This window comes from Xenopus tropicalis, chromosome 4, assembly GCF_000004195.4.
Source record: "Xenopus tropicalis strain Nigerian chromosome 4, UCB_Xtro_10.0, whole genome shotgun sequence".
Taxonomy (NCBI): domain Eukaryota; kingdom Metazoa; phylum Chordata; class Amphibia; order Anura; family Pipidae; genus Xenopus; species Xenopus tropicalis.
This window is the reverse complement of record NC_030680.2, coordinates 52,209,032-52,281,120: the sequence shown is the minus strand read 5'-3', so window position 1 is coordinate 52,281,120 and position 72,089 is coordinate 52,209,032. Positions and strand designations below refer to the sequence as shown.

The window sequence follows — 72,089 nt, the reverse complement described above, 5'->3', positions numbered from 1 at the left end:
CAAATTGTAAAAAAAAAAAAAAAATATAAAAAAAAATCCATCCACTAGGATTCCATGTAACCTACCAATTAATAAGTAACAGCATTTTTTTGCCAAACCAGGAAACCTGTAAAAATAAATAGATGCTTAAACAGTTCCTTATCCATGCATGTCTGTTTACAAGACTGCTTCTTGCCCATGCTCAACAGCCCCAGAAATGGCACTGTGTTCCCGTAATTACATGCCAATCTGGCAGTCCAAAGCTACCTGCATCAAGACGTCTTACACCAAAGCCCAGCCTGTTATACAAATATGCGTGGGGTAATGTGTGACAACAGAAAATGTGTCCATCCACTCATACTTGCCAAGAGAAACAGGATCCCAAGAGACATGCCATGGCAGAAGTACCAGAGCAACATTCGCCAAATCAGGAAAACCTGTAAAAACATACCAGGCTCCAGAATCTTATAGATGGAGATATATTACACTACTCACATGCTGATCACATGCTCTAGCAGTCCCAGGTTGCCTACATCTGTTTCTAGAGGTTTCCTGAACCAGGGATCAACCTGAAAAAAGAAGATGACTGGGTTGAAGAATGATAAATAAAATGTCTCCGTCCACTACTCGAGACTGTATTTGTCACAGTGGGCAGAGTTTTGCCAAACCAGGAAAATCTGTAAACACAAACATGCACAGCTGAATAATGTGTCTCTTATCCATCCAGATCTATACCACTACTCCTATACCAACAAGCTTCAGCAGGACAAGGTTACCTGCATCTGCTTCTAGACTCTTCTACACTGGAACCCAGTCTGAAAAACAAAGAAGAGACATGTTGAATGAAAACACTGTGCTAAATCGGTCCACATGATCATACATACTAAAAGAAACTAAATCCCAAATATCCTGCCAAGGCTGAAGTCAACAGAACCAGAATATTCCCAAGATAAAGCCCTATAAAACAAAAGACAAAAGGCTTAAAGGAAACATTAGGGATAGACTCATTTACATGTACTTGATAAAGGTTAAAGCATACCAGCAAAGTCACTCATCTGCCAGCAGAAGCAGGGAAAAAACTTCCCCTGAAAACACTTAGTATAGTAAGTATAATAACCTGGCAGAACAAAAACCTGTAAACAAAACAAAAAAAAAAAAACACAACATACAAAAGACAATAAAAGTAGTACACTTGAATGCACACAAAACATGCTATACTAGACACTTAAGCGAATCTATACTTTCACCTAATACAATCAACACTCACCCAAATAAATTGCAACCATGTTTGTGCAAAACTATTACAGTTATTAAATAAAGTTCCATTATTGTACAAACACATAACACAACATTTAACATTTTTACAGTTTTAGCCCATGTATTACACCAGTCTTCTCTGGCTGCAGTTTTCTATACACTGAGTTTTGAAGGCTCAACAAGAATGCTGAAAGCTTTGTTCCACCACTCCTGTGATTTAAAGGAGAGAAAAAAAAAGGCATGTAGTCAATGACTGACTGTAAAAACAGTTACAATATGTTTCTATGTGGAAGCGAGAGCAACTATATTTCTAGGGTTACTGTTGGGACTGCAGTGGTCCACAAACATTTGAACTTCTAGAAGACAGTCAGTGCTAAGACCTGGTGTTATAGTGTAAATTTTGTAATTAATATCTTGCCCACCCATTACAGTTCATCTGTTATCATATTACCTTCCCTTATATCACATTAATTACAGTAGCAATCACAATAACAGTGCCACATTGTCACTCCAGTCCCAACTACATTTATATCACAATCCTTCCCAATCTGTATAATACAGCACCAGCTTGGACATTACCTTATAAGTACATATAATACAATACAAACCTACTCAACACTTACATAAATATACACACATGTATGTAGTCCCCCAGATAAGCAATCCACACAATACAAACCACTGTACAGCCATGTTCTCAGCACCTGCCAAAACTGCAAAATGCATAGTCCCTCCCCTTATAAAGCCAAAATGGAGGGAAAACTCACACTGATGACATAATCATAGTCCCATACTGATGACATCATATGCTTTTCACCCATGTAAACTTCCTTTACTGAATGTAAATTAACACCAACTGATTAAATGACTGCTGAGCAGTCTGGTAAATGAATAGGAATAAAAAAAAAAAAAAGGAGAAACAGTTTTAACAAAACAAAGGTTAGAAGTAACCCTGCAAATGCTATTAATTGGCAATTGTTGCAAAATAAAAATAAATAAATTAAATAAAAGCAAATAAAATACATGAGAAAATAAACCACTTTCGTAAGTCCACCATGAAGCAGTAAAGCAGTTCATAACAATCAATATTCATCACAAATAAATGTAACATTTAAGTACAGGTATGGGATCCCTTAACCGGAAACCCGTTATCCAGAAAGTTCCAAATTACGGAAAGGCCATCTCCCATAGACTCCATTATAAGCGAATAAATCTATTTTTTTAATGATTTCCTTTTTCTCTGTAATAATAAAACAGTACCTTGCACTTGATCCCAACTTAGATATAATTAATCCTTATTGGAGGCAAAACAAGCCTATTGGGTTTATTCCATATTTAAATGATTTTTAGCAGACATAAGTTATGGAGATCCTAATTATCGAAAGATCCCTTATTCAGAAAACCTAAATGAAGGTCCCCTATACAAATAAACACATTTGCGGGAATGTAATATAGGTTGCTAATGGCAAATTAATATTCACATTGGAAACAATTTTTGGGCTAATATAATATACTTTTTGCAATTGTTTTGCCCTTTATGCGACTGTAGGATAAATTTTGCAAATTTTTTAGCTTGTGCCAGTGCACAGTATGTAAAAAATCTTCTTATTTTCGTGCTAAAAATGACACCCTCTTCAAGTACAGCTTAAACATTCCCAATGCACAATTGAATTTTGCAATGTTATAACAGTCTAATGAAAATATTACATTGCAAAATGCAATTTTTATTCTTGAGTGCAATTTTTTCTGTTTATGAAATTTATTCCATTTCCCCAATTAAAGGAGAAGGAAAGGCTAAGTCACTTGGGGGTGCCAAAATGTTAGGCACCCCCAATGACCTTAATCGCTTACCTTGTACCCCGGGCTAGTGCCCCTGTACAAAGAGAACAGCACCAGCCTGGGGTAGCAACGAGCGCTTCCTACTTCCTATTCGCATGCGCCGGCCCACGGATTTCGCCGGCAGAAGAAAAAGGAAGGAGGAAGCGCTCACTACAAGTACCCTGGGCTGGTGCTGTTTTCTCCTAACAGGGGCACCAGCCCAGGGTACAAGGTAGGCGATCTAAGTCACTTGGGGGTGCCTAACATTTTGGCACCCCCAAGTGACTTAGGGGCAGCACAAATTTAGGGCGGCACAAATTTAGGGGCAGCACTGAAAATTTGCTTGCATACAAAGCAATGGGGACCGGACCCACAGAATCTTTAGCGCACCCCTCCATATATGAGTAAAGTGGCGTGCACGCACGAACGGGGGGGGGGGGGAGAGGTGGATGGGCAGGGAAAAGGGATGGCCTCAGGGCAGGTAGGCTGTTAATAAAGCAGTTCATAGGGATCCAGATGTGAGACATCCATTACACCATGGTAAATCTTTTTCCAATAATAATATAGGTGAAAAGGAAATTTGAGATGACTTTAGATAGGGACAGATGACTGTCTTTGGATCAACATGCAGGCAGTGCCACCCTAAGCCTCAGCCTCAGTCTCAGCCTGCACCATCAGCCCTCAATTGGCACAAGCGCAGAAGGAACTGCTGTACTGCAATTGTGACAGTTGTGAAGGGTCAGGCGGCAGTAGGTGACTGCCCCATGAATTTGAATTTAAAGGAACAGTAACACAAAAATATTTAAATACCTTATAAGTCCCAAAACATCTCTAACATTAGGTCTAGCCTTTCCCCCCTTGCCTTTCTTAAATGCTTCATGTAGAATTTTAGTGACGAACTGCTCCATAGCAGCACGGCAAAAAGGCGACCGACCGGGTGCTTGATTCTTGTGTGCACTGACCCGGAAGTTGTCTTCGTGTTGGAGGACCTTTCGCACTTAAATTTAAACTGCATATGCTAATAAAAAGCTTATGTTCCTCACTAAAATTCTAGTTTTAGAATTACACCCCCTGGCTTCAGAAGATGATACAGGTGGCTAGGACGGTAAGAAAACTTTCATTCAATGGTGAACCCCCTTGGCCCCCAGCCTAAAATCCTCTTCCATGGCTGCTGACTGCTAGTGGAGATTAGGGATGAGCAAATGCTTTCACGTGATACAATTTCTTGGCAACTTTGCATTTCCTCGCACGGTGCAAATTTTTGCATATCTGCATTGTGTATATTTATGTTGAATAGGAGACGCTTAAGGGAGTATATGATAATTATTTATAAAAATATAAGGGGACCATAAAAATAATCTCTCTAATGCTTTATTTACCAGTAGGTCCTTCCAGCAGACATGAGGGCATCCGTTCCGATTAGAAGAAAGAAGATTCCATCTTAATATTCAGAAAGGATTTTTTACTGTGAGAGCTGTGAAGTTGTGGAATTCCCTCCCCTAATCAGTTGTACTGGCTGATACATTATATTAAGGGGTTGGATGGCTTTTTAGCAAGTGAGGGAATACAGGGTTACAAGTTGATCCAGGGACTGGTCCAATTGCCATCTTGGAGTTAGGAAGGAATTTTTCCCCTTTTGAGGATTTTTTTGCATTCTTCAGGATCAGCAAACAGTTAGACAGGCAGGTTTCATTTTTTAAATAATAAATAAATGTTTTTTAATAATAAATGTTTATTGATTTTTCAATAACATTATCAAATACAGAAAGCATACTGTAATTATAAATAAGAGAACTGGCTGCAGTTTCCATTTCCATTTCTTCTAAACACTATAAAGAAATATATGTATTATACATATGTCGAATTTTAATTTTTAGTGTTAAACACATATGTCTTGTAAGTAGACACACATGTATATACACGAGATAAGATATTCACATCCACAGAATCTATACCAATGCACAATGTTCACAGCCGTTGTCAAAATATAAAAAGCAAACTGCCCCTCCATGTTTGTGGGGAACCCACACTCATAACATAATAATCATCAACATCATATCCTAATCACCCATATAAACATCCCACGTTGAACGTTACTAAACACCAGTTTATTAAATGACTGCATAGCAATCTAGTAAATAAATAGCAATGACAAGTTCAAAAAGGTGACTGAACGCACAGGTCACACAGACTAAACAAAACTGATTAGAATGTAACCAGAAAATCATTGTAAAAAATAATGTAATATAATGATGTAATCATTAAGAAACAAATAGAAACACAACAATAAAGACCGAATGAAAATGGAAGTATATAGAAACAAATCCACTTTTGTTAAACCATCAGCAAGGAGTGAAGTGAATGTTCACTGCAGAGGTGTCAACCTAGCGGAGCAATTTATTCACCGGGGCCATTTGCCATTCCTGAAAGTGATGTCATCTGTGTTACGACAGTGTGCATGTCAGCAGAAGTGACATCATCACGCTTGCACGTACATCCTTCTGAAGAGTCCTTAAACATGTGCATAAAGCTCCTGCTGATTTCACTGAATACCTACTGTGCATGTGCCTGTTAAATTCCCAGGAGAAATGGCAATATCAGGGAATGATGTAGGTGACAGGGGGGTCCAAAATGCGTAACTCCTGCCAAAATGAGGGAAGTCTGTCATAGCACTCACAATCGGAACCTTAGAGGTGATATAATGTTATAAATATCTATCTTTAATATACCTGTGTAAATTCCAAGATTAACAAACACCACTCACCAAGGTGATATTTCTGTAGATTCATCTGAACCGACTGGAGGGGCACAATGTCACTTGGCACTAACGAGTGCAATGGGCAGCTTTAGGTTCAAGTACCTTATAAATTGAGGAAATTTCACAACTGCACCCAGTTTAGCACAACTGCAATTGTGATCATAAATGACCTCTTGAGCCTTAATTACCAAAGAAGGGCATGGTGCAGTTTACCTGCATTGTGGGTGTTAAACACAAACTTAAATCCAAATTATGCATTTGAAAAAAAAAAAAAAAAACTTTCCAGGATGTTCAGTGCAGCAATGTGTGTGCTTATTGGTGTGTGTGTTTTCACCTACTTGATAGTGGATCCCAAGAACTATAAGGGTTTCAGGGCTCTCTTGTGTAATTCCATGCACCTATATGTAATAAATGAAACATGCTCAGTGGGCACATTGGCAGTTGTTAAGGGAATGAGTGGGTGAAAACACCTTTGTGAGTAACTCAATTGTGAATCCATTTTGGCATATTGTGCTTGCAGTTGTAGTGCCTTAGCAACTGGTGTGGCAGCAGGAAGTGAGACATCCATGGCACTAAGGCAAAGTGACTAAATCTAAGGATTAATAGTTAAAGAACAGCAGCAGTTTGAATTTAAACCAATAAAAGTCAATAGGTAAATTGTGCACCCTGGCATAAATAGTGTGATTGGCTGTTGGAGGCTCCACCCACTTTTTCAAAACTAAAACTGCAGTCCCCTAGTGACTAACTGAAAAGTTTGGGAGCCCCGGCGTCATTACTGTGAGAATGGCAGCAGTTTGAATTACCGCCAAGTCAATAGGTAAAATCTGATTGGCTGTTTACAGCTCCGCCCACTTTTGGAAATATATTTTCATTCAGGCTGACCCCATGACTATGCGATTCAAGTTTGGGGAGTGTAGCCTCAAAACTAAGTTTGGCAGCAGTTTCAATTTCCCCATTAAAGTCAATGGGTGAAATTTGATTGGCTGTTGGCCCCTCCCACTTTGGGTCACCCATCAAATCACGCTGTTTCATTCAGGGTGACCCTATGATTATATTATTCAAGTTTGGTGGGTGTAGCTTCAAAGCTGTAAGAGTGGCAGCAGTGTGAAAATCTTCCCTGTCAAAGTCAACGGGAAAATTTGGGGGGTTCGGAGCGGCGCCCCAAAAAGACTGGGGGGCGGGATCACTTATAAAAGCACAAGCACCCTGCTCCGCTATAGGGCAAAGAATTGCAGAGAGTTTGGGTGTTGTACCCCTAAAACTGTATGAGGAGAAAATGGGGGGTGCAAAGAAGAAGAAAGTAGAAAGAAGATTTGGTTTTTCAACCCAACATAATTATGTATGTATTGGAATAAAGGGCATAGGGGGTGGCAAATGATTTGCTGTGCAAGCAGGAAAAAAAAAGGATTAGGTAATGGTTAAATGATGCACAACAATCTTTGTCTGAGCTGCCAGGTATCTGTAGTTAAGAGACATATAATATATAACATTTTTTTGATGGGGGTTTACATGTCTTTTGAAGGGGTTGTTCATACATACTTAGAATACAAATGTCAACATCACTGCATAACTTCAACAATTAACAATTGGTGTTTATTTTTAGTTTTGTGGTTTTTCAGTTTAGATTTTTGCATCTAGGCAGTGGTTTGAATGAGAGACTGGAATAAGAGTAAGAGTGCCTGAATAGAAAGATAAGGAAAACAGTAAGAATACTATTTTTACGCTCACAAAGCAATAGCTTTTTTTGCTGCCAAGGTCAGGGTCCCTATTTTGAAAGCAAGATGTTGAGGAAGCAAACCATTCAAAAACTAGAAAATATACTGTAGACCAGTTAATGTGTCGCTAGGAATAGGACATTCTATAACATACTAAAAGTTAACTCAAAGGTGAACCACCCCTTTAAACAACTTTACTTCAAATAGTCTGTCCACTTTTGTCAAAAGTATATTCTTGTTGGTTTAAATCAGTACATCAAAATCTTTATATGTTTAAAGGGTCATTGGAAGATGGATTCGTCACCAGTAGTTAAATCTGTGCTACCAAATGTCCCAAAAATCCTCCCACCAGCAATAATGTAAATTGCCAGTGGAAATATGTTGCTTGGGATTTCCAAAGAAGCTTTGCAAGGAAACTTCAGGTGACGTTGAAATTAAGCAATTTAACAGTGGGTGACAAATTTCTTGTATGTTATCTCCCCCAAAATAAAAAGGGAACCATACCATTTACAGCATGTTGGTTAAAATTACTGGGTAGACCCTTTTGGTTTAGAGAAAGCTTTTAACCCCTTGACCAATATATAAAGCCAGATCGACAACAATATAAAATAAATAATTTAATTACATTTAATGAGCTGACAATCCATTTAGAATTCTGCACAGCATCAACAGACATTGATTTAAATGGAGCAAAGAGTGAGACAGATGCAGGAAAACAGAGCTGTTTTGGGTGCCGTTGCTTCATTTGCCAGCTGGAAAGCCAGGACGTTCCTCAGTCTGTAAAACAGATATCCAAATTGAAAGAGCACTCAAAAAACAATTAGATATCCATACCCCTTAACTGCACCAACAACCCCTGTGGTAGAAGTACTTCCACAATGAAATCATCACTTTCAGCCCCAAACTGATAATCATCAAGGGAGAAGCACATTCCACACATACCGGTATCTGGCACATCCGCTAGCATGTACAGTTACCTGCTACTGGTAAAGTGTATCTACTACCAAAATTAGCCAAAACCAGGACACCAGAACACCTTTTCAGATGGAGTTTTGACTCTAAACAAAGGACAGCAGCACATTTATATGTGCACCAAAGGCTAAAGTTGCTTCACAATACCGGATACAAAACTGTAAAACCAAAAAATACCCAGGCGGAAGATCACGTGTAATTTAAAAAAAAAAAAAAAAAAATCAACCTGCATACCTACCACATGTACCAGGATCCACCCTTACCTGCAAAGAGTAATCTGCATCCAGAACTAGATTTATGCATTTTCAGGTATTTAAAGAAACACCAGTATGCTCAAGCTTGTGCCATGGAAACAGTGTTTTTGCAGCCACGTCTTCTCTCAAAACAGGCCCACCCTGTAAAACAGAGAATGTTAAGTTGTAGCATACTCCTATGTAGAACTAAAATAACCAACACTTAAAAGGAAGGCCACTACAACCAGAGCAAGTATGACAAAAAACTGTACAAACCAATATATCCCTCCACCTCACTGCTATCAAAAAACAGCAAACCCACAAACCTGTCAATGGCAAAAGCAGTTCTACAACGAGACTTTTTCCAAACCAAGGGCAAACTGCAAAACAGATATCCAGAAGCAGTAAACTAATTCCAAAAATGTCTATGCTCTATGCATGTGCACATGGTAGTAGTTTTTGGGTGCAGGAATACCCACTTAGAGACATATCCTATAAAAATTAAGAATGTACCAGTGAATTATACTCCTCTAGGAATGTGCTTAAAAAAAGTTGTATTTCAGACTGATACTGAGAAATTCCACCAAAACCCCACTAGTCCCGCCCATCTGTTCCACTTCCTGCTGGCTGAATTCTCCAGGTGCCCCGAGGCCGCTCCCGTTGATGGCCCCCCTGCCGGAGCACGCATGCACAAAACCCCCCCGGGCGAGCGCAACTGCGCATGCGCAAACATTTAAACTCTCATACGGAGCAGTGGGGGCAAAATTTCAAAATTTAGTTGCGGCGGGGCAGCATGCCGCCCTAGGCCCAGGCCTTTGTGGCCTCTCCACAAATCTGGGCCTGGGTCTATGGACATTTTTTTCTCACTCCAAATGCATTAAAGTCAACAGGTGTTTCTGGCGGCAACTTGTGTGTCTTGGTGACCATATTGCAGCACATTTTTTCTGCAGTTTCATGAGTAAAATGCAGAATTTTACTGTGAATCTATGCCTGGCAAAAAAAATCAATCACCCATAACTACTGTTTGTATAGCCCATTAGTGAATAAAAACTGCTTATAAAGGCAGACATGTCCTGAGGGCTGTCAGACTCAGGCCCTTGTCAAGCTCTCTGTAGGTTAAGAAATAAAGGGTAAAAGACATTGCCACTGGACATCACTAGATATTATTATACTTGCAGCACTTGGCAGCAGTCAGAACAAATATCCCATTCATTTAAAAGGTACTTGTACCTACATGCACCCCTTGTACTTTTGCATAATAGCACTTATCACCACTGCCTACCCCTGTTCTGAACTGAGCACAGTTGCCTACTGATAAAGACCCTTAGTAGGAACCCCTCGAACTACCATCACAACCTGCAATTAGAAAATTCAGTTCAAGGTATCTGATCCGGTAAAAAAAAAGGCATTGCACCCTAAATGATACAAAGTAGGAAACAGTTCCTAAATCTCAAGTCACTATAGTTGCAAATCCTATAAACAGGAATTGTACCAGGAAACCTGGGTTCAAACCATTTTCTTGAGCAAATTGCAAAAAAAAATTCCCAGACGCTGTAGTATTTTGCTTGTTCTTGTTTTTAACAGAAAAGCTTAAAAATGTTTGGAAGCCCATTTCATGTAAACTCTGCCTCCCAACTTCCAGGCTGTCAAGCAGATGGAAAATGTCCTTGAGAAGTAAGGGGCCCTGAAACAGAAGATCTTGAGAAATCAAAAGTCTTCAAGGCATCTCTTACAGTTGCTGCATAAGTAGAAACCAGACATATCTGGCAATTAGGGATCACCAAAGCTGCTTCATGATCTCTCTCTAATATCCTTAAAATTATAGGAAAATGAGAAAAGACATTGGAAAATATCTTGCTTCAACTAGTGGTAAACTGGAATATGGCGTCTCTCAAAGTAGCTATGTTTGTCACAAGAACTTTTTAAAATATTCTTGTGGAAGTTAAGGCTGAGAGGGAGGCGGGTGAACTGTACACGGTCCTCTGCTACTGTAAAATGTATTAATTTTCTGTGTAGCTTGAAAATTGGCTTGAGGTTCACTAACAGATGATTGAGGCCAAAGATGGCATTTTGAACTTTCTTTACAGAAGAAAAATATTCCAAAATCAAACACTGGCCTGAATGTTCCAGATACCTTCTTCACGAAGTTTTGAACAAAAATCCAAGTGCTGATGAGAGACTTGAGAATATTTCACTACTCCTGAAAATTGAGTTTTTAGTTATAGTCCTCTGCATCCAACATCCTTGAAATAACTGAAGCTTGAAAAAACAGAAAATTGTAACATTGTTAATGTAATTTCTGTTTCCTGGTCACCTTCCATGGCAGCATTCCTCAATGGGTTAAACTCCCCTGCAGTCCAACGGACAGGACCTCCTCTCCCCTTAATAGGTTAAAAGTTCTACTTCCTCCCTGACTCCTCGTCTGATTATAAAGCTGTCCAATTCTGAGGGAGGAAAACACTGGTTAATGAACCTGGTGAAATTATGGCAAGAATGTTACAATTACCTGTTTTTCCCTAGTCATCAGGGCCGGAACTAGGGGTAGGCAGAAGAGGCAGCTACCTAGGGCGCAACGATTGGGGGCGCCAGGCAGGAACCTTTTCTGCCTACCCCTAGACCTTGTCATTGCCCCCGCCGCTTGAGATTACATGGTGTGGGCAATGAATTATCGCGTTGCACCCCTCCCCCGAAAGAGCATGCGCTCCAAAATACAAGGGGGAGGGGGAAGGTGCAGGGGCAAGGTGAACGACCGGGTTGCCTAAGGCACCCGGTTGGCTTGGCCCGCCCCTGCTAGTCATCCATGGACAGCATGCACTAACGGGAATTCCCAAAGCTGAATCACTGCAATCGCATCTGCTCTGTCTCTCTTGATCTTCTTTAGTACCTTCCAGATTAAAGGAATTGGGAAAAAAAAGACATAAAATCAGGCCTACCGCACAACTTTCTTAGGCCGTCCGGTGCCAAGGCCTCTGTGAAACGAATTGGTGACACTTTGTTTTGTGGGGATGCCATCACATCTACCTCCAGCTAAACCCAAATGTTTAATATTTCCTTGAAGATATCTGGATGCAGGCTCCATTCGCCTGGGTCAAACATTACCCGACTGAGGAAAATTGCCTTAGAGTTTCCTTCCCTGGAAGGTATACTGCCTTCAAGTCTTCTAACTAACCTTCTGCCCACTGAATATAGGCTCCACTTCTCCCAAAAGAACGCAAAACAGATCTTCTTTAGTTGCAGATGAGGATGCCTCACACTTCTCAACAGGATGAATTGTAGCAGCCTTAGGAGCCACTTGCCCATTTCACTATATGGATGGTTGAAGACATTGTCTCCAACACCTTTAAACATTGTTGTATTCCGTCTCTTGAAGCCTTTCACCAAATTGACAATTTTAACTTTTCCCCCCACCACTGATAGGACAGAAACTCCTACTAACCTATTACCTATTCTATATAATACTCCTCCTCCCCCCCCCCAAGGCCACATCTTTGTGTATGAGCCTAAAACCATGGGAGGGAGATGGTGTGGAGGCTGCCCATAGTAACCAGGAAAGGAAAATTTTGGCAAGTATTGATTTAAATTTTCCCTTTTTCCTGGTCAGCATGGCAGCCTACACACCTATGGGTCAATAACCTAGCAATCAGAATGGGTGGGTTAAACAAAACAACTTTAAATGCCTTCCATGAAGAAGAGAAATAGCACTTCTACTACACTATTTGCTGAAGCACAATGCTTCCAGAACCTTCTTCCAAACTCCTGAGATTAGGTTCGCACATCCACGTGGTAGTGTTTTAAGAATGTCTTGGCTGAGCTACATGACGCTCAGATAAGGTCCACCTGAAATGCCCATGATGTACTCAGAGCCCTCCTAGAGTGTTCTCACCCACTTAGGAAATTGTCTCTCTTTCCTCTGGTATGCCAACCTTATACAGTTTACTATCCCCCTACTGATGGTGGGAACTGAGGCTGCTTGCCCTTTTCTATTGCCATTAGGTATAATTAGTTTATCTGATATATCCAGCATATGCCATTTCTTCTCCCGCTCCGAAGCGTATTCTGGAAAGAAAGATGGCAAAATTGGCTCTTGATTGAGATTAAATATTTTAACTACCTTTGGTAAGTATTCAGGTACTAGAAGACACTACTGCTACATTTTTTAGATCTTCTGGTTGTACCTCCTTTACTATTAAAAGATGGACTCCATCCCAAAAGTCCTTATCTTCAAAAATGAATTTATTGGACTCAAATCCAATACTGGTAGAAAATCTCCTATTTACTTTTTTACCATAGATAAAACAGTATAAGGCCTTTTCCCCCCGAAAATTTTTGGGGTACTAGAGTTATTGCTCCATCTATAAGAAGTTGCTGCACATATGTAATCATTACTTTCCTCCTCTCCAACTTGATGAACTCTAAAAAACCTTCTGATTTTGTCAACCCAGTGATCCGAAATGGACTTTGCCCAAACCTCTACAAACTTTAAGTCTTCTGGGTATCCGTGAAGTTTGAGCTGTCAATTTCTCAGACTGCCTTCTTTGAAAATCTTGAACTTTGTTTTTGGTTCTGCAACCTGAATAATGCTGCCTCTCCATTTGTCGCTTACCCTGTTCTGATGATCTGGGCTTCTGATCCATTCTAAAAGTAATCTTGCTCCGAAAGGGCTGACACTCTACTATTGTATCTTCCTGTTTCTCTCCTGGGGTAAGAAAACACTTATTTTTTTAAGTGATGCCTCCATCTTCCTATCCATGGGATTTAAAAAGGACCCTACATCCTCTACTGGTAATAACGTTCTTCTTAAAAGGCGTGAAACAGCCACATCTACTCTTGGTGCCTTGTCCCAAATTTGTTCCTCTTACAATGAAAAAGGGTATAACCTTTTAAGGTATTGGAAATTTGCATCTGTTTTCTCCCACTCCTTAACAATCACATCTTTAATTACCTCATGTGAAGGAGTTAGTAAATTTATACTTACCGAAATTTATTTTTCCCTTAGTTCCTTCGGCAGCAACCCAGAGATTTATTTTTGTTCCCCTAATTGGTAGGACAAGAAGATAAAGAGTTAAACACAATAAACCCCACCTAAGTAGGCGTTACCTTAAATCTCATTAGTGTAATAGACACAGTAACCAGGCAATATGCTTCATAATTTTAACAGGGAGGGTAGCAAGCTTGCTGCTGAAGGGACTAAGGGAAAAGTAAATTTCAGTAAGTATAAATTTACTAATTCCCTTGCGTCCCATTCGGCAGCAACCCTGAGAGTTAGCAAGAATAGCGTGGGTCTTAAGTTGCCTTCTGGAGAAAAGAGCTGCCAAAGGAAGCTTTCTGGGAGGCTAAGATGTCCACTCTGTAATACTTTACAAAAGTGTTAGGATTACTCCAAGTTGCTGTTCTACAAATATTTTCCATAGAGACTGCTGCAACTTCAGCCCAGGATGTGGATACTTTGTGTGTAGAATGTGCCCTTATCTTGAAGGGTGGTATGAGATCATTCTTAATCCAATGGGCAATAGAAGGTTTAGAAGCTTTCAAACCTCTGTTCTTTCCAGCAAAACTGAAGATTTTCATCTTTCCTAAAAGTTGTAGTCTGTTCAAGGTAAACCTTCATCTTCTGGATGTGGGCAGAGCATTGAAGTTGGCTACCTTGAGCCTGCGTCTCCAGATTAACATTTGGCAGAACAATGTTCTGATTAATATTATCAGCAGTGGCCACTTTAGGTCTGAAGAAAGGTAGAGTTCTTAATACTACTGTCTGGCAGGAAAGAGATATATGACTCCTTAGAAGATAACACCTGAATCTCTCCAATCCTTCTAGCAGAATAAATAGTTACCAGAAATATAGTACTTGGGACATTTGATAGAACACTCCTGAATAGGCTCATATGGAGATTCACACAGCTTTCTCAGAATTAGTGGAAGATCAAGTTGGAAGATGATGACGGATCCTAGGATAAATCCTAGAAATGGCTCTTACAAACCACTTAGGTATAGGGACAGTCATATGTGATCTATCCAGAAGTGCAGAAAGAGCAGAGATCTGAACTTTTATCGTGTTCACGGCCAGCCCCTTATCAAACCCTTCCTGTAGAAATTTCAGAATAAGGCAAAGTGAGGGTTGGTCTTGTCCAACCTGCTGGTTGGCACACCAGCATCTAAATATGCTCCAGATTCTTGAATAAACTCTGTATAAACTTGGTAGACTGTCTTCTGGACTGTATTTGAAGGTCAATCACTTCAGGTGACAGTCCCTGGGAATTCAGAATGGCCCTGTCAGCCTCCAGGCTGTCAGATAAAGGCGAGGCAATTCCTGGCATGCCAGAGTTCCCTGCATCAGAAGTGTGGGAGACTGTGGAAGAGTTTTAGGGAATCCAAAACTTCTGTCTGGACATCCGCATCAGTGGAGCAAACCAACTTCTCCTGGGCAAAAAAGGAGTTATCACAATGGCCTCCACCTGTTCTGCTCTTATCTTTTGGTACCCTCGGAATCATTGGAATTGGTGGGAAGATGTAGACTAGGGGAAAATCTTGTATGCTTCCTGATTCAGGACTGGTGCTCTGGTACCCCCCTGCTACTGTAGTAGGGAACTCCCTTCAACTGATGGTGAAAAACTTGTATCACCTTGAATACTGCCCTCAGTTCTCTGAAATTTGAGGGCATGGAGCTCTCCATGGGATCCCAGGTTCCCTTAGCGGTGAGACTGTTCAAATGGGTGCCCCATCCTGTCTGAGAAGCATCCATAGTCAGGACCAACCACTCTATTGAAAAGATGATCCTCTCAAGAGATTCTTCCTCTGAAGCCACCAACTCAACTGCTGCCTTGTCTCCCAGCTCAGGATTACCTCTCTGTCTAGAGATGACAACTGACGATCCCATCTCGACAGTACCTCCAATTGCAAGGGCCTCATGTGGAATCTGGCCCATGGCACTGCCTCTATCGCTGAGGTCATCAACTCTATGACTCATCAGATCTCTGAGTGGAGAACAGGGTTGTGCAGTAATTTTCTGAACTGCTGCTATCAATCTGTCTATTTTGTCTGGTGGCAAAAATAACCTCATCTTTGCCGAGTTGATCAAACCCCAGAAACTGGATGGTTCTGGTTGGAACTAGGGAAGACTTCTCCCAAATGATGATCCATCCTAGATGTTGGAGAAGCTGGATGGTCTGCATTACATGTTTCTCTAGAAGGGATCTCGATACTGCTGTAATAAGCCAATCATCTAGGTAGAGAATTATCGACATTCCCTTCCTCCTCAAAGTCGCCACTATAGAGACTACCACCTTGGTGAAAACTTGTGGTGCAGTAGTTATCCCAAAAGGTAGAACTCCGAATTGTAGATGAAGAAGAGACTCCTCCACAAAAACAGGTATGCAAAGGAATCTTCTGTGACTCTGATACAGGGGTACATGCAGGTATGCATCCTTGAGATCTAAAGAACCCATATAACCCCCCTGGATCTAGGATGCTTATCACTGACTTGATGGTCTCCATGCGAAAGGATCTCTTCCGAATATACTGATTGCCAAATCTCAGATCTATTATAGTTCTGAATGTGCCGTTTGGCTTGGGCACCAAAAAAACCCTTGAATAGATACCCTGAAAAGTCAGAGGAACTGGCTCCAATACCCTGGAGTCAATGAATTCTCTGATCGCCTTCTTGAGGACCATTTTGCAGAGTGGGTTAAAGGAGTGATGACGAATCTTTCTGGAGGAAAATTATAAAATTCTTCTGGCGTCAGAACGACTACTTCTTTTTCTGGGCAGACAGTCTCTCACTTCCTCTATTGAATCTAAAGCTAGAGGTCATCTTGGGGGGATGAAAGGAATCCTTCTCTGGCCTCCTGCCCTCCTTACAAGAAGGATCTTCTCTAGGCGATCACATGGTTCAGAAAAAGGAATTTCTGCTCCTCCTATAATTCTCTTGGGGTAATCGTTTACCCTTAGAACTTGACAAGGACTTCAGCAACTTATCAAGCTCAGAGCCAAATAAGTGCCCATTCTCAAATGCCATAGTGCAGAGGCTGTTCTTAGATGCAACATCTACCGACCAAGTTCTTAGCCATAGCGCTCACCTTCCAGCGTTGCATCACATAAAAAATCCATAGCCATACTAATTCTGGAAAGAAAATCTAACAGCTACTCCCTGGGTACTTTGTTGGAGATATCTTCATTCAATTGTCTGAGCCAGAATCTAGAAGACCTAGCAATGCCTGAAGCTGCTAGTGCAGGAAGCCACGGCTGTGGCATAGGCACGTTTAAGTATACTTTTTTAGTCTTCCTATCCAAAGGGTCCTTTAGTCCTGACCCATCTTCTACTGGAATAAGTGTCTTCTTTGAAAGTCTAGCTATGGCTATATCAGCCTTAAGAGTAAGTCCCCCAAAGACTGTCTTTTCCTCCTGTATAGGGAATAGCAGCTTGTGTCTTAGTGACAGAGGGAGTTTTTCAGGGTCTTTCCATTCCCTTTTCATGAGATCTTTCATGACAAGCACCTTAGATCTCTTTGCAGACTGGGAAGTAGATGCCCGTGCCTCTGTACCATCCAACAAATCAGTAGTACTTCTTAACACTGCCAGGTTAATTAGGAGATTATCTGTAGAAAATAGCGCCAAGGTTTCCTCCTCCTCAGATGAGGAATCTTCCCCAGACTCCTCTGGTGAGCCAAGTGCAGTTTCCCTGGGTGAACTTTAAACTTCTGAGGTTAGCAGAATTATTTTGTACTTTATCAAACATCTCCTGCATAGTGGCTCTGATAAAGGGGTGTGTTTACTAATAATGGAGATAAATATCACCGGTGATGTTGCTTGTAGCAACCAATTAGGTCTTTGCTTTGATTTCTAACTTGTAGGTGACTGTTCATATCTTATTGCCGATTGGTTGCTATGGGCAACATCACCGGAGATATTTATCTCCAATCATAGTAAACAGGCCCCAATGTCTTTTATCCATAAGGGGGGTGATGACACATTCTCAGCACTTTGCTTCTGTGCTACAAATGTTGCATAATCTTCTGTCGTAGCCCTCTGGTAAAGGCAACAAGCCCTGCATTGTAAATGTTTGGCTTTGTCTGTGAAAGCAGAAGGATTCTTGCAGAGGAGACAGTATAGACAGTATAACCAAACTCCCCCAAAGCTCTACACTACCTTACAGCCTAACCCAGGAGGCTGCAGAGCAGCAGCAATGCAGGCTCTGTTTTAAAAACCACCGCTTCTGTAGCAGGCGCGGATCAGCCGGCGTCAACCATTTAAATCTCCTGCTCTTCCTGGTTGCGTATTCGTGATGTTATCGGCACCCGCGATCTGCCAATACCGCTTGCTCTTAGCAGCGCATCATCATCCACTGCCACCATTTTGAAAGAGGGCAACCCTGGGCTGCAGCACGAAGTGGCGGTCAAACCAAAGGACATCCTCCTGTCCCCTGAATATTCTGCCCCTTGGGTAGTTAATTCATGTGGTCATCAAGTTCCCTGGGGACCTGGAAAGAAACTAAGTAATCTTCTGTAGAAAATGGAAAAGAAAATATTATTCCTAGGACAAAGAAATGAGATTTAAGGTAACTCCTACTTATAGGTGGGGTTTATAGTGTGTTTTTTAACGCTATCTTCTTGCCCTACCAATTAGGGGAACAAAAATAAATCTCAGGGTTGCTGCCGCATGGGATGCAAGGGAAAAGTAGAATTTTCCTTTCAGGAACTTAAATGGAATGGAGGATTGTTAAGCTTCTGCCTTTTCTGGTAAATTCAGCCAGGACCTAATTGCTTTTGTTAGAGTTTCCACCAAAGATACATCAAAAGAAAAACAAGTCTCTTCCTTCGAGCCTTTCCTCATCCTCAGATTCTTCCATGTCTTCCTCTCTTGAAGAATTAATAGCAACTTCCTGACTAGGATTGTGTCTCACCTCTCTGGAGAGTGTGGCTGATTTTAGACCTTCTGCCACAGCTTTGCTTATTCACTTCATCACGTCTGCAGTCTGCATCTGCAGACAATCTTCTTGTAAATCTGACATCATTTTGATTGCTTCATGCTGGATTTTCACAAGCTACACAGACTAAGGGGGGGGGGGGGGGACACTGCAACAATAAATAATTATATACTATACCACCCCTTTTTTTCTGCCTATCCACAGTACAAAACTTACCCCATGGTGACTCACCTCCTATCATCATTGGCAGCATTGTCAGGGCTACTAGGCACCTGATCATCCATGCCTGTCTGACAGAACAGAACATAACTACTCTGAACTAAAACAGAATCACAGCAAACCCATAAATGGAATTAACTTACATTAACTTAGATGTCAATGAAAAAGTGTGCCGACCTGAAACAGTGCACTGCAAAGGCAACGCCGCCACATCCGGAAACGCTTTTATGCGTTCCATCAGACATCACTTCCCCCCCTAACTCACACCAAAGATGACACATCACGTAGGGGAGAAGACGCATCCTGCACCACACCCGCTTCTTCAGGATCGCCTCTACACGAAAGCACTCACACAAGCGTTTCAGACTGGAACTCATTCAGAAACTGTCTAAGTTGCCACCCATTGCCATGGTCTACAATGCATAGCATAATCCCCATACCCTAATCTGAATAATTCAGAAGGGTGCAGCCTCTGAAGTCTGACCCCCAGGCTGCCTAACAACGGGGGTCTGATCTGCTAATCTCCTCTATGAGGAAATACTCTGCATGATCCTTCCAGGGAGAGCGACTGAACTCCCCAGGTGTAGGATCCCAACATGGGTCCAGGTGAGTCACAAGTAAAAAAAAACAAAACAAAACTTAAGAGTTAAACAAAAACGTCCTCTCTTAACCCTTTGGTGAGGGGGAGTATTATATAGAACAAGTAATAGGACAGAAACTCCTATTAACCTATCGATGGCTAGAGGGCTGTTTTTGGCACCTCCAGAATGCAGCTCCTGTTTGCTTTAGCACCAACATGGCACCCAACTTCAGATGACCCAGCGGCACGTCTTTCTCTGAGCCAACGTGAACTTTAGCGATGCCTTTTGCGTTCTTAGTCTTGGGTATACTTGTCTGAAAAGCTCCAGTGATGTCACATCCTTTGCCTGGCATTGTAGAACTAAAACCAAATTAGTGATAGGTACTCACATTTAGGGAATTCCAGTAAAGGGAATAGGGGGATGTAAATCTACCCCTTACCTACTCCACAACAGACAGTACAGCAGCAGGCGTAGGTGCTGTAGGGCTGAGGACTGCATCCATGAGCCGGTGCGGATCACAATCTGATGGAAAATTAAACCTGCCCGATCAAAACTTGCCCAATTTTAGGCCAGATATTGGTAGGGTAGGCCCATCAGGGTTGCTCATACATGGGCAGATTAGCTAAAACAGTCCAAAGGACCAGAATGCCATGTATGGCCACGTTTATCTAGGTTTTTTAGTCTAGTTTAAAAAAAAACAAAACACTGCTGTTATGTCACTTCCAGTCAATCAAAAGAAAAACACTGAACAAAAAAATGTTTCACAAAACTTTCCAAATTATCCTCTGTCAGGACCAAACAAGAAACCCCATAAGAGGGGAGACAATTGGCAACTGACACTGGTAACCTACACAAGCCATTCTCTTATGGCAATGCTTTTGGGGAGCATACGGGAGGCATTGGAAGGATAAGTGAGAAACCATCCCCAGGAACCATGCTTAATTGGCAAAATTTGAACATCCAAGTGAGCTGGACATAATATCTAGGCACTGGGAAGCAGGAAGCTTTATATTTCAGTTTATTCTCTGTCCAATCACCTAAAGGGTCAGAATTACCCTTGTTGGTGATTTGTTGCCATAGAGAGTTGGTAAATAGTGTTTGGTAGTTCCAATGTAAACCAAAAGTCCTGTTCTGCCAGCAAAAAGTAAGGCACATTGAGTGAATGCTCTGACCTGCATTAAATTGGAGGCACCAGTGTTAAAGTTAACCCTATACTCTAGGAGCAGTATTGGGAGTAGTGGCAGGCAGTCATAAGGGCTTGGGGGGAAATCCCAAAAAGTCTCAAAAAAGGGAGGTACAACTCAGCCTTGATTCAATGCAAGTCATGACGATGCAAAATAGACTTCTGCACATCCAGAATACAAAAACCTTAGTAGTCTGTAGTGTTACGGTTCCTCTTGCCTTTTGGGAATATTGTCTGCAATAAATAATTCAGCTGCTGGGGGTAAATCTAACCACAAGGGACATCCTGCAAGGGCAGGACAATAGAAACTGGCAGGAGGAGGAGGAGGAGGAGGAAGAAACCTTAGATAAATAGGGAAGGCAGACCTACACCTACAGTCTTAGATTTTATTGTCCTGCTTCCAGAGGTAAACAGGTTTAACCACAGATTATTGCACTGGCAAGATGACCAAAATCTATGATTAAACACCTCTATTGCATTTACCAAGGGCCAACCTGATAGATTAAAGCCAAACACTTACATATCTAAACGTATCCTTCCACCTAACAAGCTACAGCAACATCCTTACTTACCTCAAATAGCTGAACTGCAACAAAACATTTTACAACACCTCAAACTGTTAAATAAAGAACATTCACACTGAACCAGCACAAAAACTTCAAGATCACTCCACAACCAGAATCACTAGCAATCCTCTCACCTGACATGGGTGAAGCACCCCCATCCACAATCAGCTGTTGCCTAAACCAAGCTAAACGTATAAATAGAAGATTAGGCTGAAGCACACTCCAAACCAATCTGTCCCTTCATCCTCACTACTAGTACAACCATAACAAAAAACTCCTCCACTTGCCAAGACTTAAGCTCCTTTGTGGTGAACAACTAGTACAAGCACCCACATTGTCTCAGCCAGGTCTGAAGAACTGTTAGATATTTGCCCAACCATATGCAAATCTATAAAACTAAAATTTGCCAAAATTCTGACATTTATAATATCCCTATCCCCCACCCTAACAGATGGATGGTAAGTTAACTCTTTCCCCCTGAAAACACTCATTGTGCTTTTATATATTTGTTGTTTTTTGCACTTACTATTTTGTTTTTTTATTTTTGTCATTGTTTTGTTCATTTCTAGTTACAGTGGGGCCAATGTTGTGTATTGGTGTCAGTGTTATAGTGCCAGGGCCTGAATATCCGCCATACGTACCCACTGCTTCTCATGGCATGTATTATGCTGGTTTTGTAAATACAGACTGCGTCTCACTGTATATAATGTGCCTGGGATGTCAGTACCCACTGCCTCTAGAAAACTAACTTAAACACATATAAAGGGGAGGTTCACTTTTAAGTTAACGTTTAGTATGTTATAGAATGGCCTATTCCTAGCAACTTTGCAATTGGTCTTCCTAATTAATTTTTTTTTATAGTTCTTGAGAAATTTTCCTCTCTTCTGCCTCTTTCCCGCTTTCAAATGGGGCAGCACTGACCCCGGCAGCCAAAAAGTATTGCTCTGTGAGGCTACAATTTTATTATTGTAATTTTTTTTTTTATTACTTATTTTTCCATGAAGGCCCCTTAACTATTCATATTCCCATCTCTTGTTTAAACCACTACCTGGTTGCTAGGATAAAGAAGACCCTAGCTACCAGATAGCTGCTGAAATACCAAATGGAGAGCTGCTGAACAAAAAGCTAAATAACTGAAAAACCAAGAAAAATGAGAGGGCCAATTGTAAATGGTCTCAGAATATCAATGTCTACATTATATTAAAAGTTAGCTTAAAGGGGTAGGTCACCTTTAAATTAACTGATGCTAAACACAAATGGATGGAGAACCCCTAACAGAAGTGCATGTATGAATATGTTTACATCCTAAGCATTTTAGGGTAAAAGCCCTCCCACCCGCACTTTTGTGCAGTATCCCTGGGAATCAGTGGGAACCACAAGAGGTAGTTGGGAGGTTAATTTTTTACACCAGCAGCAAATCCACTAAGTGTCACATTAGCTGTAGGTCAGACTTTGTATGGCCCATCTTTAGCCTCCCCAAACAAAAAAAGTCACCCTCCGCCTATGTCCACACCCAAACCCTAAGCACCATCAGCTCCACTCAAATGACAAGAGTAAGTTGTAAGTGCAGTCAGCTTTTTTTTTTTTTTTTTTTCAAACAGGGCCAAACCTATAAAGAAACTTACCTGCCAAGGCTAAAGCTCAACAAGTTCTGGACTTTGTCCCACACAGTTTACCAACCTGAATAGAAATATGTCCATGATGAAGAAACTATCCATGTAGATTTATTCCTTTACTCACATACTGCTCACAAGTTACAGCAGCCCAAGGTTATCTGCTGCTAGACTTCCCACACCAGGCCTAATCTATAAAAAAAAAAATGCTCATGTTAAATAACACAACAATAAATGTGTATCGACTTATACCTACCACATGAAATAGGAGCCAAAGTAACCTGCCAAGGCTGAAGGTGGCCATACATGTAACGATCCACTCGTTTGGAAATTTTAGGCGACATATTGGTCATGCAGGCCCATCCGGGGTGTCTATACATGGACAGATAAAGCTGCCAAATCGCTGAATACTGATAACTGCAAATACTATTTGTCAATCTAATCCTATACCTACCAAAAGAAACTACATCCCAAGTAATGCACAAAGGCTCCACAGTGATCAGAATATATTCATCTATACCACTACTTGCATACCAACCACAGTCTCCAGCAGTCCAAGGTTAACTTGCATATACTTGTAGACTCTTTTCAATGGAGCTCAATCTGAAAAACAAATGCTTGGACTGAAAACATCATACATAGTACATTCGTCCTTTCACTTATACCTATAAAAAGGATCAGGGACCCAACTGTTCCATGGTAAAAGAACAGTGGCAGTTTGCAAAAGCAAATAGATGCTCACGTGAAAGAAGCTCTGTACCCATGCAAGACTGTTCCTCTACTCACATAACAATCACAAGGTTCAGCAGTCCAAGGTTACCTGCATCTGTACTTCCTACACCTAAGCCCAACCTGTAAAACAAAGATGCCTGGGCTGAACAACAGCAGTAAACACAAATTCACACTCCTATACCTACCAAAAAAAACAGGATCCCAAGTAACTTGCCAAGCCTCTATAGTAGGCAAACATGTTAAGCCAGGAAAATCTGTAAAAACAAACATGACAGGCTGAAGAATCTTTTATTCATGCAGATCTATACCACTACTCAAATGCTGATTCACAAGCTCCAGCAGTCCAATGTTTACTGCATCTGGTTCTTGACTTTTCCTATACTGAAAGCCAATCTGAAAAATAAAGATGATCCAGCTGAAGAATAATACCACATAGAACTTGCCCATCCAAAAATTTACTTCCAAGAGAAACAGGATTCCAAGTAACATGCCAAGGCAGAAGTACCACAGTATTAATTGCTAGACCAGGGAAACCTTCTCCATGGTAGTCTGAATTTATGCATGCAGATATTTACCACTACTTAGATAGCAATCACAATGTCCAGCAGTCTATGTTTAACTGCATCTGCTTCTACACTTTCTTCACTGGAGGCCAATCTGTTAAAACAAAAGATGCTTGGGCTGAAGATTAACAGCATAGCAAATTTGTCCTTCCACTCATACTCACCAAAAGGATAAGGATTCCAAATATGCCAAAGCAGAAGTACCACAGCAGCAGATGGAAACCTGCAAAAAAAATCTCTCCTTATCCACACAAGTCTGTTCCTCTACTCACATAATCACAATCTCCAGCAGTCCAAGGTTACCTGCAACAGCTTCTAGACTTCCTACACCAAAGTACAACCTGTAAAAATCAAAGATGCCTGGGTTGAAGAATGAGAACAGCAAATAAAATTACGCACTCATACCTACCAAAAAGAAACAGGATCCCAAGCAACTTGCCAAGGCTCCAGAGTGGACAGACAAGCCAGGGAAACCTGTAAAACATACCAGGCTTCAGAATCTCTTATCCATGCATGATTGTAGAGTTCCCACAGTGGGCCTAACCTGCAAAACAAAGATGCTCAGATTAAAAAACACCAAAATAAATGTGTCCATCCATTTATACCTACCACAAGAAATAGGATCCCAAGTAACCTGATATGGCTGAAATACCACAGTGGGCAGAAATTTGTCAAACCAGGAAGACCTGTAAAAAAAACATCAACAGATCAGATTCTTCAGCCTGTCATATCTATACCACTACTCACATGCTGATCACAATTACTAGTGGTCCAATGTTTATTGCATCTGCTTCTAGACTTTTTCAGTGGAGCTCAAGCTGAAAAACACCATAGATACCACATTTGTTCTTTCACTCATACCTATCAAAAGGATCAGGAACCCAATTATTCCATGGTAGAACAGTGGCAGTTGTCAAAACAGGTACGCCTGCAAAACCAAATACTGTAGATGCTCACATGAAAAAAAGCTCTGTACCCATGCAAGTGTCTGTTCCTCTACTCACATAATCACAAGCTCCGAAGGTTACCTGCATCAGCTTCTAGACTCCCTACACCAAAGTCCAACCTGTAAAAAATCAAAGATGCCTGGGTTGAAGAATGAGAACAGCAAATAAAACTAACTCACTCATACCTACCAAAAAGAATCAGGATCCCAAGCAACTTGCCAAGACTCCAGAGTGGACAGACAAGCCAGGGAAAACCTGTAAAACACACTAGGCTTCAGAACCTCTTATCCATACATATTTATTCTAATACTCACATAACAAAGCTCTAGCAGTCCAAGGTTATCTGTATTTGCTGCTAGAGTTCCCACACTGGGCCTAACCTGCAAAACAAAGATGCTCAGATTAAAAAACACCAAAATAAATGTGTCCATCCATTTATACCTACCTCAAGAAATAGGATCCCAAGTAACCTGATATGGCTGAAGTACCACAGTGGGCAGAAATTTGTCAAACCTGTAAAAACAAACATCAACAGATCAGATTCTTCAGCCTGTCATATCTATACCACTACTAACATGCTGATCACAAGCACTAGCGCTCCAATGTTTACTGCATCTGCTTCTAGACTTTTTCAGTGGAGCTCAATCTGAAAAACACGATAGCACATTTGTCAGGAACCCAAATATTCCAAACGTTCATGTGAAAGCTCTCTGTACCCATGCAAGTCTGTTCCTCTACTCACATAACAATTACAAGGTTCAGCAGTCCAAAGTTATCTGCATCTGCTTCTAGACTGCCTACACCTAAGACCAACCTGTAAAACAAAGATGCCTGGGCTAAAGAATAACAGCAAATATAATGTCCCACTCCTATACCTACCAAAAGTAACTTGCCAAGGCTCCATAGTAGGCAGACATATGTTAAGCCAGAAAACCTGTAAAAACAAATATGCCAGGCTTCAAAAGAAAATCTATGCAGATCTATTCCACTACTTACATACTAATGATCACAAGCTTTAGAAGTCAAATGTAACATGCATCTGCTGCCAAGTAACTGGACAAGGCCAAAGTACCACAGCAGGCAGAAATTTGTCAAACCAGGAAAACACGTAAACATGCCATTCTGAAGAATCATATTCATGCAAATCTATACCACTACTCAAATGCTGGTCACAAGCTCCAGCAGTCCAAGATGTACTGCATTTGTTTCTTGACTTTTCCTGTACTGAAAGTCAATCTGAAAAATTAAGATGCTCAGGCTGAAGAATCATACCACATAGAACTTGTCCATCCAGTAATTTACTTCCAAGAGAAACAGGATTTCAAGTAACATGCCAAGGCTGAAGTACCACAGTATTTGCCAGACCAGGGTAACCTTCTCCATGGTAGTCAGAATATATGCGTGCAGATCTTTACCACTACTTACATATTGATCACATTGTCCAGCAGTCTAAGGTTAACTGCATCTGCTTGTATACTTTTAACACTGGAGGCCAATCTGTTAATCTTAAATCCATGCATCTTTGTTTTAACACCATAGCAAATTTGTCCTTACACTCATACCTACCAAAAGGATAAGGATTCCAAATATGCCAAGGCAGAAGTACAACAGCAGCAGATGGAAACCTGTAAAAACAAATAAATGCTCAGACAAAATAATGTCTCCCTATCCATGCAAATCTGTTCCTCTACTCACATAATCACAATCTCCCAGCAGTCCAAGGTTACCTGCAACAGCTTCTAGACTCCCTACACCAAAGTCCAACCTGTAAAAAACAAAGATGCCTGGGTTAAAGAATGGAAAACAGTAAATTAAATGCTCACTCATACCTACCAAAAAGAAACAGGATCCCAAGTAACTTGCTAAGGCTCCAGAGTGGACAGACAAGCCAGGGAAAACCTGTTAATTAAACTAGGAAATCCAGTAAAAACAAGTAGATTCTCAGGCTAAAAAAATCTTGTTCCTCTACTCACATACTGACCACAAGTTCTAACAGTCCAGGGTTACCTGCATCTGCTGCCCAACCTGAAAACATAGGATGCATAGGATGAAGACTTACAACAGTGTATAAGATGTGGCCATCTCATATACCTACCAAAGAAACAGGATCCCAAGTAACCTGCCAAGGCTCCATAGTAGTCAGAATTTATGCACGCAGATCGATACCACTACTTACATACCAATCAATCTCCAGCAGTACAAGGTTAACTGCATCTGCTTCTAAACTTTCTTCACTGGAGGCCAATCTGTTAAAACAAAAGATACTTGGGCTGAAGATTAACACCATAGCAATTTGTCCTTCCACTCATACTCACCAAAAGGATAAGGATTCCAAATATGCCAAAGCAGAAGTACCACAGCAGCAGATGGAAACCTGTAAAAATAAATGCTCAGACAAAATAATCTCTCCTTATCCATGCAAATCTGTTCCTCTACTCACATAATCACAATCTCCCAGCAGTCCAAGGTTACCTGCAACAGCTTCTAGACTCCCTACACCAAAGTACAACCTGTAAAAATGTAAAGATGCCTGGGTTGGAGAATGAGAACAGCAAATAAAACTACGTACTCATACCTACCAAAAAGAAACAGGATCCCAAGTAACTTGCCAAGGCTCCAGAGTGGACAGAAGCCAGGGAAAACCTGTAAAACACACTAGGCTTCAGAACCTCTATCCATGCATATTTATTCCAATACTCACATACCAATCAAAGCTCTAGCAGTCCAAGATTATCTGTATTTGCAGCTAGAGTTCCCACACTGGGCCTAACCTGTAAAACAAAGATGTTTAGATTGAATAACAGCAAAATAAATGTGTCCATCCATTTATACCTACCTCAAGAAATCAAAGATGCCTGGGTTGAAGAATGAGAACAGCAAATAAAATTACGCACTCATACCTACCAAAAAGAAACAGGATCCCAAGCAACTTGCCAAGGCTCCAGAGTGGACAGACAAGCCAGGGAAACCTGTAAAACATACCAGGCTTCAGAATCTCTTATCCATGCATGATTGTAGAGTTCCCACAGTGGGCCTAACCTGCAAAACAAAGATGCTCAGATTAAAAAACACCAAAATAAATGTGTCCATCCATTTATACCTACCACAAGAAATAGGATCCCAAGTAACCTAATATGGCTGAAGTACCACAGTGGGAAGAAATTGTCAGACCAGGAAGACCTGTAAAAACAAACATCAACAGATAAGATTCTTCAGCCTGTCATATCTATACCACTACTCACATGCTAATCACAAGCACTAGTGGTCCAGTGTTTACTGCATTTGCTTCTAGACTTTTTTCAGTGGAGCTCAACCTGAAAAACACCATAGATAACACATTTGTTCTTTCACTCATACCTATCAAGAGGATCAGGAACCCAAATATTCTATAGTAGAAGAACAGTGGTAATTGTCAAACCAGGAAAGCCTGCAAAAAAGACACTCCTGTAAAAGAAGCTCTCTGTACTCATGCAAATCTGTTCCTCTACTCACGTAACAATTACAAGGTTCAGCAGCTCAAGGTTATCTGCTTCTAGACTTCCTACATTTTAACCTTTTAAACAAAGGTAGCAAATACAATTTCCCACTCCTATACCTACCAAAAGAAACAGGATGCCAAGTAACTTACCAAGGCTCCATAGTAGTAGGCAGACATTTGTTAAGCCAAGAAAACCTGTAAAAACAAACCATGCCATGCTTCAATAGAAAATCTATGCAGATCTATTACATTTACATCTACTTACATTTAACTTGCATCTGCTTCCAAGTAACTGGATAAAGCCAAAGTACCACAGCAGGCAGACATTTGTCAAACCAGGAAGACCTGTAAAAACATACATGCCAGACTGAGCAATCTTATTCATGTAGATCTATACAACTACTCACATGCTGATGACAAGCTTCAGTAGTCCAATGTTTACTGCATCTGCTTCTTCACTTCCTACACCAAAGCCCAACCTGTAAAACAAAAGATGCACAATGACAAGTAGATCCACAAGTACCACAGCAATAATTACTAGACCAGGAAAACAAGTATGTTACATATGACCAGGCTAAAAATGTCTTTATATGTGCATTTCTATTGCACTACTCACATACTAATCCAGAGTCCATTAATGCCATGCTGGGGATGAACAATCTCTTGTTATCTATGCACATCTGTTCCCCTACTTACATGCTGATCACAAGCTCCAGTAGTCCAAGGTTAATGTTTCCCACACTGGTGGTTGATCGGTAAAACAAAGATGCAAGCTGAATAATGAAAACAGCATAAATCATTTTTCTATCCAATCATACCTAACAAAAGTAGTAGGATCCAAAGTGGCAAATAAACTGCCACGGTCAAATTCAGCAAGACAAATAAGGAAAACCTGTAAAAACAAATAGATGCCCTGCCTGGAGTATCTTTCCTTATATAAAGTAGCATCCACACTCAACTGCTAAAGATTAAACCCCTCCTGCAATTAATCTTTCCCAAAGTAAAGACCATTCTATGACACAAAGATGATCAAGATAAAGAAGCATAGACATATATAAATCAATCAATAGATTCACCGTATCCAAAAGCACAGGAACCCCACTCACCTGCCAGTGAGATCCAGCTTACTAATTATCTTCATTTCTATTACAGCACAATTGTCTATTCTATATCAATAAAACAGTTATATAGATAAGTTTTATTACAGTACAAGTCAGAATACATAACCATTTCATCCCATATATTACACTTACCAGTCTTCTAAATTTCACTGCTTCAGTTCTATTTCTTCTATACAATGAGTTGCAAAGGCTCAACAAGGATGCTGGGAGTTTTGCTACACCCCACCAGAGAGCTAAAACAGTGCAAAGAATAGTGAGTTGTCAAGGACTGACTAAAAATAGTTACAATTTGTCTGTTTATATATAGAAGCATAAAAGAGTCTTTGTATGGATCTGGAGTCAATGAAACCTAAAACAAGATGTACTGTTGGGTCTGCATGGTTTTACAATCAAATATGCTTCAGGAAGACAATACCTCCACTGCGTGATGGCTAGAGCCAACTTGGACTTGCATTGCCCCAACACTGTGCTGTACATTATTAGACATATTGGGGAAGGTAATATGCATCAGTAATAGAAAAAATTGTCGCAATGGGACAAAAATAGCTTTTTGTGAAAAAGTTTGCATTTGTGTAACAAAAAAACCCATTAGCAACCTCTTTGAATTTTTTGCAACAGGAGGTTAGTTATTGCAAATGTTTTAGTTTGCGCACATGTAGTAAATGTAATAAAATTTCTTAATAGAAAAAGTCAGACTCAGAATTACATGAACTTTAAAGCAGGTGTTAAACATTTGCAATGTAATAAATGTTTAGGGAACAGTATTAAACTGAACAGCACCAAACATTTGCAAAACACCATTTTACAGTTCTAGCAATTTTTATTACAGCCCCCTTATAGTATAAGCCTTTATAACTAAACCTGCACATACAGTACCTTACCATATTTACCATTTATCACAGTAGCAATCATAATAACATGCTGCATATTACAATCAAAACTTGTATGGCACAAATTACTATTAAAAAAAAACCAGCTGGTATATTACCAGCCTTAACAAAACTTTATAAGTACCTATAATGTAGTACAAACTTACTCTATACATCAAGAAGTATACAATCATGGCTATACATTGTAAATGAGTGCTTACTATTTACCACTTACCAACCATGTTCACATCCTCAGTCAAAATTACACAAGCAAACAGTTCCCTCCCTTATAAAGCCAAAATGGAGGGAAAACCCACACTGATGACATGTTCATTGACCCACATTGATGACATCATGTCATTTTCTTCCATGTGACCATCCCCCACTGAATGTAAATAAGCACAATCTGATTAAATGCTTGCATAGCAGTCAAGTAAATGAATACAAATGGAAAGATGAATTAACTGAAGAATTCAAACAGACTGAGCAAAACATAGGCGACCTTCAAATGCTATTTATTGCAAATGGATGCAGATATAAACAAATAAAGTAAAAGTAATCATTATTTATGAAGATTCCTTATACGAATTTCACAAACTAAAGGGGCATTATTTTCCCCATAATTACAGCAAAATTACTCAGCATCAAAATAAAAACCTACAAGGAGCCAGTAGCCCCAGGGTTCTCCTGTGCCAGTAAGCAAAATGTGCATGATTTATTAGATGCAAGTACCTCTAATGAATGGTGCCAGTTTTTACAAGGACTGTGGCAATTGGCAAAAGTTGCTGTGGTTGCACTCCTCAGCAAGGCCGCTTAAGCCAAATTTACTAAAGATACATATGGTGCAGTTTGCACATTTTGTCTAATTGTTGTCAGAGCTCTGTTGATTTGTAGTATGGGGCCCCATGATCACAGCATGGTCAGCAGGCCTAGTAACACTCCCACAAGTTCTTAAAAGCAGCTATGGGTGCAAACAAGATTACCATCAGTAATAATGGGGACCCATACTACTAAGATAGCAGGGTTCTCCCCCCAAGGGCACCAAGCCTTGGCCCACTGGTTACTTGGCCCCCCAGGTCATGGTCCCTGCCAACATGTAAAATGGGGCCCCAAATCAGTGTTTCTGGGGCTGCTGCCACATGAGGCCCTCCACAAGCTCCACACTTACCTCTTCAGTGTCAAAGGGGGTCTAGGGGGGGCGCATTGCTAGCTACCTGAGGCAAAGTGCTTACCTGGCCCTGATCTTAACCCACTACTCACTTGGGCCCCCTGGGTCATGGGCCCTGCCAACAAGTAAAATGTAGCCGAAACTGGAAAAAGACACCTGTATGCATGCTCATGCCCCTGATCCACTCCAGTGACTTTTTTTCCGAAACCTCACCCATTATTTTCTCAACCCCCACCCACTCCTCAGCAAGCCAGCACCATAGGCAACCCACAAATTGTGATTTTCCATTTTCCATTTTGGGGTCTGAAATCACATTGAAGTTATGCCAATGAGTGTAGCAGCCTCCTGGAAGTGTTCATATTGCAGTTGATAGCGCCACCTGTGTTCTCAAATTTTTGCAACGTTTCACAAATTTTTCCATAGTTTTATGCTGAAATAAGACGGATTTGCTCATCACTAGTTATACTATAAAATAATCAATATTATAGTTGCAGCCTTTATAAAAGTGTACCAGATAATACATTACTGTGCCAGCCAGTATATTTATACCATTCTATATTTTGCGCTACAAGCCCTCATTATATGAGCAATGCATTTATCATAGCACCACTATCATCCTACATTTAAGATTATGCACAATACAATGTTGTACCACAAACTGTCAAATACTTTTTGATTTGTTAATTATAAAATTGTAATAATATTTTATTAATGACCACACCTTAAAAATACACCCTAACTCATAAGAGAAACCTAACCTATCAATGGCTATCAATGGCTATCAGTGGATTTTGGCATTGGAACCAAGTTAGGGCCCTGCGATATGGATGTATCTGAATGAAACATGGAAGGTTAACTACACTGGTTTAAGTATCAGCCATGTTCTACAGCAGCAACCATGTTATATTAAATTTGTATAACTTGTTTTTTGCTGTAACTTGTTTTTGACCTTCATGAAGTGCCAGTGTATACATATTTTTCTAGTGAGTCAACTAACTGTAATTATGAGAATCCTAAAAATTAGTTATTCTCACTTGTGCCCATGTGAGGAAAGGAGGGACTACATACATCTAGCTACCCTCCTAGTCAAATTCAATCTCAAATGGAATAATTTGGAAAACTGAACTCCTAAAATAGAACATTAGTTAGTTGAGAAACTTGTCCCCAAAGTTACCAAGTGCAGCAAAAAGCTGCTCCTGGTAACTTTAAGAGCCAAATTTAACGGAAATTCAGCTCTGCTAGTGTAGAGAGCGCAATTGTGCTCTCTACACTAGTGATGCGGCCCCCGCCTCTGCTACGGTCAGGCCTGGATTTGTGGCGAGGCCCCAAAGGCCCGGGCCTAGGGCGGCAGAAATTTAGGGGCCCCTGCTGGGCGTGTTGACTCTGCACCCCCCAATCTGACCCTGAGTTCCAGGTCCAGAACTAGGGGAAGGCAGAAGAGGCACCTGCCTAGAGACCACTTCTACCTACCCCCTGTCTGCATCTTTTCCCCACTGACGCTTACCATTTTGCAGCTGGGGTTGCCATGGGTGCCTGCCAACTTGGCCTCCATCTGACCAGTACTAATATAAATATAAGGTAAACCAAGCTGAAAAATAGAATTTACTTAGCTTCAGGTTAACTTTTAGTATGTAATATAGAACAATTCTTAGTATGTTTTCAAAAGGCCTTTATTTTTTAGCAGTTTTGAAATATTTGCCTTCCTCTTCTGCCTTTTTTTAGCTTTCAAATGTGGTCATTGACCCCAGCAGCCAAAAAACGATTGCTCTGCGAGGCTACAGTTTTATCTTTATTGTTCCTTTTTAATACCTTTATTTCTATATGGGCTTTCCTATATTTATATTTCTGTCTCTCTTTCAAACCACTGCCTGGTTGCTAGGTTAAATTGGACCCTAGCAACCAGATAGCTGCTGAAATTTCAAACTGGAGAGCTGCTGTTTTATTATTGCTTTAGCTTTTTAGAGTATTTCACTCTCCCCACTTAATTGGGTCATAGTTTGTGCAGTTCTGTAGCAAATAGCAAATGTTTGTGCAGTTCTGTAGACTTCCTTTGCATTACAATTACACAACTGTTTGTTAAATTATAACAGTTTAGGGCTATGACACACAGAGCTTCTTGTAGCAAGCTACAGGTACTGTGCTTGTCATTGACTACAAAACGCCAGAAAATACCCTGCCATAGACAATACTGAGAATTGTCTCTGCTTAAAGACACATGGGGGCCCATTTATCAATGTACAATTGAGTCCGAATACAAAATCGTACCTTTAACAATCATACGGATACAAAAATTTCGTAACTTTCGGATCGTACCACAATATTTTCGTACGACCATGATGTGATGCGAAATTTTCGGATCTAATATGATTTTTTACCACTTGTATTTTTTAAAGTTCGAAATTCAGACTTTGATAAATCAGCCCCATATATATATATATATATATATATATACTTGCTAATATTCATAGATTATTATCACCTAATCCTATATTATATATTTCATGACAAATGTGTAGACTGCAAACCAAAATCCACTTACTGGTCTTTTGTGTTTCTTTAACTAGAATCCTTTTCATATAAAAGTACAAGTTAAGCTTGTAGCTCAATCAGGCCTACAAGAATAGCAAATGTTTCTTATGTTCTGGAGTTTTCTATGTATAGTAACACAGAGAAGGGATAAAAAAAAACAAACAAACAAAAAAAACATAAATCACGTCTTATAAGTTTAGAACTATGATTACCATGAGTAACATATTGATGAATAAGATAATCAAGGGTGTACAATGCCTATGACTATGTCCCATGTGTCACTTTTCTGCTTTGACCATTATTCTGTAACATAAACCAAATTTTCTAAACTTGTCAGCACTCCGTAGAGTGCTTTTTTTTCAAGCCCTTCTTGCTATTTAGGGATTAATATTGACTCAGTTATAGGTGCTGATGAATGCTATTATTTCTAAAAAGCTATTGGAGAGACTGCAGGAGTTATCCTTCTCCCAAATGGTAGATGCAATATCTGTTATTTCTTCCATCACTAAAGTGGTACTGTTAGGTATGAGCACTTATCCTGATAAAAGTCTTTATAAATAATTTTTAAAGTTGTAAGAGAAAAAATACCAACCTTAGTAAGCATACCTTTTACCAGAGGGATTTTATTTTGAATCATAATGCTAAATGAACATTTTTTCTAGAATTTTAATAATGATTTTGCTTGGGACTGATAAATTTAGTCATAATTTCACGAGATTGGGATTTCATGAGATAAAAACACAAGTATGGGGAGCATCATAACCCCCATGTCTCCCGAGAGGATAAAGGTAGTTTCCACATCAGTGAGTGGCTCATATTCATAAAATTAGTTGTGTGAAAACTGCTAAGATTGCTTACACAACAAGAATCAATTAAGCAGACAAATGAAGAGCCTAAGTGCATATAATTCTACCATTGTTTTCATTTAACCCCTTTTTCCAAAGTTAACAAGTAACATGAATTGCAACCCTTGATGTCACTCCTTAAAAAGGAGAATATAAAAGCAGTCCTGTCAGTTGCCGGCCTCTATTTCATTATAGTTTGCTACCACTTAATTATATAATTAAATACAGTGTAGCACTAATAATTATGCATTTAAAATGTTTTTCAGGATTTTTGCTTGCTAACAAGCTTACTACTTTATTGCCCAAGTAATACAAGCTCCCATAGCAGCTAATCAAATTTTTGCTGTTAACTTTTGATGAGTAAATGTCTCCGGTCAACTGCCTGCTATTCGTTAGCAAACCTGGTGCAAGCTTTGCAACGTATTACCAAATATTTGATAAGAACAGGAATCAAACCTAGTGACATAAGCACTTCAGTTATTTCAATAAAATAGATTCCCAAGCACCCCATAAAAACCTCTGGCCCACTTTTATGAAAAATATCCTTTCTAAGTATTATTTTGTACATTATACTTCATTTCAATGGCATTTGACAGACATTTTAGCTAAATACTTTCTATGAAAAAATAAAAACACATTGAACACACATTGAAAACACATTAACTAAAGAGTATATTAACTAAGAGTATGTATTTAATGATAAATATTTTACAGTCTTAATACAAATATAAACTCCAACTGGATACATCATGGCACGGTGGAAAAAGGAGACATCAGGTTTCTCATTCATTTAAGATGTATTAGGTACAGGGTAGAAGGACTGTTATGTGGAGGTAGTGGGACATCTCCAGACAAACAGTTGCCAAGCCAAAACAGGTCTCAACCTGGAAAAAAAAGATAAGCCTAAATTTAAGATGCACACCCCTACCTGCACCCACCCAAACTACAAGCACTCAGGTGCAAAGCCTGAATCTAAACCAGAGAAATATTACCAAATAATGCTCAAGCAAACTAAAAAAAATGTGCCCATGTAGTGTACTGTGGCTCCATGATGTTTTCATGTGAATAATCAAAGATTATATACATTTTAAATTCTGCCTGGATTGGTGCTCCATGCTAAGGATTGATAGATGGTTTGGTGATGCCTTTCTGGGGGCTGGACCGCATGTTATAGCATGCCCAAAGGCAGTAACCAGTGAGTGTTCCTGTTTTAATTACTTGTTTAAGGTAGAAACATCACTTGAGACACCAGTCCCATGTGCAGCATAGGGCAACATGTTCTTGTTTTTCGAGCAGAAATAAAAAAAACAATCTATCCCTCCCAGTGTTGGACTGGGGTGTCCAGGGCCCACTGGGGCTGCCATCTCGGGTTCCCCCCTCCAGTTGTAAATTTTCCAACCTACAGGCGTGCCTGAAGGATACTACGCACTAAAATCATAACCAACCCCTTTTACCAAAAGAATCTGCATCTCCACTCACCTGTTACACCTGAAGCATCTATGCTTCTGGACCTTTTCATACAACATATTTTATATAAAACTAGACTAAAGTACAGAGTACAGAGAAAGCAAACAAGCCCGGTTTCTAGCGATAGTTGTAGCCAACCTAAAAAACAAAGCCGTATAGGTAAGAGATCACATTTGTGAAAATTAAACCAATAAACCCCCTCTGACTACCTACCAAAAGCTCCAGCATCTCCAATGCAACCACAGCCAGATCTTCACCAAGAAACAGCCTAGCCTGTAAAATATAGGTAATAAAATAATTATGCCATATGAACCCCAATCAAAAGCACTATCACTCCAATATCCAACAGGTGCCGAGAGATGTAGAAACTTGTATGAAACTGTTGGTAAGGGATTAATGTTTCTGGTGTGTGTGACCATGTTGCTGCAGTATGCCAACATTTTTGAATGGTTGTACCCTGGTTTGGAATAGCTACCTGTAAAGTTTGCGCAGCATAGAGTCTCTTTGCTGTGCCAGCCAAGGGACTCATATTGTAGGGAGCGGCAGGCAATGCTCGCTACTGTTCACGCTCCTTCATTGATCCTTCATTGGCTGAAGTACATCAGCCAATCAGATCACAGATATAAAAATGAATTGAACATGTGCAGTAGACCTTATACAGCCAGAGTTTAGACAAACCCCCTGGCTTGGGGGTCTTGTATAACCACTTCCATTAGGGAATAAAATCCACAGATTGTTGGTCTGGGTCTGCCCTTGTCTATGTTTACATATTTGCCAAAAACATAATTCAATGGAGGCAACAGTGAACCTCTTAATGTTAATACTTTGCCTTTTAAAGGGGGTATGAATACTGTCTCTTAGTACTCACTGCATAAATTTAATAATGCCACAGTATTGTTCTGAGGTGGAAGGGTTAACAGAATATGGGCCTTATTCACTAAAGGGCGATAAAACGTGCGCTATTCTTATTGTGCGCTAAAATTTTTACCGCCGCTTAATTTTGGCGATTTTTCGCACGATTCACTATAAGCATACTCGCGCTTTTTTACGCACGATATTGCAAGCGTTATTTAACTCGCGAAAGACTATTTCAATGCGGTATTTGCCTGTACATGCGCTAAATTACGCGAATAATCGCCGAATATGAATGGTAGCATAGAAATAGTGTATAAAAATTGTCGAAGCATATAAATGGTGTATATAAATATTAGCCACATATAAATAGTAGATGCTTATAAATAGTAGCCACTAGTGATGAGCAAATGTGTTCTGGTTTCTTTAGTGAAAAATTAGCATCTTTTGAAAGATCCCCGAAACGGCAAAAATGTTGTGCGGGCAAAAAAATTTTGCCCGTGACTATTATTTTTTGACACTTGTATCAATTTGTGGATGTGCGGTGAATTTTTGCGTGGCGAATTTTTTCATGCGTTTTGCCATTGGCGGATTGTTTTGCGAAACGCATGAAAAAATCCGCCGCGAAAAAATTCAACGCGCGTCCAAAAATTCGCTGCGAATCCATGCCTGGCGAAACATTTCATCACTTGTAGCCAAATAGAAATAGTTGCGCAAATGAACGCACACCATGTTAGCCATACACGCCAATACTTGAGGAAAATTACTGTATTAAAAATGAACATTTCGCTGCAAACTGGCGGCTGCGTCACTCTGGGGGAAACACAGACTTGAATAAATAACACTGTAAGTCCATATTTTATTGCAAAAAATCATTTACTGTACTTTTGTATAATTTTTCGCCTGCCTGTAGTAGGTGTTAATTTTCGTATAGCCGAATGCGATATTTAGCGCGCAAAAGTTATAGTGAATCATGCGATCGTATTCTTTTCAGCGCGGAAATTAACGCAAAACGGTAAAACTAGTGCGAGAAATACCCCATGCGAAAATGGCGATTTTTCGCACTCGATAATACTATGGTGAATCGCGCGCAAGTTATTTTGCGTTTTTTAACGCGAAAAAGCGTGCGATAATTTTTATCGCCCTTTAGTGAATCAGGCCCTATATGTCCTGTCTATGTCAGGGCTGTGCAACTGGAGGCCAACGGGTCAGATGTGACCAAATGATTCTTATTGCCCCCAGTATGCTCAGGGGCTTCATAGACTTCACTATATGAAATGATCATTTTAACTGAATACGGCCCACCAACATGCTGTGTGACATATTATATATATATATATATATATATATATATATATTGGCCAACTACATTTAATAAGTTGGACAGCACTGGGCTACAATATGGCAATATACAGTAATACAACTAACAAAGGTAGTGCCCCTTGGGCAATCATAGATCCACATGGGGAATTTGTTTTTATTCATATAGCAAAACTGACAAACAGCCACAAATGTATATATATATATATACAGTATAATATAGTCAATATAATTAGTGGGTAAAGATTTGTGGCAGTGTGTATAGAAGGTTCCCTGACATAAGTGTTATGGGAGTTCTATAAAATAAGTGACATATTATGTTACTGACACATCTCTCTGGATGCAGAAACACTTCCTGTTTCCCAAGATGCAATAGTTTATATTTACTGAGTAGTTTAATGACCAACAATGAAGCAGCCTGGCCATTGCCAGAATAATGAATGAGATGCGCTGTTCCTACACCCACCAGCACCCTTACTAGTAGGAAACTGCCCCCCCCATACATAACTTGTGTATAGCATTTCACCAGCTGAGGCCAAACCCCTTCCTACCCCTGAGGGTGGGTATAACCCCCATCTCTGCCCACTATTCAGGCCAAGGAAGGGACACCCTACCTGCTAAGGAGCCCCAGTTACATCTGATTTAGCAGCAGCAGGTAGATACGCCATGGTAGATGAATTAATGGATCATTCCAACAGAACAGTAAAGCAATGTTCTGTGTACACAATGATCTGTGTAGGTACTGCACATATAAGGGCAAACTAATGGCATATAAACCTCACTCATTAACAGGGTACATTTCCCCTTTAAGAGCGGCTCCTGCCTTACAATCTGTGACATCAGCACTTTGACAGTTATTCAGTTGGTTGGCCTTGTAGTGAGAGGTAAGTGATCTTCCCTTATGAGAGATTATTTGCCAAAAAAACTTTATTTTATTCCAAAAAGAGTGGAAATTTTGATAGTGCTGTGCCCCTGAGACTAGTGGGGGTTGGATTTTAGTTCATTTGGACAGAATTTGTCTAAAATGGGCTTTGGAGATGACCTTAATGCTGGCTCTGGCTGAAGGACACAACCAATATTGACAGTTGGGGGGGATAGCAGCAAAACACACTCCCCCATAAAGTATTATTATTAATATAATCATTTGGGTTGCCATGTGCTGTACTGGGCAGTATTTAGTTTTTCTGTAAATGATGATTTTAGCACCTTGTACCCGCAAATGGCTGCCCTGCTTTGATGTATTAAGTGGTACTAAGGCAAAGCAATGGCAGTAGTCTAAAGGTTATTATATCCAGCAGAATTTCACTATTTAGCCTTGGTAAATACACAGTGTTAGAATATTCAATTATTATTCCATGAATATCCAATTTAGCACCTATGTTCATAAATCCAGGAGCAGAAATGATTTCCCCTTTATGCCTTTCTCCAACTGTCACTGTCACATTGTTTACTATGGAAACACTGCGTGCTTTACTACTTCTATGTTTTGGAGTTGGGGTTAAATCCAAAGCAGTGGTTTGTAAACTGGGGGGGGGGGGTAGTTTCCTTAGGGAACCCAAAGTGGTTGGCTGGGGGGCAGGGCAACAGTAATGATGGGGCCCCATAATACTAATTTAGCAGATTCCTTCCCTCAAACTGCTGCCACTCTTACAGCTTTGAAGCTACACCCCCCAAACTAGTATAACATAATTATGAGGTCACCCCCAATGAAACAGCAACATTTGTTGGATGACCCCAAAGTGGGACGGCCCACAACTGCCAATCAAATTTTACCCATTGACTTTTATGGGGAAATTGAAACTGCTAACAAAAACCTTTGTACGGAGCAAACCACCACTGTTATTAAAAAATCATTATTTATTTATTTATTCATTCAGTCTCTTTAAAAGCATGTTGTGCTCATACAGAAAAAAAGACCATACGCTTGACGCGTTTCGTGGTATCACACCACTTTCTCATAGCTGCTTTTGAGAAATCACTGGGTGATTCAAGTTTAATGTGTTTTTAAGTGGGCAGAGCCACCAACAGCCAATCAGATTTTACCTATTGACTTTTAATGGGGAAATTCAAACTGCTGCCATTCTCACAGTATTAACCCCAGGGTCCCCAAACTTTTCACAGTTGGTGACTAGGAGACTGCAGTTTTAGTTTTTAAAAAGTGGGCGGAGCCACCAACAGCCAATTAGATTTCACCTATTGAATTTTATTGGTTTGATGCCAGGGTTCCCAAACTTGTACTCAAGTTTACTCGTACTCAAGGTTAGAAAAAGTGGGCGGGGCCATCAAAAGCCAATCACACTTCTTTCATTGGGGAAATTTTAACTGCTGCCATTCTTTACATATTAATACTAAGGTCCCCAAACTTTGCAGTTCAAAAATAGGAAAAGTGGGTTGGGCCACTAACAGCCAATCAGATTTCATCCATTGAATTTTATTGGTTTAAATTTAAAATGCTGCCATTCTCACACTATTTATGCCAGGGTGCCCACTGTTTGTCACTGGGTGACTTTGACTCAAGGTTAGAAAAAGTGGGGCGGGGCCACCAACCACCAATCACAATTTACCTATTGACTTTTATTGGTTTAAATTTAAACTGCTGCCGTTCTTTAACTATTAATCCTAGGGTCCCTAAACTTTGCAGAGCGTGTAACAGGACAACTGCAGTTCCAGGTTAGAAAAAGGGGGTGGAGCCACCAACCTCCAATCAGATGTCACTTGTTGACTTTCAGTGGGGAAATTTAAATTGCTGCTATTCTTTAACTATTAATCCTAGGGTCCCTAATCTTTGCAGAGTTAGTCACTGAGTAACTGCAGTTCCAGGTTAGAAAAAGGGGGTGGAGCCACTAACCTCCAATCAGATGTCAATCGTTGACTTTCAGTGGGGAAATTTAAATTGCTGCCATTCAGACACTATTAAAACCAGGGTCTCCAAACTTTGCACAGTGGTTTTTACAATATAACTGTCCAAGGTTAGAAAAAGTGGGCGGAGCCAACAACAGACGTCACGTTTTTCAACCCAACATGAAGTTTGTTCTCAAACTTCCCTTTCTAGTTTACTAAATGAATTCTGTCTGAAGTTTATTTGCTCTTATATTATATTCTATGGTCTCTCTATCCAGATTGCTATACTGCTGAGCTACTGTACTTGCGGTTTGTGCGACCTGTGACTTTAATTGCTATTCCTGAGCGATTTTTTGGCTTCCCCTTTAGTTCGATCAATTCTATTCTGGTCTGAGCTTGGGGAAAAGCCACTTTCTACTGAGGGTCTCCCTTGGGTGCCCCGGCCTTGTGCCGGTCCTCAAGTGTGAGGAACCCCTCACTATACGAACCAGAAGAGTTTAACATCTGGCACTTCTGGTTCCAACGGCACCTTCTGGCACACCTTTTTTAGAGGTAATGTTACTGATCTTTAACCATTTGTTATGTAGCAAGTCTGCCCAGAATACTATTTAATACTGATATAATGCCCCTTTGTATCACTTGCCTTTAGGTGGCTGTACTTTAAGGCAGCAGAATGCCAGAGGTAAAGGTAAGGAATCACTTTATTCTCTCATTTTAAGTAAAGGGAAATGGAACTCTGCACTCATCTAAAGTGCTCTTTCTCTCTCATTCATTCTCCTTGAGTGCTTGGTCTCATTATACACGATTTGACACCTTGCATCATTTTGGGTGTATCCTAATACTGAATACAAATGGTAAATAGGGCCCTGCCCAAAAAAACTTACAACTTTTAAGTGCCACAGAAAAACCTTTTCTTTGAGACTATTTTGTTTTACTTCTTACTATATACCCTGTCCTCTTCCCTGGCAGCATATACTTAGCCTCTTCCCTAGCAGCATATAGATCCATTGATAATTGAGTGCCTAACGTTCTTTTACCTACAGGTGCTTTTCGCAGTCCTGGAGGACTATATTCATCAGCAGAGCTTCGATGAGGCCATTTTTGGCTACTATGGTAAGTATTGTGCTTAACATCAGTAACTTTACGTTTTGACCCCAGAAATATAAAGGTGTCATGCCCAAAATTCCCTTATAAACATTCAGAATTTTTCTTCTGCTAAACTTGAAGCCACATTTCATTATGCTTTCCTTTATCTGTGTAGAGCCAACCCACTTTTTAGCAAGCCCTGTCCAGTTTCAGGGCTGCTAATTCTCTGGCAAACAGTGAGATGACTTGGTGTATACAATAAGGGGCACGGTAGCGTAATTACCAAGGGACCATGGGATGGGGGTGAAGTCTTTTACTTTGAGGAGGGGGACCAGAACAATGCTATTACCGCTAATGGGACAACTATATTAAAGGAGAGGTTATACACTATTTATCGATTACAGTCACTGGTAGTATCTAGCAAATCAAACCCCTCCAATAATATGGCGATTAATTCTCCTTTAACTAAATAGTACTCTGCAGTACATGACACCAGTATATGATAGAGCAGCCTATGGTTTCATTTAACCCAAAATTTATTGGGAAAAGTGGAAACATGGCCACTGTCCTTGGGAAAGGCCTCTGCGCTGGTTTCTTATATGTGACTGGTTCCCTCTGTTAGCTCAGTGTTTAATGGCAACATGTTTCCCTGCAGAACATCAATACATTCGAAGATTTCCGGACATCGACGACTGGTAAGTAACATGAAAATGATCTTATCAATTATCTTTCCCAGATTAGATTGTAATCATTTAACCATTAAATAAACCCAATAGGGCTGTTCTGCCCCCAGTAAGGATTAATTATATCCTAGTTGGGATCAAGTACAGGTACTGTTTTATTATTACAGAGAAAAGGGAATCATTTAAACATGAAATAAACCCAATAGGTCTGTTCTGCCCCCAATAAGGGGTAATTATATCTTAGTTGGGAACAAGTACAAGGTACTGTTTTATTATTCCAGAGAAAAGGGAATCATTTAACCATTAAATAAACCCCATAGGGCTGTTATGCCCCCAATAAGGGGTAATTATATTTTAGTTGGGATCAAGTACAAGGTACTGTTTTATTACTACAGAGAAAAAGGAAATCAGCTTAAAAATTCTGAATTATTTGATTAAAATGGAGTCTATGGGAGACGGGAATTCCGTATATCAGACCTTTCTGGATAACGGGTTTTCGGATAAGGGATCCCATACCTGTACTAATTTTTAAACTGTCTTGGATCATTCCAACCTGGTTACAAAGAATAGGCAGCACCTAAACAGACACAAACGACATTTCACTCTGCACCCTACAATGCATTGTGGCACATTTTGTCTTTGCCCCATATTGTATTTGTTAAAATGAATAAGTGCACGTACAGTATAAATACAGTGAAATACTAGGTAGGAAGTGTCACTAATGATCTCTTGGGATTTTGCTTTTTAGGGATCATTTCATCAATCAATATTATGTTGATTATGATATTGGACATCTGAGGGACATGGCCCACTTCATTGTAATGGATGCCTATAGGGTAAGGAATCCAAAGTTTAGATAAACAGAGGAGGAAATTCAATTGCAAATATTTTGTGTGACTCTAAATGATGAAATGGGGAAAATGACATTAAAAACAGGGAATAACATGAGCAGATCCAGACCCTTACTGTACACAACTAAAGCTATTCCCATTATGCAGTTTAAAGGATAATGGGTTTCAATATACGCCTGTGCCAGTGTGTACAAAGTTAATATGTGTGAGCAGAAACTAATAAGAAAAGAGAATGTGTGAGTTTTGGCTACTGTGTCCTGTAAACCAGGAGTAGCTGAAAAATGCAGAAGGCCAAGCCACCCACAAATTGCTTTATAGGTCTGATTTCAAGGGGAACAGCTATGGTATATAGATCCCTTTCTCAAATTGGTACCTTCCTTTATGTTACAGAAACAACTTGAGGAGCTGGAGATCACGCTTTATGGCATCCATAAAGTCCTGGCTTTATCGGAAGTAAGTATCATTAATATTATATTTGTTATTATTATTAGTGAGGTTATTTATTGTATCAACTGTAACCCTATTATTATAATTTGTGAGTTTATTACTCACCATATCCCCAGCAACAGCCCTTCTTTAATATTATCAATGCTATTTCTTTTATGCCCTATAAGTACCAATACTGTGCCGCTGTTACAAATCAGCAGTAGTTTAATGCAGAGTCTTGTCTCTTACAGCAGGAGCATGACGTGGAGCATATTTTGGACCAATATGAAGAGACGCAGCAAGCCCGGCGAGTAAGTTTCCTGCCCACTTTTACTATTTCAGGAGATTTGTATGGGTGTTTTGTTGCTGAATTCTGAAGGACACAGTTAATGCTAGTCAGGCTATAGGGAATACTGGGCAATTTTGTGTGTGTTTTAAAAGAAGCATAGTGTAGATTTGTGCAGGTAACAGAAACAGGGGAATATTGTAGATACAAATAGTGCTGTAAACAATAGCAACCAACTGCTAATTCCAAATTTTGGATGAATATTAAATCCTATGTTGTGCTGCTATGGGTTCTGTTATCTGGATACCAAAAGCTCATAAATAATGGAATATTAAGATAGTACCTTTATATTATCAGAGGCAATGACTGTCAAGAACTCTCTCCTATCTCTCTCTCCTATTCTCTAATTTGCAATGTAATGCAGTAACTACTAACACCATTGTTAAATGCATATATAAAAGTATCTTCTTTCTCACCCCCTTGCTCACAGGTTGTGGGATCTAGACTCGAAGGCTTGCATAATAAGATCGTGGCAAGGCAGAAGGAGCTGGAGGAAGCTGCTAAGTAAGTATTATACATGTGATACATTTCCTATTCAATTTCTGACACATAGGAATACAATGAAAAGAGTGTCAGCTGTCACTCCAGCATTTTGCTAAACACCTACATTGCAATAAATTTGTGTCCAAAAGTCTGTAGTGGCCCATAGCCTTGTAACCATAGTCTTTCAGATTCATTAGAGATGGAGCAAGTAGCCAAAGAAGCACAACTTGTGTTTGTACCTTGCCCATACTAGATTCAACTGCAGTTAGCAATCCCTAGTATCAGCCCCTGTGGTCTCTGACTCTCAGAAGACCAGTCCCTAGCCATACAGGTACAATGAGCTTTCCTCTTTTTAAAGTGATCCAAGAGAGTCCCTGCATGTTCTGAGCATTAGACAGTTCCAGAGCCACTGGCTCAATCACAAGGTTCCAGTGTTTCTAGGCCACAGCCAGGGTTGCCCATCCCTACAGCAGAACTTGTAACCTACAGCAAACTCAGCTCTGTTACCCACATTTGGCACAGGGCACAGTATTGTTGCAGGTATACTAGTAATGTTATAGTAAATGGCTAATGTTATATTATGCTGTCTGTATTAGTGTTTCTGGTCTAAAAACTTTTGAAACAGAATACAACATTGGCTCATATTTTAATTTATTTTTGCGCAGGATCAACTCGGAAGAACGACGAGAGGAACCCCCTGTGGTGGTGGTGGTGCCCAGGCTGAGCACCAGGAGGAGGCTTACAAAAGCCATAAAGAAGAAGTTTCAGAGGATTCGGGTAATCAATTTAATGTCATTTTCTTATGTCATTTTCTTTATCATACCACATAATCCACTTAGGATTTCATAGTTATAACTAAAGATTAAATGATGAATGTGCAGCCACAACCCCTTATACAGTACCTGCCATTGGCCATATAATGTCATATTCCCATAAACCATCTTTAATATCTCAGTCATATCATATTGTGTTTTCAGCCATAATAATTAACAACATCATACAGAGGGATATGTTTTATTGTCATTATCCCTTCTAATACAAACTAGGCTGGGCATTTTCACAGTGACATTCCAGATGGCTGATATGCTGTAGGCCCAGAATAAGTCTTTGATATCTAAAACAACAAATTACATATCTGTCATTTATTCTCTTTTTAAACATTTACCAGTTTCTTCTTTTATTTTCAGCGTTCCACCAGACGAGTCCTTCTGGATTTTATCTCCCTTTTCTGAGACCCTCCACCTCCCTGACCCTCCTGTTTTTTATTCCTTCTGTGTCTGTGTGCATTTGTGTGTATGTGTATGTATGTGTGTGTGTGTGTATGTATATGTGTGTGTGTATGTGTGTGTGTTTTTGTATGTATGTGTGTGTCTGTCTGTGTGTATGTATGTGTGTGTGTGTATGTATGTATGTATGTATGTATGTGTGTATAGTTGTATGGTTTGCATTATGCATGTGTATATGTGCATTTGTATGTGTAAATGTGTAGGTCTGAGTGTATGGGTGCATTTGTGTCTCTGGTGTGTGCATGATGTGTAGGTCTGAGTGTATGGGTGCATTTGTGTGCCTGGTGTGTGCATGATGTGTAGGTCTGAGTGTATGGGTGCATTTGTGTGTCTGGTGTGTGCATGATGTGTAGGTCTGAGTGTATGGGTGCATTTGTGTGCCTGGTGTGTGCATGATGTGTAGGTCTGAGTGTATTGGTGCATTTGGGTGCCTGGTGTGTGCATGATGTGTAGGTGTGAGTGTATGGGTGCATTTGTGTGCCTGGTGTGTGCATGATGTGTAGGTCTGAGTGTATGGGTGCATTTGTGTGCCTGGTGTGGTCATGATGTGTAGGTCTGAGTGTATGGGTGCATTTGTGTGCCTGGTGTGTGCATGATGTGTGCATAGCCATGATCCAGGGTATAATACCGATTGCTATTTGGAGTCAGAAAGGAATTTTCCCCTTAGTGCAGATTGGCCGAGCGCTAAGGGTTTTTGCCTTTCTCTGGATCATTGCCTGTTTAGGTCTCTGTGCATCCCATGAACCCAGCTGCTGGTCCCGGCATCATTTTGGTTCCTCTCATCGTGCAGGCCTAGCCAGAAGGTATCGGTTCACCCCTAGGGCGGGGCTAGAGCCATTTTTGCACACTAAAGGGCAGGGAGAGGGATAAGGTAGGTTTCTCATGGGCGCATTACCCAATCCCTGCCCTTTAGCTGAGCCATGTTTGGGAGCCACAGCTGGCATTAGGTAATGCCCAATATTTTATTATTTATGGCTATGATATTAATAAATCCTGTGATTCCAGCAGATTTAGCCATAACCATGTCTCTGTGTTGTTATTGAATACATATGGTGCTGGTACATATTGAGGGGATAAGGGGGGGTTCTAGAGCAACAGTTGTTTTGGCCGCCGGGGTCAGTGACCTCCATTTAAAAGCTGGAAAGAAGCAGGCAAATAATTCAAATACAGGTATGTGATCCCTTATCCAGAAACCCATTATCCAGAAAGCTCCGAATTACGGAAAGTCTGTCTCCCATAGACGCTATATTAATCAAATAATTCAGAATTCAGAACTGATTTCCCTTTTCTCTGTAGAAATAAAACAGTACATAGTAATTGATCCCAACTAAGATATAAATAATCCTTATTGGATGCAAAACAAGCCTACTGGGTTTAATTAATGTTTTGTTGATTTTTTAGACTTTAGGTATGGAGATCCAAATTACAGAAAGACCCCTTATCCAGAATACCCTTGGTCCTGAGCATTCTGGATAACGGGTCCTATACCTGTACTGTCAAAAAAGAAATAATGAAAACCAATAGCACAGTTTCAAGGAATGGGGAATTCTGTAACATACAAAAAGTTATTTTATTAATATACTGTAGTGAGAAGTATTCCCCCATTGTAAAATATAGGGATATTTTAAGTCACAGAGGAGTTCTATGACCAAAAGCACAAGGGCAAATTCCTTTTAAATAGGTCATGGAGCTCTGAGGGGTACATTATTTATTATAATACACAAGTTTCAGTGAGTCATGTGACAGAAATGACATCACCAAGCACTGAATATAACCAATCGCATCACTAATCTCCATTTCTAAGGATATCATTTACAAGATATTCATGGCTCTTATGTAGTACAGGTATAGGATCCCTTATCCGGAAACCCGTTATCCAGAAAGCTCCAAATTACGGAAAGCCTGTCTCCCGTAGACTCCATTTTAATCAAATAATTCAGAATTTTAAAACTGATTTCCTTTTTCTCTGTAGAAATAAAGCAGTACCTTGTAATTGATCCCAACTAAGATATCATTACCCCTTATTGGGGGCAGAACAGCCCTATTGGGTTTATTTAATGTTTTATTGATTTTTTAGTAGACTTAAAGGACATGTCAACCCCTCAGATGAAAATTTAATATAGTAAAGGGCAGACCAGTACCTTCATATAGCTGTATCCCTAAGTGCTGAATTATTAAGCAGTCTTCTGTTTCATCGCTCTCACTCCTAGGATACCTGCTGCCTACAGACAGTCCCCCAGTCCCCCTTCCCTTGGAAAGCTCTGGCGTTCTGGCGTATGCGCAAGCGCTGTTTCATTTTTCGTTATTACACGCATGCGCAGTGACTACCGGCCCTTCCATGACACGGGTCGAACACACAATGTCGGGCGCGTCATCCCTGATCCTGGAAGCCGTGCCCACTCCCCCTTGCAGCCAATTCGAAATGCGCGAAATTTGAAATGAATGTCTCTGCTCCCGTGACAGTGCCCGCACAGTTCAATGGATGGGAGCATTTGAAGAACCAGCATTTGAACCAGCGCATATTGTACTTTGAAAAAGCAGATGTAAGTAGTATTGTGATAGGATGCTTGCGATTTGATAAGCTGTGTCTGATCTGTGTCTGATTTTTTTCCTTATTATTGTTTAATTCATATTTGAATCAGTACCGTACATAACATCTTTTAGAGAAGTTGTTCTATTTTTTGGGGGCTTAACAGATCCATGCAGCCCTAGGGTGCAGTGAGTTTATTAAAAGTTTACCACTTATTGAAAAATCCAGACTATTGAAAAATAACTGAAAGAATAGGTGGACGCAGGCTACACCAAAGGGAAGGTTTTGAAAAGGGCTATGGCAGTAAGAGCCTGGGAATGAGAATCAACCTTATACCCCAATTCTTACAAATCTAGGATGTTTTGGGGGGAATCATTTTGTCTTAAAAAAAGTGAATGCAATGAGCGTCAAATCAGAGCCATTTATTTTTTGTTTGTTTGTTTTTGTTTACTTTTGTTGGCAGTAAAAATAAAAAATTTACGAACAGCATAAAAACTATATTTTTGTTTGCTGTTAGATATATGATTTTGATTAGTATGTACTGTATATACTCTTTTGAGGTTTGGATCCACAAAAAGTATCTCAGTAATCAAAACCTACAACATGAAAGCATAACAATGCAATTTCATGTTTGATTAACAGTTTTAATTTTAACAGTGTGTTAACCTGGTTCCTTAAACCAATTACCTTTGGATTTAATTTAAGTAATTACAAAAAAACCAGAAGTATATTTATGGCAAAAAATGCTATATATATATATATATATATATATATATATATATATATATATATATATATATATATATATATATATATATATATATATATATATATATATATATATATATATATATATATATATATATATATATATATATATATATATATATAAAATGTATATATATATATACAGTGGCTTGCAAAAGTATTCGGCCCCCTTGAACTTTTCCACATTTTGTCACATTACAGCCACAAACATGAATCAATTTTTTTGGAATTCCACATGAAAGACCAATACAAAGGGGTGTACACGTGAGAAGTGGAACGAAAATCATACATGATTCCAAACATTTTTTACAAATAAATAACTGCAAAGTGGGGTGTGCGTAATTATTCAGCCCCCTTTGGTCTGAGTGCAGTCAGTTGCCCATAGACATTGCCTGATGAGTGCTAATGACTAAATAGAGTGCACCTGTGTGTAATCTAATGTCAGTACAAATACAGCTGCTCTGTGATGGCCTCAGAGGTTGTCTAAGAGAATATTGGGAACAACAACACCATGAAGTCCAAAAAACACACCAGACAGGTCAGGGATAAAGTTATTGAGAAATTTAAAGCAGGCTTAGGCTACAAAAAGATTTCCAAAGCCTTGAACATCCACCGAGCACTGTTCAAGCGATCATTCAGAAATGGAAGGAGTATGGCACAACTGTAAACCTACCAAGACAAGGCCGTCCACCTAAACTCACAGGCCGAACAAGGAGAGCGCTGATCAGAAATGGAGCCAAGAGGCCCATGGTGACTCTGGACGAGCTGCAGAGATCTACAGCTCAGGTGGGGGAATCTGTCCATAGGACAACTATTAGTCGTGCACTGCACAAAGTTGGCCTTTATGGAAGAGTGGCAAGAAGAAAGCCATTGTTAACAGAAAACCATAAGAAGTCCGGTTTGCAGTTTGCCACAAGCCATGTGGGGGACACAGCAAACATGTGGAAGAAGGTGCTCTGGTCAGATGAGACCAAAATGGAACTTTTTGGCCAAAATGCAAAACGCTATGTGTGGCTGAAAACTAACACTGCACATCACTCTGAACACACCATCCCCCCTGTCAAATATGGTGGTGGCAGCATCATGCTCTGGGGGGGCTTCTCTTCAGCAGGGACAGGGAAGCTGGTCAGAGTTGATGGAAAGATGGATGGAGCCAAATACAGGGCAATCTTGGAAGAAAACCTCTTGGAGTCTGCAAAAGACTTGAGACTGGGGCGGAGGTTTACCTTCCAGCAGGACAACGACCCTAAACATAAAGCCAGGGCAACAATGGAATGGTTTAAAACAAAACATATCCATGTGTTAGAATGGCCCAGTCAAAGTCCAGATCTAAATCCAATCGAGAATCTGTGGCAAGATCTGAAAACTGCTTTTCACAAACGCTGTCCATCTAATCTGACTGAGCTGGAGCTGTTTTGCAAAGAAGAATGGGCAAGGATTGCAGTCTCTAGATGGGCAAAGCTGGTAGAGACATACCCTAAAAGACTGGCAGCTGTAATTGCAGCAAAAGGTGGTTCTACAAAGTATTGACTCAGGGGGCTGAATAATTACGCACACCCCATTTTGCAGTTATTTATTTGTAAAAAATGTTTGGAATCATGTATGATTTTTGTTCCACTTCTCATGTGTACACCACTTTGTATTGGTCTTTCACGTGGAATTCCAATAAAATTGATTCATGTTTGTGGCTGTAATGTGACAAAATGTGGAAAAGTTCAAGGGGGCCGAATACTTTTGCAAGCCACTGTATATATATATATATATATGGTTATTCTCTCTCTCTCTAAATATATATATATATATATATATATATATATATATATATATATATGCCGTCTTACTGTATTTTTTATTAGCCTATTAGCCTGTTTCAGTGATACAGCTGTGATTATTGCTCTGATTATGTAGAGTACTCTACTCTAGAGTACTCTCTACATGCATACTAGCAGCAGTACTGCCAATGTACATGCCCGCCTGACCGTATTGTTTTACTAGCCCACTGTATTAGCCTGTTTCACTGATACAGCTGTGATTATTGCTCTGATTGTGCTCATTGTTTAAATATAAAATACTCTTAATTAAAACTAAATATTTTCCCTATGTCCTTTTTACAGCATGCCAAATTGTATTGTTAGAGGCTGTCCACACAAGACAGGACAAAAAAAAAGCACATCCAGATGTAACTCTGCATAGTTTTCCCAACAATATAAACCTAATAAAAAACTGGCTTAGTCAGACTGGCCAATATGGACAACAAGTTGACTCATTTGCAGAAAATTTTTTTAACGGACTTAAACTGCAAGTTACAGAATGTGTTCACAGCATTTCTGTCAAGACTGCTTTACTATGAAAGGAGATAGACGAATCCTTAGACCAAACACTATCCCCACACTGTTTATAAGTCGTCAAGTGACTGCTGTTGTTACAGCCCAAGAAACTGGTACAAGTATTCCCTCGGCAAAAAGAAGAAGAGTAGAGGAAAATGATACTATGCCAACTACTTCTTCTACAATAGTTCGTATTGTTTCTTGCCTAGTAACCACCATCTTCACAATATTAGTCGCCTGCCTAAGCTGCCAGATATGTACAACTGCACAATGAACCAGCTGTCTAGCAAAGTTGCTAGCACTTCTATGTAGTCCAGTGTATTGTTGCTCCCAGTACTAAACCCCTGGACCATTACCTTGGCCTGGCAGAGCTTGGTGACATGTTATAGTGTCACTATCTGTGAACCTTCTTAAAAAATGCACATTGCGGTGGGCAGACACCATCTTGCACTACTTTGAATCTTATTTTGTGCACCAGCAGAAGCATGTGAAGTTGAAGCTGATCCTAACGTGGTTTCAATTGTGCCTGTTCTGCACCTGCGATCATACAGAAGAGAATTCGAAGCAGCACAAGATGGCACCTGTCAACCCCATTGTACATTTTCAAAATAGGTGGGACAGATAAGGACATTCATTAGAGTAATGGTTGGTGCAGGAAAGGATGTAGAGGGGGGCGTTGGATGGGGTCTATGGTTGGAAGGAAGATTTTGTTCTCTTTTAACTTAAAGGAGAAGAAAAGTTACAATCACTGGTGCCAAAATGTTAGGCATCCCCCAGTGATTGTAATCGCTTACCTGAAATCCCCAGGTAGTGCTCCTGTTAGAAGAAAACTGTGCTGGCTGGGGTGTATGCAAGCTAGCCCTTCTTCCTGCTTCGGTCGCCATGCACGCGCAGTAGAGGGGAAAACAAACTTTAACAAAAAAGCTGTTCTTTCATGCGCTGGCCCCCAGGATTCTGAAAAAAGAAAACAGGAGGAAGAGGAATGCTCATTTGCATATACCCTGGGTTGGTGCCTGAAGTGAACCCCCACACTGTTGGCATTGCGGGGTGCCAGGACATTTGGCTTATTCATGCCCTAAGAGATGGACCTAGGCACTGAGGACTTTCCATTAAACTAAAGGGGGCCGACCGAGGGGAAAGTGTGTGCCCCATAGAGAACAGCAGCTCAGGTGCTGTTGCTGTGCTGCCAAAGTGAGTGGCAAAAGGGACAGCAGAGAACCTGGCAGTTAGTGGTCCCTGCAGCCCAACTGCGGAAAGCCTGTCGCATCATGCATAAGACTGCAGGTTAATTCATGGTGGGCAAAACAGAACAAATGGTCCACCGCTATTTCTTTGCCCCTGGGCTGAGAACAGTGAGAAGTGTCCAAGAAGTGTGCCAACAATGCCCCCAATGTGCCATTCATAAAATGTAGCCCCATACTGCCCCTCCTCTACAGATGGGGGAGCCCTTTGAACTGGTGGCCATGGATTTTATTACAATCGTAGGGGCCCAATGAAAGACCAGACAGTTTAGACCACAGCCCATTTTATGTGGATTCACCATTTGGGTTCTTGTTTATAGATCAGATGGCTTACCTGTGAGATGTAGTGGTGCAATTGATAGGGGCATGTCCTCAGGCAACAGAAATGCTGGCATGGAAAGTTTGGAGGATGTTGGAGAAGGGAAGGGGGTCAAGTGACAGAAGATCGCTCCTTCCTTCCTCTTGTTCTAGAATAGCAACAGTTGGCTGGGGGTGGCTCTGTTGCCATGGAGATAGCTGGGGATAAATTTCAGAGGCAGGGACGCTTACCAGGATCAATTTTCCACAGGGACAGGGAATCTGAAATAGGGTCAGTCCCCCTAAAATGTGGACTGATGGTAACCTTAGTATAGGGGGTTTTATTAAACCAAAAAAATGCCCCTATTGAAAAAAGAATCACTAGTTTTGTATTTTGAGCATGGCATAATATTTTAATGTTCACAGGCCAATGTGTAGAATATATTATAATACAATGAGCATTCCTCATCCAAGGGATCTTCATAGGCCCTCCCTCACCCTAAGTAGACTGACCCAGCAGGCAAAATAGAGATACATTTTTAACGAACAAGAAAGCACAGGGATAGTGGCATAAATAAATAAAATATACAGTGCGAATTCAGCAAAGTTACTGTATGTCATGCCACCCAAACTGATACCATAATTACTGCAATAAGGGTTACAATGATCAGGTAAAGGATGAGAATGAATCGGTCTAGAACAAAGGCCACCATATGCCATTCAGACTTGTCTTCCTCCTCTTGTTTTGTTACAATAAGGTGTTGCCGTACCAGAAGCAACTCTCGAAGAAGCTTTTTGAGCAGTTTTATTTCCATACTGTCTTTAAATTCCTTTGAGACCTGTTTACTTGTGGAATTCTCCTGTTCAGGGAGGGAAACTGCTTTTTCAATCACTGCTGGAAAAAATATAAAAGATACGGTCAATTAGATAGACAGGGCTATCATAAAGGGGAGACAGCTGGGATTTTGAATATTTCAGCACAGGGCTGGAACTAGGGGCACTAGACATGTACCCTTTTTCTCTGCCAACCCCCAGCTCGGGCCATGGGTGAGAGAAATGCAGGTACCAGGAATAGCATCAGAGTGAGAACCAGCATGTTTCATGCATGTATGGGGGGTCTCATCATCCCCTTACCCTGCTTACTGCTCACCACTGTCATCTCAACAGTGGGGAGGCACATGAGCATTTCCCTGCCTCCCTTACTTACCCCCTAACTTGCACATCATCCAAAGAGCATGAATAAGAATACATATTTATAAAATATTCTGTAAAAGAATATTAATATCACTATTATAAAATTCATCTAGACTGTAGTGAATGAAATATAAATCCATTTCACAAATATTGACAATGGTGTGCATATTTGGTTCCATGGGCATATTGGGTAGATTTTGGGCAAAAATTACTCACTACATGCAAATAGTCCTTAGCGAGCTAGTTGTTAGGAAAGTTGTTAAAAATAAAAGTCCTAGGTATACAGTTAGTAAATCTTGCCATATGCAATATTTTCAAAGCTTTATTTAAAAAATAAAAAAATTCAATGATTTGGTTTGGTCATCTGTTTTCTGATGAGAAACAGAATTTAGGGCTGCTGCCCAGTCCAAGTGAGGCTCTTTTCTCCACTGTTCATTTTCTTTTCCTTTGTAATTCTAATGGTAATGCAAAACCTTTAACATTTAAATGCTCTTTGTCACCACTTAGGTTCCACGCATTTGACTGCTTGTGGCTGTGACATATCACCTGGATAACTTTGGTATATCTGGTGCGGCTGCAGATTGACAGCACTGAAAGGCATCCCTACATGCCTCTTTTGCTTGCTATGAAAAAGTACTGGGACTTGGGCACGATGGTGATGATCCACTGCTAGTTACATTAACAACACATATACCTCATTTCAAGCATCTCACAAAATATTCCCACCTGTGTTTTCATGGCCCAAAATGTTGGATCCCAGTTTTCTTTCATTTGTTGGAATTCGGACAAGAAAAGCCAAACGCTTCAGTACCCATAGCTTTAACCAGTGGGGTACTTCTGGTCGAACAGCAGAAAGGTGCAGCATGTAGGCTATAAATATTGAGTCTATAATGCTGACAATCATGATTAATAAGCACACCATGCAGAAAACACCTGAATAGTAAAGAGAGACAGAGCATTTTTCATAAAAATATTTCCCTGTGTTTTTTTCTTTTTTTTTTTTTGCAACAGCAATCCCTTAAGACTACAAGCTATTATATGTAGGGCACTCTAGTGCCCATATGTAATAATAGGGACTAAATTTGACCAGAAGCTGTAATCCAGACAAACCAATAAGATGTTGGTTTTTAAACAGGTGACCAGAAAATGCTATGGGTTACTGCTCCTGGGCAAACCTAGTGCCTTTTTTTGCATAACCCCTTAAGAAGTCTCTATGGACACCCTCCCCCGCCATGTACAGAGTGAAATGGGTGAATGACTAGGGTGAAAGTCCAGGGGACCCTGCACAGGATGGATATGTGAGGCAAGAACCAGTGTTTCCATTCGGCTTTTAAGGACACTAACTACCATTGGGATTAACAACATTGGTGCTTTCTTTTATACAAAATGCAATATAAAAATATAAAAAATCAGGCCCAATATACTGCTTCTAAAATTTGTAAAGTACTGTATATTATAAATCAAGTGGTGTAAATAGGGGAACAAGGAATTTGTTACAAAAACTGCACCTGCCCCCCCCCCACCCCAATCAGTTGTGACACTAGTTAGTCACTAGAAAATACTATCTACCTAATGGTGAAAAATATTCATTGGAAAAGAATAATATAAAACTTATTAATCAAAATGAAGCCAAATATTTAAAAAGTTCCAATAGAACTCATTTATGGGTATGGGAAATTGCCTTTAAAATTCGCTTAGCAGTAGACCATGGAGGACGAGCACCAATTACAAACAACAGAACACCCACGTGCCCTATATTTTAGGGCATGTCATCATACCTATTCCACAACCACAGTCCAGTTGGCATAGCACTTATGTGTCTCATTACTAGAGGTTATGGTTATTAAATGTACTTTGATGATGAGTGGTTGGATAAAATATATGGCAATTGGGTAGCCAGTTGTTTTTAATTGGTTCTGATTCCCCACAACCCACTGTTAAGTACTTATCTCCAATATTATTGAAGTCTAAGCTGAACCAGTTTAACAGATGGGTGCTGAAATCAAAATATGTAAATACCTATAAACAGGACCAGCACACCATTTGACAGCAATTCTTCTATTTATTCATTCAACATGCGTTCCAACACATGGTGAATGGATAAATAGAAGAATTGCTGTGAAATGGTGTGCTGGTCCTGTTTACAGGTATATATATAGTTTTTTTTTAGTAAGTTATGTATGGCTCTTGTTCATCATAATTTCATAGATATTAATTTCCAGTTATTAATAAAGCAGTGTGATTTTTACCTAGTATGGGAGGAGTATCTGTGTTGGGTAGAAAATCATTCAGAATAAGCAGAAGCACAGAGAATCCAAGGACAACTGTAATCTTAAATCCAAGACGTTCACCTCCTTCCATTGGAATAAACATACTGGCAACATCCACCACAACAAGAAGGCAGGCTGGGATGATGAGGTTAATGACATACATCATTGGAGCCCTTTTTATACTGATCTAGAAGGGATTAAAACTAAGATGTCATATTTTACAAACTATTGTAGGAATAAAATATTTAGCATACAAAGTTATCTAGACATGGGGCAATGTAGTAAAAGTCATTTACAGAAAAATATGCACATTATGAACAATATTCCTTTGTGCGGACAATTTTCTTTTTTGCAGATATAAAGGAAAACTTTACTTACTTAATATGTGAGATATTAAAGAATCATATCAAATTGTAATTTGCATATCAGTAAATATAACATTTTTACATATTTTTACCTTGAAGACATTCGATAGCAAAAAAAACAGGGGAACTAAGATATAATCGCTGGGGGTGCCAAATGTTATGCATCCCCTAGTGATAATAATTGCTTTCCTGATATCCTGGTGCCTGTGCTCCTCTGTACTAAAAACTGCACAGACCTGGGGTATTTCTGTATAAGCTCCTTGTTGCCATTTTCTTGAGCTTCTTCAGTCCTCTCTGTTCAGTTCTGAGCAAAAAATTGAAAGCTGTTATTTCACTCTACTGCACAGATGCCTGCCCAGAAGATCGTGGTGAATGAGCTTATATAGAAATATCTTGGGCAGGTGCAGTTTTCTGCATAAACACTGTCCCTGGGTATCAGGTAAGTTATTATAATCACTGGGAGGATGCCTAACATTTTAGTACAAGACTATCCATCAGGATTGGGGGTCCAATGATAGGTCCAATGACAGCATGAAAAGTTAATGTGTACAATATTATGTGTACAGTTAAGTGTATAACATGCTTTTTGGCTAGAAATGCCTGTATATGCCAGTAGAAACCTATATATACATAGATTAAAGGTCTGTTCTAATTCCAGTACCTGATAAATCATTTTACTCCATGTCTCCCCATTTTTAGAGATATTCAAGGGAAAAACCTTAACATTCTGTAAGGACCATTCGCCAGTAGTAAAAGTAGCTTTGGATAGTAACGTAATATTGCCTGCTTTGAGGCCAGAAGCCAGGATCACATCCTTAACTGGAAAATAAAGGAGATTATATAAAATGTATATAAGTCATATACAGAGCCAAACATAAATGTGACCCTCTGAACTAACATACTGTAAAAAAAAAGTCAAACTCTTCTCATACACTAAAGCAATCATATGCAAGCTTCCCCATACCAGAAGTCACAAACTCCCTGCTAGCGGTGTAACTTGTATACAACAGACTGGCTATCATTCTACAAAACCTCCAACCTCTCTACGTCCTGTCTGCACCTGTTCTATCTGACAATCAAGTACTGTACACTGCATTTATACGGTAGGGACAGTCGTGGTAAGAAAAACTGCCAGAAAAAATTCCAGCCCAAAAGAATTTGTTCTGGCAGTTTTTCCTAGTTTGTGTGAACACTAATTTCTTTCTCAGGTTTACCTCTCTGGTAGTTCTGAATATGCCCAGTAGGTGGCAGGGGATTTCATTATAAAAGGGAAAGCCCGTATGGGCTCAAGGTCTTTCCTGGGACCTCATCTCATTGGGAGGTGGCTACAGGTGAAATTGTGAGTTAGCACCCTGTGGTGGTTAGACCGCTAGTGTAGGGACACGAGTGGGTGAGCTCAGGGGCAGGTAGTGTGCCAGGGAGCAAGACCCCACCGCTTGATCACCTATTTTGGGGGAAGTGGTGTGTTATATGATACTGGATAATGACTCTGATCATTTGGGTGCAATTGATGTTTATCATTATTGATAGTCCAGGAACAATAACTGCTTGGGAATAATGAAGTTTATTTTGTTCACATGAAACTCCCAGTGGTCCTGATTATTTACCTAAAGCGAAGGACTCCAACAAACATCCTAGAAGATTCCCACCCAGAGACGTTAAAGGTAATAGGGTGATACAGTTGCTGGGAGTTGTTCCACAGGGGCCAGTTTCAAGTGTGCCTTGGGATAGCTGCACACAGGCCAAACACCCTCAATCCTCCTGAAACCAACACCTAAGGGTGCACTACACCCAAAAAAAATTTTTCAGGCGAACATGGCATGTTTGAAATTGCAATTTTGCAACTTCTGCGATGTAAAAGGTTACCCATACCAATTCACCAAGTTATTTTATCCCAGTATTATTATTATTATTATTATTATTATTATTATTTCACAGAAAAAGTTTTACCAATAGATTTAATATACATGTAAAAGAAAGGATAACATTACTGTAAATGTATTCCCCAAATATGGTTTATAAATGAAATTATATTTCTTCATTCATTTTCTTATATATAATTTTGTCATGGCCAAGGAAGCAATCGAACCAGAGGATAGGTCTATTGAGTATACCAGATGCAGGTCTCGAAATGTTTCAGGAGTTCTCAAGGAGACAAGGAACCTCTCCCAAAGGATGAGAAACCAAGTCCCCTAGCATTAAAAATTGACTTAATACAGGTATGTGATCTATTATCTGGAATGCTTAATGCTACCTGGGGTTTTCTGAAAAAGGAGCATTCTCATAATTTGGATAGGTTTTGATATTCACCTAATGTGCAAACATACCAGGATTTGTGCTTATACCAAATGTTAAGTTACATTTCTGTTCATCAAATGGAAATTTATATAGGTCCAAGGTGCATGTGGTCATGACGTTCAGGGTTTTTGTTCTCTGCACTGTGCCATTATTATAGAGATGCACATATAACACATCAAGAGAGTTGTCCTCTATTCTGTAAGAGAACACACAATTATTTGTTTCTTTAATTTACCACCAAAAAGCAATGCACTTACATAAGTCTCCTTTAAGGGATACTGACATGTTTAGGGTAATGGTCGCCTGCCATTCTCAGAATTCATTGTCTTTTGGAAGACATTTTCCTTAAAAAAAAAAAAGCAGTAGTAAAGTTACCCAAATGTCCAGCCATTACTAAGGGGCAGATTTATCAAAATGAGTTTGGAGCTTAATACATAAAAACTCACCCATGTTCTGTTCATTCATATGGGATTTGTAGAAGCATATTATCAAATGGTGAGATCTAACTTTGACCCACTGATAAATATGCTTCTAAAAATCCAATAGGAATGCATAGAATGTGGGTGAGTTTTTATGTATTAAGCTCTATACTCACATTTTGATAAACCTGCCCCCAAGTTTAGCTGTTTATGTTAGCGATGACCAATGTTTTGGGATACAGAAATAAGCTTGCACGTATGCCACTACTCATTATGGGATTAAATTAGACACAGAAGGAGCACTAAAGGTCCCCCATACACGGGCCGACTATAGCTGCCGATATCGGTCCCTTGGACCGATTCGGCAGCTAATCGGCCCGTGTATGGGCAGAACAGAGCGGCCTGGCTGACCGATATCTGGCCTGAAATTGTCCAGATCTCGATCGGCCAGGTTAGAAAATCCGGTCGGATCAGGGACCGCATCGGCTCGTTGATGCGGTCCCCGAACCGACTGCCCCATAACTACAAATGTAATCTGATCGTTTTGCCCCAGGGCCAGTTACTTTCTACCCGATATCGCCCACCCGTAGGTGGGGATATTGGGTGAAGATCCGCTCGCTTGGCAACATCGCCAAGCGAGCGGATCTTATAGTGTATGGGCACCTTAAGTACTTTGGATAATAAACTTAGAAGTATCAAGCAATGCCAGTTCCAATCAGGAAGGGCCAAGGTATTGTCTTGTAATTCTTTACGAGTTACTGGCCCCATCTAGAATATTCATTCAAGTTTGCTTAAAAGGGATAATAATGAGAAAAAGTCCAGAGAAACAAATGCATATGGCAAAGGAAATCTTGCCCAAACTGTAGCAGAAACATTTTAGGGGAGATATGATAACTATGAGTAAATAAGGAGACCATATAATAAACTCTTAGAAGCTTAATTCACCAGTAGGTCCAAAACAAGAGGCCACTTGCAGAAAGGAGGTTATAGCTAAAGATGTGGAAGTCATTTTTTACAGTTAAAACTAGTTATATGCAAATCTTTTCACCAGGCAAGGCACGTTGCGCTAACAAATACATTAGTTAAGAGATGGTTGGACCCCTTTTTAAAAAATAATAAAATGCAACGTTACTAAAATTAACTCTTGGAGGCCCATTTATCAACATTTTGATTTTTGTAGGTTTAAAGGTTTTTTGAAACCACAAATGCCACGGAAAACCATGAATGTCTAGTTATTAATTAAAAGATCCTAACTAAAAAGAGCACGAAATGCAGAACGAAAATTAAAAGAACACAAAAACCTCACATTTTTCATTTTCATAATAATATTCGTGCACTTTCAAACTAAACCCGAAAACCTCCAAAGCCACAAGTAAAACAAAGATTGTTACAATTGTTACAAAAACAGCTCTCATTGACTTCCATGTGACCTCCACAGATTTTAGATGGCGACATTTTGTGGGGGTTTTTTGTGGGGTTTTTTCTGCTCAATAAATCATGAATTTTTTGTGTAATTAGGAAAATCCATGATCTTTAGCCCTAAAAACCACAATTCATGAAACAGATAAAAATACCAACTTATGGGCCCCGTAGTACAAAGCTGATTCACGAAGTGGTTCAATTGCCCCTAAAGTCAGATGAAAAAAATGTTTCCCCCTCTACGGCAAATTTAAAAAGCTTCAGATGTGAGTTTCTTTCACCTTCACCTGGACCAACTAACAGTTAGGCAGGTTTTAAAAAAATGTTGAACTTGATAGACAAATGTCATTTTCAACCTCATCCATTATTTTTCTTTGGCTTATCTATTTCACCCCAAGGCAGTGGATTCTAGTGACGCACGTTTCTGAAATATATATATCCGGGATCCAGATTGTACTCTCGGGAATGGAAACTCTTGATATGCCACAGAATTCTTCTGAATCCCAGGAAAGAAGCTGGTTCTCCCACGTCTGCAATAATAGGACAGTATAAATAATACTCCACTCTGCAACACATTTGTCAGAAACTGTAGGATTCTTTGATGTCTGGCATGGTGCAGAGAGATGAAAAAAATTGCTAATAGGGTGCCACTACTCAGAAAGGGATCCTGTTCTCAACCTAAAACCTATAGGCCTATTAGTTTGACATCAGGAAAGCTTTGGGAGGGAAGTAATAAGTTTGTGCCAGCATATGAATTATGAATTTAAAAATCTTGCTAGGCAAATGTAATTGTCATCTATAAGGAGGTGAGCGGAAGCCTAGATATTGGGGTGGCAGTTAATGTGATCTACTTATAATTTAATTGAACTCAATTCAAATTCATTCAAACTATTGCACATATCTAAGTCAGTAATGTTTTCCTTACCATTTCAATGTCCATGAGTGAAGACAGCGTTTGTAACTTCTCATCCTAAAAACACATATAAAAACCATTATTATATATAACAAACTCAGAGCATGCTGCCCCTCTTTACATTTGAAAACGCTGGTTGGGCGGAATTATAAAAAACTGCAAAGCAGAAATAGTCGTTATTATTCAGACATTTTGTGATGAGTTGGTACAAGAGGGGTAATCTAGATTGTACACTAGAGAACTATACTGTATCGTTGTTATGCCATGTTCATCCCCATAGCTGTGCATAGATCCACAAGTTTGCTTTCCTTTCAATTCCTACACCTGAAAAGAAAGCAGCCTTACAACATTTCACTAATACAGGGCCAGATACCATAAGTGAATTTTTAGTATAACTAAGAAGCCCAGGTTCAGACAGGCCCACAAAAGTATCAAAGGCCTCACTAAGCACAAGCCTAGGAGAATTCCCATCAGTCCATCCCAATTTGAAACATGGGCCTATGCAAAAACCTATTTCATTTGGCTGTGTGTATATATATATATTTATACATATATATAATTTTCTGAGTTTGGGCCCAGAGTGTTGGGTTCTCTGGTGGCCTCTAGAGGACCAAGACACTAAAGAATCCAGCTGGACTTGGTGGAAAGATTTGTGCAGGCACCTTACTTTTTTTCCCAAACAGCTTCCATGACAACTTGGCCATCCCTCTTTATATGCATGTGGGTTTGTGAATTGACCCATTCTAACTACAGTTCAACAAATGAAAGACAGTGCAGGGAAATATTGGGGCCCCTATTATACAGGTTATTATGGTAAATAATGGTCATTTTGTCCCACAGGACAGCATGTACATTTTATTTGTATCATTGCACCAGGGATGTTCTACTGTTTGTTGCAACTGTACATGATTATGAAATAACCATACCATTTGCAGGACACTTCTGAAGGTCATGTCTAATGTAACATATGTAGGCTCTCTCCAGTCTGTGACAGGACGTAAGTATACTAGAGTAGGAGATAATTGCAGTACGCCCAGAGCATCCGTGACATTGTAATAGCCACATGTCTTCTGACATTGTGTCACTGCTGCACAGAGAGAAAAGCACTGATCATTGATTCATTCAGTTAGTAGGTCATGTAAAAGTCTATGTTAGCAGTATTTATTGGTCACCAGATCACTAGTTTAACATTTTTGACATGTAATGTCTTTCATGACAATTACAGATATAGAAGTACATGCATGCAAGGTTAGATTAGTTTGGCGGCTTTTGTTTACATACAGTGGTGTGAAAAACTATTTGCCCCCTTCCTGATTTCTTATTCTTTTGCATGTTTGTCACACTTAAATGTTTCTGCTCATCAAACACATTTAACTATTAGTCAAAGATAACACAAGTAAACACAAAATGCAGTTTTTAAATGAGGGTTTTTATTATTTAGGGAGAAAAAAAATCCAAACCTACATGGCCCTGTGTGAAAAAGTAATTGCCCCCTGAACCTAATAACTGGTTGGGCCACCCTTAGCAGCAATAACTGCAATCAAGCATTTGAGATAACTTGCAACGAGTCTTTTACAGCGCTCTGGAGGAATTTTGGCCCACTCATCTTTGCAGAATTGTTGTAATTCAGCTTTATTTGAGGGTTTTCTAGCATGAATCGCCTTTTTAAGGTCATGCCACAACATCTCAATAGGATTCAGGTCAGGACTTTGACTAGGCCACTCCAAAGTCTTTATTTTGTTTTTCTTCAGCCATTCAGAGGTGGATTTGCTGGTTTGTTTTGGGTCATTGTCCTGCTGCAGCACCCAAGATCGCTTCAGCTTGAGTTGACAAACAGATGGCCAGACATTCTCCTTCAGGATTTTTTGGTAGACAGTAGAATTCATGGTTCCATCTATCACAGCAAGCCTTCCAGGTCCTGAAGCAGCAAAACAACCCCAGACCATCACACTACCGCCACCATATTTTACTGTTGATATGATGTTCTTTTTCTGAAATGCTGTGTTACTTTTACGCCAGATGTAACGGGACACGCACCTTCCAAAAAGTTCAACTTTTGTCTCGTCGGTCCACAAGATATTTTCCCAAAAGTCTTGGCAATCATTGAGATGTTTTTTAGGAAAATTGAGACGAGCCATAATGTCTTTTTGCTTAAAAGTGGTTTGCACCTTGGAAATCTGCCATGCAGGCTGTTTTTGCCCAGTCTGTTTCTTATGGTGGAGTCGTGAACACTGACCTTAATTGAGGCAAGTGAGGCCTGCAGTTCTTTAGATGTTGTCCTGGGGTCTTTTGTGGCCTCTCGGATGAGTTGTCTCTGCGCTCTTGGGGTAATTTTGGTCGGCCGGCCACTCCTGGGAAGGTTCACCACTGTTCCATATTTTTGCCATTTGTGGATAATGGCTCTCACTGTGGTTCGCTGGAGTCCCAAAGCTTTAGAAATGGCTTTATAACCTTTACCAGACTGATAGATCTCAATTACTTTTGTTCTCATTTGTTCCTGAATTTCTTTGGATCTTGGCATGATGTCTAGCTTTTGAGGTGCTTTTGGTCTACTTCTCTGTGTCAGGTAGCTCCTATTTAAGTGATTTCTTGATTGTAACAGGTGTGGCAGTAATCAGGCCTGGGGGTGACTACAGAAATTGATATTGAAATTGAAAATTGAAATTGATAAACCACAGTTAAGTTATTTTTTAACAAGGGGGGCAATCACTTTTTCACACAGGGCCATGTAGATTTGGAGTTTTTTTTCTCCCTTAATAACGTAAACCTTCATTTAAAAACTGCATTTTGTGTTCAATTATGTTATCTTTGACTAATAGTTAACGGTTTTTGATGAGCAGAAACATTTAAGTGTGACAAACATGCAAAAGAATAAGAAATCAGGAAGGGGGCAAATAGTTTTTCACACCACTGTATTTCATATAGATACTATAATTCCTAGGTGACTTTTGACATGCAAGATGATCACTTTGCAGCCATCAAGCCAAATTTCAACTATAGATCACAACCATGTCATACACTCTATGCATTACTTTTGCATAATTAAATATGCATTATTAGTCAGACATATTTAAAATACCCAACATTAGTGCACCCAACATAGGGCAGTGCATCATATGTAAGTGCTTGCGTTTTAAATCTGTTAGCACAGGCTAAAATAAAAATATTAGTGCAGAGAAAATGAAAAAAGAAGAACTAAACCCTAAAGATGTATATGGCTAGAAATGCCATATTTTATATACTGAACTTATTGAACCAGCCTAAAGTTTCAGCATCTCTATGGTAGTAATGATTCAGTACTTCAAAGCTGTCACAGGGGGTCACCATACTGGAATCTGTAAAATGTGTCTGCAACACCTATATGCTTAGTGGGCTCTGAGCAGCTATGCTTAGGGGTGGTAGCAAATTATCAAGTGCAAAATGAGGTTTCTCTGTTATAGAGGGGGGTGCTACAGTGCTGATTATTAATTTCTGATGCTAATTACACCGATTTCAGAGCCGTCATGCACTGATAATCTGTATTATTTACTTCAGCCTTATAATGTGACATTTATATTTTATATACAGTATATTGTTAACTGGTCCCTAAGCTCAGTATCTGACAACAAAGGGCATTTGCAGGGCATCAGCAAAAAAGAATATGCTACGGGGGCATCTTTGATGGCACAGATCTTCACTGCTAAAGGGCTGTGGTTGCTTTGGGCTGGTAAAGAAGCCCAAACATAATGTACGTGTGTCTTTACTTTTTTAAGTAAGCTTTTGTTCACTTTTAAAGAGGTCATTATAATATACAATCATTTTTTTGTCTCATTTTGTATTGCATTCACTTTTTATATACCTACCAATATTTTCAAATTAAAATCAGGGGAACATGCCCATACACAGTCCCCAGTGTGTATGCCCCAGTTATACCCAGACAACCCCTACTCAGCCCAAAACCAGGCCCACACTCCATCCCTTGTATTTTACTTCCATAAATATGGCCATAACTGCTGGAGGTGCAGGGGAGAAAACTAAACTGCAACATGGCCCAGGACAGGAAGGGGTCAAGCAGGCTGAAAATATCAGAAGAAAAGAAGAAAACACATGCAGTGAGAGAATTTTGTAATTGAAGAACCGTTCTATATAAACAAATCATCAAGTTACTGTGCTATGGTAATGGTTAAAGAAAATGGGTGTTAGCTAAAATCATATGACTGAGAGAAACTTAATAGGTACAGGCAAGAATATGCCAGCAGAAGTATAGGTACAAATTTTCATATTAAAAATAAAATCAATTTTTTCCAAGCAAATGTCAATTAAACATCCATTTTGTTTTCAGACATAAACAAACACTATTTAGTTTGATGATACTATATATTTAAAGAAAATAAATCTGCCACAAAGCCGGTCTAGTATGCTAATCCCTTATGTCTACAAAGGCGCAGCCCTTGCAGTGTTAACATGAATGTTGCAGTACTTTTAATGCGCAACTTGTTTAAAAGAAGAAGTGAAACATGTATTGTGCTTGGGAAGTAGACAAGGAATTAATATACAGCTGACAGTTATCAGTCAGTTATCATTCACAAAAGATACCCCCCAAATTTGTTGCACCAGTTTCCAACAAAAATAAAGTTGTCACAGGGAAAAGATGTGGAAATAAATGCATTGGTCTTTGTCTGAAGATATCGAGTGTAGCTGCTAAAGGAGAACTAAAGCCTAACTAAAGTAGTAGGGAAGAAATATTGTACATTATGTTTTGTGTTTCTGCATCAGCGAAAGGCAGCCACAGCCCTATATCAGGGAAGATCTGTGCTTTCAAAGATGCCCCCAGTAGCTCCCCATCTTCTTTTCTGCTGATTCACTGCACATGCTCTGTGCTGCTGTCAGTTACTGAGATTAGGGACCCACTCACAATATACTGTATGTAGAACATAAATGCCACAATATTAGACTGACCATTAATTACTATATGACATTTCATAAACCAGTGGAATTAGCAGAATTTAGAATTATCAACCCCGTAGCATCAGTTTATATGACAAGCCAATCTTATTTTCTACATTATAATTTGAGATGACCCTTAAGCTTAGCTTCTCAATAGCCACTCTGAGCCCACTGAGCACTTTCCAAGATGGGGAGCTACTGTGACAAGTTGTAAGTCCTGGATTATTGCTGCTATTGAGATGCTGACACTTTAGGCTGGTGCAGTAAGTACATTATATAAAATATAGCATGTTTTGCCATATACATTTTTAGGGTTTAGCTCTCTGGTAAAATAAGTGCAAATATTCCAGATGGATAAGGTAAATGTTTGTTCAGTTCCCAAAAGAAAAAAAAAACTGGATTCATAACAGACGGTAATTTTCATAGTAACAGTATTAAATAGCTGATATTTTCCATATAAATGTGATATATGTAATATACTTGTCCCAGCACGTGCTTTGGCCTGTTTAATAAAAAAAAGAGAAAGTCTTACCGCATCCAAGATAAAGAAGCACCAGTATCGTAAGCATCTGAAGTCTGTTTGATAGAGGTTGAATTCAGCTTGCTTGATGGTATTAAATTTTTATTTCGGAAAGTGTCTTAGAGAAGTAGATTCTGTACTCTTGACTCTTTGTGATGCATAGTGTAAAATGAGATGAACACAGAGAGATTTCAAATAAAGAGGCAAAACTGGAATAACAGCTCAGGCTGGTAGAAGTGTTGGAACAGAATCACAAACACTGATGCTGGCCAAATGTGAGGAAGTAATTCATGACTATACAATGTGTCCACCTTTAACACTTTCTTTCAATTTTTGTAATCACTCAACTTTCCTAAAGGACAATCAGCAGGACAGTTAATAGAAAGCCTGGCCTCTCCCTTAGCTTCCAAATTTTTCAGGAATTATCAGCTGTTAAATACTCGCTATCCTGACCCATATGGAAAGCTGATGGACATGTCCTTGGAATAAGACAACACGGGCTCAGTGGTCTGTGAACTGTAATTAAATGATATGCCACTGGCCTACAAAGTATATTAAGGGGGGGCTTTATCAACGTTCGAGTCTGATTTCTTTCACAATTTTTTTTTTGCTCTAAAAAAACTCGAACTCAAATTATGTTTCAAAAACTCAAATGTCTGGTATTTATTAAGTGCAAAATACCTTTAAACCCTGATGTAAACATTTGCCATCTAAAATCTTGCAAGTTTCTATCGAAATCAATTGGAGTTGTCCATGGCAAAATCAAGTCATATTTTCAAACTGGAATTTTTTACATTTTTTGAGTCTGTCATATCATATGAAAACAGAGTGTAGGGATTAGGTATTTAAAGCACAAGCACATGGGGCACAGATTGCTGAATGGGCTCTGTAATTAACACTGGTTTAACCACCTTTCAGCTGCAGATATTTAGAATAAAGTTTTGAACATGTCTGCTGTTCCATTTGCTTCTGCATGAAAGGGCAAGTTTTTATATTCAAGTTTTTCACTTAATAAATCTTGAGCATTTAACTTTTAGAAACTTAAATTCAGTCTCACTATTATTTTTATTATTTAAATTCACCTCTGTTGACTTATTTGGCTTTTCATTTCTGTTTTCCATTACTGTAAAAAAAAAAAGGCAGCTATTGAACATTTTCTGGATGGAATATTTGGATCCATGATGGGTCAATAGAATGTCACTTTCCACTGGCCAGTGGTAGCCCAAAACACTAAACAAAAAAAAAAGTGATTTTTATGTATTTAAATATAATGTATTGCTACTCTACAAAGGTAAAAAGTGTTTGCTTCAGAACCTCTAATATAGTTTATTTAAATAAGCTACTATACTGTATAGCCTTGGGGGCTGCTATTCAAGTTCCTATATTGTACATATTTGCATAGCAGATAAGAGATACATTGTTAGGAATACAATTCTTTTAGTATTTTAGAGGAGGTTAATAAGAATTAGGTATAATTGCTCTAATGGCTCTTAAAGTTACCAGGAACAATTTTTTGCAGCCCTTGATAACTTTCAGAGCGCTGTCTCCTGTGGCAAGGTTCCCATCTTACCTCATGGTAGCAGCACCCCTGTATCTACAGTATTTGTCCAGTACCTGCAGGTAAAATAATTCTCAGCATTATTGTATGAGGGAAAGAGCTATGATTTATATTTAATCCCTTTTTATCTCCCCTTAAATATTAAAACTAAAATAATAAATACTAAAACATTTTTTACATTGTAATAGGGCATTGTATACCATATTGTTATAAAGGTTTTCATAATTAAAACGGCTTACCTATGCACACAAAAGCAATGTTAACAGGATAACAAAAACAACTTTTTTAGTTTGTAAACTTTCGCTTAAGGCAAAGGTTGGCAACTGGAAAATTTAGACAGGTATCAAGTTTAAAGCATCCTTAGGGGCCAATCCTGGGGTACAGTGCAAGTTAAGACTGACTATCAGTTTTCAGTTACCACTACCGTATATGAGGTAAAGCCACTTCAAGGCCTCATTAATGCATAAAACACAGGGATACGCAGGTGCCAAGTCCCAATTGCAATGAGTTTTTTTTTATCCAACTCCCTTACCATCTCTTGATAAAGAAAACATTTCACAATTGTGAATCACAATTTCATTCCAAATCACAACAGTGTCATATTTAAAATTGATACTATCTCCCCTCTGTACTACAATTGCCTTCATACTACATTTAGTAAGGGGGAAGCACTGCTTGGGGCAAAATACTTTATGTGAATAAGCTATAAAAAAGAAGATAAAAAAGCTTAACAAGTGACAAAGATCAGAATCAACTGCTGAAGGAGCAGTTGCTGCAGCTGCAGGAAAAGCTGGAAGATGCAATTCAATACAGAAGTGCCTTGTTGGAGAGTACGAGCAAACCTGAAAGCGAATATATAACCATGAGATGATAGTAAAGCTTTTTACTAGCCCAAGGGGCAAGGGAATGCAGTTGTGCCACCTCCTAAGCCTAAAGAGGCAGAGATTAATTGTAAACCTTTACATTTTTCTGAGTTATGTGATATGGCCAAGTCAGGAACAGGAACTCAAAAAATGCTGACAAAGTTATCTGGGGGTGGGTTGAGTATACCAGAAAGAAAGCCTTGGTATTAAAGCTCTAAATAGTAAGTATACACCAAAGTAAAGGAATGAGTGAAAATTGGGATATAAAGTCCAGTCTGTGGACCAGACAGTGCAGCCAGATTCTGATAAACACTGTATTGGGGCTGTAGTTTCATAGTTTTGACTATGGATTTTCTTGCTCCCAGTTCCACTTTGTTAAATGAGGAAATGTGTGTGGAACACGGTTTAAAATAGTCCAAGTATTTATGGTTTGTCACATTATAAATTATGTGTAAATAATATTTAGTTTGCTTTTTCTTGCTGGTCCTATCAAATATTTAAGGTATTCTGCTTCTTTTGCAGCAAAGAATTACAAATGTACTATCATGCATACTGGAGCATTTTTAGGCAGAAATACACTGCATTTTTATAGCGAAGGGGCTGTTTCTTGGCAAGGGTTTTTCCACTTGCTGAGAATCAGCCCTGTGTGGCATAGCCTTAAACCCCCTTAAAGTTCCACAATTTGGTTGGGGCACACTTTAGCTCATAACAAATAGTATTGGTGTATCGATCATTCACAGTTCCAAAAATATCAAAGAATATCAAATAACTGGCAATGTCATTCGGTGGCTACTAAAGCAAATAAAGTGCTGTCTTGTATAAAAAGGGGCATTCAAGGGATGAAAACATAACATTATAGGTCCCTGGTAAGGCCTCACCTTGAGTATGCAGTGCAGTTTTGGGCTCCAGTCCTTAAGAAGGATATTAATAAGTTGGAGAGAGTGCAGAGACGTGCAACTAAACTGGTAAAGGGGATGGAAGGTTCAAATTATGAGGTGAGACTGTCGAGGTTGGTTATTTTCTCTGGAAAAGAGGCGCTTGCGAGGGGACATGATTACTCTGTACAAGTACATTAGAGGGGATTATAGGCAGATAGGGGACCCAGAGGCCACCCCTTTAGATTAGAGGAATAGAGCTTCCATTTGAAGCAGTGTAGGTGGTTTTTCATGGTGAGGGCAGTGAGGTTGTGGAATGCCCTTCCTAGTGATGTTGTAATGGCAGATTCTGTTAATGCCTTTAAGAGGGTGTGATAACCTGGTACACAGGTGTAGCAGAACTAGAAAACCCACATGGAGATCTTAGATAGCAGGGTAGAACTCAGCTTTATTCATGGCTGCTCTCTCCACACCGTGTGTCCCCTCCCCTTCGCCTCCACTTCCTGTGTCCCAACCTCATTACTCCACCCAGTGCTAAGCTGCTAATGCATATTAAAAGGAACAGTTAACATTCATACAGGGATGGAACAACATTACAGA

At 39.7% G+C, this 72,089-nt stretch overlaps 2 protein-coding genes and 2 long non-coding RNA genes across 6 annotated transcripts in view; 1 reads left to right on the top strand and 3 right to left on the bottom strand.

Moving 5' to 3' along the window:
- Positions 1-1,922, bottom strand: part of LOC105947231 — a 7,190-nt gene extending 5,268 nt beyond the window's left edge. For both annotated transcript variants that reach the window (XR_004222351.1, XR_004222352.1), the window contains exons 1-2: positions 756-1,922; positions 1-548 (exon numbers count right to left, since the gene is read on the bottom strand). The exon at positions 1-548 is cut by the window's left edge and continues 3,474 nt beyond it. This is a non-coding gene — a long non-coding RNA (uncharacterized LOC105947231). The remainder of the gene's footprint in view (positions 549-755) is intronic.
- Positions 1,923-8,131: 6,209 nt separating this feature from the next.
- On the bottom strand, positions 8,132-9,255 carry LOC116410557. Its single transcript, XR_004222474.1, has 2 exons — positions 8,763-9,255; positions 8,132-8,304 (listed from the first exon to the last, which is right to left on the bottom strand). It is a non-coding gene; the product is annotated as an uncharacterized LOC116410557 (long non-coding RNA).
- A 30,115-nt stretch (positions 9,256-39,370) lies between these two features.
- On the top strand, positions 39,371-46,652 carry LOC116410498. The gene is made up of 11 exons (XM_031901327.1): positions 39,371-39,439; positions 39,516-39,588; positions 41,328-41,374; positions 42,589-42,658; positions 43,287-43,326; positions 44,063-44,150; positions 44,556-44,618; positions 44,843-44,902; positions 45,368-45,441; positions 46,086-46,197; positions 46,608-46,652. The coding sequence occupies exons 1-11, from the start codon at positions 39,371-39,373 to the stop codon at positions 46,650-46,652; spliced, it is 741 nt and encodes a 246-aa protein (XP_031757187.1).
- Positions 46,653-54,259: 7,607 nt separating this feature from the next.
- LOC101731452 (5-hydroxytryptamine receptor 3A) lies at positions 54,260-71,528 on the bottom strand. 2 transcript variants are annotated; one of them, XM_018093492.2, is made up of 11 exons: positions 71,493-71,528; positions 69,764-69,807; positions 68,206-68,341; positions 63,674-63,834; positions 62,760-62,804; positions 62,255-62,364; positions 60,026-60,192; positions 58,360-58,517; positions 57,313-57,520; positions 55,790-55,996; positions 54,260-54,764 (listed from the first exon to the last, which is right to left on the bottom strand). In XM_018093492.2, exons 3-11 carry the CDS (start codon positions 68,240-68,242, stop codon positions 54,487-54,489), a joined length of 1,371 nt encoding a protein of 456 aa, XP_017948981.2. In that variant the 5' UTR covers positions 68,243-68,341; positions 69,764-69,807; positions 71,493-71,528; the 3' UTR covers positions 54,260-54,486. The 2 variants fall into 2 exon arrangements, with proteins under 2 accessions (XP_017948981.2, XP_017948982.2); XM_018093493.2 differs by having other exon boundaries at positions 54,260-54,761.
- Positions 71,529-72,089: the final 561 nt, after the last annotated feature.

Bases quoted from the DNA above. Each gene is read 5' to 3' on its own strand.
- LOC116410498 (XM_031901327.1), top strand. From the start codon at position 39,371: ATGGTAGATGAATTAATGGATCATTCCAACAGAACAGTAAAGCAATGT. The intron at 42,659-43,286 runs GTAAGTATTGTG...GTTTCCCTGCAG, and splicing joins GGCCATTTTTGGCTACTATG to AACATCAATACATTCGAAGA. The intron at 44,903-45,367 runs GTAAGTTTCCTG...CCTTGCTCACAG, and splicing joins AGACGCAGCAAGCCCGGCGA to GTTGTGGGATCTAGACTCGA.
- LOC101731452 (XM_018093492.2), bottom strand. From the start codon at position 68,242: ATGCTTACGATACTGGTGCTTCTTTATCTTGGATGCG. The intron at 58,518-60,025 runs GTATGTTTGCAC...TTTATTTTCCAG, and splicing joins TGGTATAAGCACAAATCCTG to TTAAGGATGTGATCCTGGCT. The intron at 55,997-57,312 runs GTAAAAATCACA...TTTACTATTCAG, and splicing joins AGATACTCCTCCCATACTAG to GTGTTTTCTGCATGGTGTGC.